Source organism: Vanellus vanellus (genome assembly GCF_965231255.1).
Source record: "Vanellus vanellus genome assembly, chromosome: 6".
In the NCBI taxonomy this organism is placed as follows: Eukaryota; Metazoa; Chordata; class Aves; order Charadriiformes; family Charadriidae; genus Vanellus; species Vanellus vanellus.
This window is the reverse complement of record NC_138911.1, coordinates 65,119,651-65,191,739: the sequence shown is the minus strand read 5'-3', so window position 1 is coordinate 65,191,739 and position 72,089 is coordinate 65,119,651. Positions and strand designations below refer to the sequence as shown.

General features: G+C 43.0%; 3 protein-coding genes across 3 annotated transcripts in view; all 3 read right to left on the bottom strand.

The window, feature by feature from the left end:
• LOC309673907 (alpha-1-antiproteinase 2-like) overlaps positions 1 to 264 on the bottom strand; it is a gene marked incomplete at its 3' end in the record, with an annotated part of 4,641 nt that extends 4,377 nt beyond the window's left edge. Inside the window, exon 1 of the mRNA XM_082485789.1 lies at positions 1 to 264. This exon is cut by the window's left edge and continues 388 nt beyond it. Within this exon, the coding sequence (XP_082341915.1) occupies positions 1 to 261 (261 nt within the window). The 5' untranslated portion in view covers positions 262 to 264.
• A 33,802-nt stretch (positions 265 to 34,066) lies between these two features.
• Positions 34,067 to 38,312, bottom strand: LOC309673528 (alpha-1-antitrypsin-like; the record flags this gene model as incomplete). The annotated part of the gene is made up of 4 exons (XM_082485321.1): positions 37,652 to 38,312; positions 36,698 to 36,968; positions 35,991 to 36,138; positions 34,067 to 34,276 (listed from the first exon to the last, which is right to left on the bottom strand). Exons 1-4 carry the CDS (start codon positions 38,304 to 38,306, stop codon positions 34,067 to 34,069), a joined length of 1,284 nt encoding a protein of 427 aa, XP_082341447.1. The 5' UTR covers positions 38,307 to 38,312.
• An 8,846-nt stretch (positions 38,313 to 47,158) lies between these two features.
• On the bottom strand, positions 47,159 to 71,697 carry LOC309673906 (alpha-1-antiproteinase-like; the record flags this gene model as incomplete). Its single annotated transcript, XM_082485788.1, is given in 9 exon segments — positions 47,159 to 47,236; positions 47,238 to 47,417; positions 48,532 to 48,679; positions 49,342 to 49,612; positions 51,117 to 51,783; positions 68,735 to 68,929; positions 69,658 to 69,805; positions 70,532 to 70,802; positions 71,295 to 71,697. Coding segments are annotated over 9 exon segments (2,346 nt in total). The 5' UTR covers positions 71,683 to 71,697.
• Positions 71,698 to 72,089: the final 392 nt, after the last annotated feature.

Sequence of the window (72,089 nt, the reverse complement as noted above, 5' to 3'; positions counted from 1 at the left end):
CGCAAATGCAGCGGAGATGCTTACAGGAGAGAAGAAAATGTTCTTATTAGGTGCCTCCAGCGTAACCTCTTTAAAAAACTGAAATGCGAAGTCAGCATTGTTTGGCACTAGTTTGAGGCAAGCGATGGCCTCACCTCTGTGATGCATGTGATGTTTAGGTTCATTTGGATCGTGTCCATTGTGGGGGTTGGGTGGGAGCTGACCATGGGCAACAGTGTGAAACCCAGCCAGTAACAAACTTATGTAGAATGTGATCTTCATCTTCTTGTATTAAAATCCTATGGAAAAAAGGAGAAGTTATTACTAAAGTAAACTAATTAAGTAGAAATAGTTACTCCATCATTCCCACTGAATAAGAAATCTTATCTCTTTCTTTTGTCCTCAGTTTCCATGTTCTCCAACTCTTGCCAGATTTTTTTTTTTTCATTTTCCCAGGCCTCCTGGCAAGTCTCTGCCAACTCTTTCTGCCACCCTCACCCTAAATACCTGCAAAGGCAAAATTCAGCACGGATTAGCTGAATGCACAGCACCCTCAGCAGGCCAGAGAAAGGAGCCTGTCCCCTCTGAAAACACACCACGGCAAACACTGCAGGGCTGCGGTACCACTGTGCTTTTGACACTAATGGTCTAAGGTAATTGCTGGAAAGCTCATCATAGGAGAAGTCTGGATGTTTTGTGAGTAAAGGGAGAAAGAGCAAATTCATGCAAGTGGGCAGCAATCAGTAGCTACATACAAACAGAGTTTGAGCAAGCAGGCATGAGGGACATCTCCAAATAAACTTTTGGTCAGATTGATAAGGCACCCTACTTCAAGAAAGGACAAATGGCAGTGGCTGTTGTTCAGTAGCAAGCTGAATATGAAGCCCTATGTCTCTAAGGCATAGCTGCTCTTTCTTTCTGAATAAAAACGATGCAACGCTTTAAATATGACCCTGAAGTGGTGTGTCGTATCTTAATAGACAAACCAAACCGTTGGAGCGGGTTCGCTTTCAGCACGGCAGAAGGGAGTTAACGTCATTAATAAAAACAAGGCCTTATTTTTATCAGATGCTCTACTGGTCAAAGGGCGATGCGTTTATCAACCTGTGAGGCTTGGCTGTGGTAGCCGCGTTCCTTTGCAGAGCTGACACTCTGCACTGTATGAGCTCTTACAAAGGGACCTTGGAAATGTGGATATGAATGTCCCAGTGGGCCTCATTTCTGAGGAGGAATCTAGGGCAAAGAAACGGTGAGAGAGTTGCGAAGGATTTGGGGAGATGATGAGCCAGATTTGCTAAAACTTGTGCAAGGAGAGACATATTAAACCAATTGCACCTTTCTGCTCTGGCATGATTCAACTGGAGAGACCGTCATCAGAAAGTGCAATGCTCACGGTCCTGCTTTCTCCATAACATCAGAGGGAGCAATTTCTATTTGCAGTTGAGTATCCAGCTACAGTTAGACCTGCATAAGAACAACAAAACATTTTCGAGCTATAATCAAATATTCAAACATTTACGTGCTTGATATAAGTATTTCTAAAAAGCAGGCCTATTTGCACTAACACCGACTGTGTTACTGACAAATGGAAGAACCATAAAGGTTCTTGGTAACTACATTTTCAATTACGGTGCACAGTAGTTTAAAATTATAGTTTGGCCTCCTCTGATTTTGACATTGAAATGATACTTCTCAATATATCTAGCTACTTGTAACTCAACATAAGAGCTCCAGTTCTGCATATTTAAAACCAGCTATCAGTGAGCCAATGTATTAGTCAGACTTTGAAAAGAAATCAACTCCCAAACGAAAGCATCAGAGCTGAGCCTAATCTATTTCCACGTATCCAGCAGGCCGAGTCAGAAGCTGCCTCTGGATACATTATTCACTGTGAACTATTTACTCAACTGCAGTCATAATTTATTAAGAATAACATGAATACCAAAGAATGAAACGTTTCATTTTAAACAGAAGTCACCACCTGTTCCCTATCTCATCACATTTAATATTTATAACAAAACGCAACAGATAGATGGACTTTTCTGTATACACATTGAACTGCCAATTTCTATTTATTTGGAATGCAAAGCAGACATGGAATTTAACTGCCCTGGCCTTAAAATTATGGCTAATGGATATAGCATAGTTTTGCTGTAAGGGTTCTGTTAAAATATTGGTTGCAGTTTTCTGAAGGTTTTCTTCCTATCCTGATATTTTTGCTCTATGTAGTTATGACATGTTTGCATTTTGTGGTTAATTTATGTACTTTCATGGAATTAATTTAATTTTATTACAGCTCTGAATTCACAGATAATTAAATACAATCTGAATCATCCATCTGTTACTCAGTACTGGCCAATCACAAACAGTCAAGACTCATGAGTCAGCCCTCACAAAAATCTTGATAATGGTTGATATTCAAATCATAAGATTGTAAAAGACTCAGCAGTTGCAGGTTCTAGAGGTCTTTTTTGTTGTTTAAGCCTTGAAGATAGAAGTGGTCCACTCTATTAAGCCCTTCTTTGGAACACAAAGGTACTTTTATAACAGAATTAGCGTCCTGCAGGCCTTTAGAATATGGTTGGGGACTGCTACTTTGTACTTGATGTTTGCTATTCCGTTTAATATTATTGTGGCTTCTAGGTTAGCAAGTGATCAGCCAGTGATAAATTGGCAATGGAGACCTTTTCAGTATGAAGTAGAAAATGCAGATTCTCTTATGGTCTTAATGATTGAGGGATTTTCCTACCAAGCATACTTGCTAACAATTTATTAAAAAGCAAAAAGTGAAGAACCTCTGCTAAAAAGCCCTGAGGGAATTTCCTGTCTGAAGGGACTATTTTGCAGGAAGCTTCCTATCTTAAGACTTTTATTCATGTAATCTCCAGAAAAGCAGTTTGTCCATAAATGTGGGAGTAAAATTGAAAAGCTCTTTGATTCTCATTCCACACCTACACTGACTTGTTGAATGGCTCGGAAGGAAACCCATTTACCTCTCTGCCTCTTTTCTTCTCTTTGTCTATCTTATGCAATATTTGTGGTATTCAAGAAAAGGTTGCTTTCATGAAGAGCTTTCAATCAAACCAGACAATAGCACAAGAGCATGCCAACACCTGGAGGACAGTGTTCCTTCAAGCAATTTATCTGTAATAGACTTGGTGATTACACTTGTTGAAGATATTACCTCTTCCCTATCACACAATCTTGCCTACCATGCAACCCAGAATGGCAGTACTTATTTTGGACAGTATATCCTAGAAAGAAAATGGAGAAAACTGGAATTAGCTGAAGTTACCCTAGAATAATTCCACTAGAAGACCTGGAAGTGAGCTGGACTAAGTTTTCTGACTGACAGAACTTACTTCTTTGTGGATATGGCTAATTTGTCTAATTTAAGGCTGATTTTTATCTCCGTGATTTGGAGAGACAATTCTGAAGACAATTTTCTGCCTTTAGTGTCCCGTGTGGTAGTCCAGGAGATGAGTGTTCATCCTGTGCTACTCCCATAAGGGGTCCTTAAGGATAATCTCATTTCAGACAACATGAAAATTTGCACTGCTCAAAAACATATGCAGGCATGGAATCGAAAAGCAGTTTGCTCACCAGATGGTGCTGCTTCCCTCCTGACTGCTTCTAAATGAGGAAATCCGAGAACTCTCTTTCCCAAAAGTTGCATTGTGAAGACACCAGGCACATTGAGACACGGTCCCGCCACCACCAGTGGTGTCTGCTGAACTAATCTCAGCTACTCAATGCTATATCCAAAAAAATAATCACCCAACCACACAAAAAAGTCACAAAAGAAAGACTCGACTAGTCACATCTGTGTGTGTGAAAATTATTTCAGGAGGATACTGTCCAGCACCACGAACACGCATGTGCTTTCCTGGATGGCCAGAAAGCTCTCCGCATACCTCATTGTATACGCCCGGACACACTCAGGGGCTATTCCAGACTGATCATCTGGACATTGACTTCTCTTGTGATTCAGAGTTTTGATGCCTTTGTGCCTGAGGCCCCTGAGAAAACTGTAAGCACAAACCAAATGCCATTCTGCAGAGAATCCAACCGCTGTGACTATTTCATTAAAAGTAATTCCTTTTGCAGCAGAAACATGGAAGCCCAGTTTACTCTATCCTTCAGAAATGTATGTGACTGTTTACAGAGCTATTCCTATTCCCAGTGTCATCTTCTGTAAGACAGCTTAGCATTGGAGAGCTCACCCAGGAAGCGCGCCCTCCAAGAGTGGCATCACCCACTTCTAGGCCTCCTTTTACCTGGAAACAGGTGAACGTGAGCTCTTGCTCTTCTACTGGGCCACCATTGGTGTTTGCTGTTGAACCTGAGTTACTGCACATACTCAGGGATGAAGCATCCCTGAGGCCAGAGGATAGAAAAGAAGATAAAAAAGAACCAGTGCGGTGGTTAGGGCAGTCAACTGGGACAGAGAGATTTTTCTTCTCTCTGTAAAGCAGCAGCAGTCCCAAGAACAGGTTAAACCAGGTTCCTAGTCCCTGCTTCCCAGTGTGCACCTGATCACTGCCCGGTCTCTGCCTCCATGAACACGTTGGCGTCACAGTGATCTTAGTATATGGAGAACACCATTTTCTCTGCTTCCTTCTTAATGATCCTGCAGTCTGATGATTAGAACATTAAGGAGATGCCTACTCTAAAAAGGAAGCGGACCTTAGATATCCCATTCCCTAAGCAAAGATATCTCATATAGACCTTGAATATAAAAATCAGCAGAATTACTTAAAAAGAATCACCAATAAATGAAAAAGAAGCTCTAAGTGCCCATCCTCAGGCTTTTAATGGAGCAGAGCCTGTTTCCTCTAGCAGGAGGTACATCTGGGAAAGACCCGCTTTTAGGTGCTTAGGATTTGCTGGGTCCAAAGATCACCTTGCTTCCCTGCAAGATGACTAGACACCCCACTCTGGCTTTTAGATTCTTACTCCTCCTGCCAGCCACCTGACAACGTGTAGGCAACTCCATGCCTAAACTGTGATGCATATGTCCTTTATATCCAGCTGACCCAATAAAAGCCTCTTTGTCACTGCAGAAATTGCTAAGACAGATCTCAATCTAAGATACAACCCTAGGAAAGACTTAAAATCAATTGCATGCAACAAGAGGATATGCTTTTGAAGTGTCTATAGGAACCAAAAATATCACAACTTACAGCAGCTTCCAAGGATCCTGCTGTCTTCACTAGGACTACCCTGCAGCTCCCTCTCTTATTTATACCGTTAAATAGCATTATGAAAGCAAAGCGTCCTCTAGAAAACATTAACCAGGGCAGACAAGTGTTATTACTTTAGGAATGGTGCAGAGTAAACAGTGAAGACAATTTTTTGGGGGAGGCACCTGATTTTTGCTGTATATGCATGGCCAAACCCTGCTTTTGCTTACAAGAGTCGTAAGAGTCCTCCTGCACTTCTGCAGATTCTCCTGCTGGGAATCCAGCCCTTCGCTCTAGCAAACACTTCACGTGTGTCATTAACTTCTGTAAACCGCATGAATTCATACAGCAGAAGTACTGAAATGAGTAAAATTAAACACATACGTAATATAGACAAGAGCCGAAGGAAAAGACAGCTGGATGCATGCTGCAGCCACATCTCATCTTAGTATTTTGCACAGAGATATTTTAGTTCCTGTACACTAGACTTTTAATAGCTTTTATTTGGCATATTTGTTTTAAATGATTCACTGTTTCTTAATTAGCTGCACTGCCGTTAATAAGGGCCAATTTCTGGGGACATCATTAGGAAGCTTAAAATTGAAGCAGTAGTACTGATGTTTGTAGTGGCTGAGGGTTGCTGTAAGGATGGCGACATGACGGCACCGGTGGGCACTCAGAAGCCCACAGTACCCAGCACTCCCCAGCCAGATTGGTGTCACCCCGTACCTCATCCAGAGATGGAATGAAGGATAAACTGTTGCCCTGTGCTCCATGAGTGTGGCGCAAGGGGCAGGCACTGCCAAAATGCAGGCAAGGAAGTATCAGGCTGGTACACCGGAGGATGCTTTCACACAGAGGTGGAACCATGTGGTCAGGTCATCTGTGTTTTATGTGATTGCCCCTTAAAGTCAAACTCTCTGCAGGAGGCTGTGCTCCTGCAGCACCCATGGAGGGTCAACCACAGGGGCTGTGCTAATGAGGGTATAACTGAGGGACTGGAAAATGCTCACAGGTCAGTACCCAGCTGAACACCTTCCACCTAGAAGGAGCATCCCCTTGGGAGGTAGGGTGTTGCAGGAGAAGAGGTGCTATATTGCATAGAATCAGAATAATTTGGGTTGGAAAAGACCCTTAAGATCACCAAGTCCAACCACAAACCTAACACTGCCGAGTCCAGCACTAAAACATGTCCCTGAGTGCCACATCTACCCATCTTTTAAATACATCCAAGGATGGTGACTCAACCACTTCCCTGGGCAGCCTGTTCTACTGGTTGATAACCCTTTTGGTGAAAAAATTTTTCCTAATATCCAATTTAAACCTCCCCTGGTGCAACTTGAGGCCATTTCTTCTTGTCCTATCGCTTGTTACTTGGGAGCAGAGACCGACCCCCACCTCACTCCAACCTCCTTTCAGGTAGTTTTAGAGAGTGATAAGGTCTCCCTTCAGCCTCCTTTTCTCCAGGCTGAACCATCCCAGTTCCCTCAGCCGCTCCTCATAAGACACGTGCTCCTGACCCCTCACCAGCTTTGTTGCTCTTTTTTGGATGTGCTCCAACACCTCAAAGTCTTTCTTGTAGTGAGAATGTCTTTTTCCTGTGTACTTTAAGGGAAGTATCTTTCAGAAAGAAAAGCTTTACAATAATGGGATAACTGTTTTGGTAGGCTTTTCCTATGGGCCATTCATCAGGGGTTAGGAGCAAATGGAAGCATTTATTTTCCTCTGTTTTCCAACATTTCCTCTGTTTTCTTGCCCCTCTATTCCATTCTCATGAGACCCCACCTGGAGTACTGCATCCAGCTCTGCAGTCCCCAACAGAAGAAGGACATGGACCTGCTGGAGCGTGTCCAGAGAGCCACGGGGATGATCCAAGGGCTGGAGCACCTCTCCTATGAGGAGAGGCTGAAAGAGTTGGGGCTGTTCAGCCTGGAGAAGAGAAGGCTCCAGGGAGATCTTATTGTGGCCTTCCAGTCCCTAAAGGGGCCCTACAGGAGAGCTGGGGAAGGACTTTTTACTCGGGCACGTAGCAATAGGACGAGGGGGAATGGCTTTAAACTGGAAGAGGGCAGGTTCAGACTGAACATTAGAAAGAAGTTTTTCACTGTGAGGGTGGCGAGGCACTGGCCCAGGTTGCCCAGAGAGGTTGTTGAGGCCCCGTCCCTGGAGGTGTTCAAGGCCAGGCTGGACGTGGCCTTGGGCAACCTGGTCTGGTGGGAGATGTCCCTGCCCATGGCAGGGGGGTTGGAACTCAATGATCATCAAGGTCCTTTCCAACCTAAACCATTCTATGATTCTTCTCTGTGGGTGCCTTTCACCCGTGCAAAGGTAAGCAGAGCAGTTCAGTGTGAGTTTTGATCCAGGCTGACAGAACACGTGTTTGAATTGTTTACCGGCTGGTAAAACAGCAGCTGGGCACAGGCAGCCTGTTTCTTCTTAAAGTAACTAATGAAAACAGCCTCTGAAGTTATGGACCCTTACCTAGAACATATGCAGACTGGAGATGAATAATACGTGCACTAAGACACAAATAAGAACACAATTAAAGAAAAAAAGTTCAGCTATGAATGAAGTTACTGAGAAAAGTGAAGAAGAAAAGAATTGACTTAACATGTCTTCGTTTAAGATCAATTTAGTCTGAATTGAAAATGCCCTTGACCTGCTGACATTTCTATGGGAGTGCAAGAGGGAAAAAGGAAAAAGAATGAAATAAAATCTAATTCATATAAATCTCCAATGTTATATCCAATGTGATATCTGATTTCTTTTCCCACATGTATACAACAGTTTCATCCAATAATGTCAATTACCTGGAAAGTTGCAGAGACTCTTTTCAATATTTGATAGCAGAATATGTTGCGTATGAACTTGCAGCTCTCTTTTTGTGCGGGCAGTGGGCTTAAGTAGGCACTTCTCTGATATTTTGAAAGGCAGCTTGTTAGCAACAATTCTGTTAGGAATCCTTCTGTTCCTTCCTCTTGGTCTGGAACATTATTAGTCTGATTACTTTGGACCCCGAGTTACTTTGGATGTTTTAAAATTATTATTATTGCAAGATCTTAATAATGCTATTTCATTTTCAATAAATTGGCAACATTAACAAGAGTCATCCAGCATGAATTCCCTTGGAAACAGGATGGCTGTAGTCCATAAAGAATGAATTATTTCAATTAGAAGAAGTGTATGCTTGCTCCTCTGGCAGAGAAACACTTTCATCTTTTTTAAATATTTAACTAATTACTCTGAAAGCCATTTTAAAACACGATGGGTTGTTGTTGTTCTGATGATGCCCTCTGGAGTACAGAGCACGTGAGTCCCTCCTGTGATAGCGCTGAGATTAAGCGTCAGCGTGGAGCTGGTGAAGGCTGCATCTTTCTCCCCGCTGCCAGGCTACGTTTAGGTTGTGGAGCTCTGCCTCTCGCTGTGTTTCAAGGGGAAATGCACTCCTGGGTACATAAACGTTTCAGCAGTGACCTGCTGGAACAGGTTACCCACAGCACCAACACACATCAGGTACAACTGTGTCAAGTGTCTGTTCCAGTCCTTCCAAGTGAAGGTACGCCAGACCTTCACCTTTAAGTTGCTTCTTCCTTGATTTCATGCTGCACACTGGTCTTGCCCCCTTGCCAGCCCCACGCAGTAGGTCTGGGCTCACTCCAAGGGGTGGTGTCTCACTCAGACATTAAACCCAGCCCTGATAAGGGAACACATACGTAGCACTGTCCCTCGAACCACTGCTGTGAGTCCCTACCATTGCTTCCACTCTAGCATCAGTTTCTTCCTGCAATGCAGTGAAGATCGTCCGGGTCCCGATGAAACTCTTACTTTCCATCACTTCCAAAATTTGGCTTTGAGTCCATTTCCTCCTCTTCTCAGGCTGTGGTTTCACAACGGCTTTAACCTGACCAAAGTGCTGGACGCAGCTGCCAGAGGTGTCTCATCTTCCTGCCATCTCTCCAGGATGGTCAGGGAGCTGGAACTCAGGACAAGTTGGGAGAGGCTGGGAGACCTGGGCTTGTTCAGCCTGGAGAAGAGAAGGCAAAGGGGAAGGCTGTACCTGGTGTCCTCCCCTGCATAAAGGGCTACATTAGAGAGAAGATGGAGCCAGAGGTGCACAGTGGCAGCGTGCAAGGCAGGGGACGCAAGCTGCAGCAAGGTAAATGCAAACAAGGTATCAGGAAAGTAATGTTCACAGGGAGGTGAAACACAAGGGCAGGTCACCCTGTGAGGCTGTGAAATTGCCATCCTTGGATGCATCCAAAACCTGGCTGGACACGGCCCTGAGCAACCTGAGCTAGATTCCAGGCTGGTGCTTCTGTGAGCAGGTGGTGGGATTGGATGACCTCCAGAGGTGCCTTCCGACCAAAATTATTCTACTTTTCTAATAAAAATGACTGTGAAACCATGCTCTCAGGAGTCCCCGTCTCCACTCACGCTGCAGGTTTGCACCTCGCACCTCACCCTGCAGAGAAACCTCCCTCTGCTTCTCACTGCATGACTCCAGAGGCTTTTCCCTGAAGGACTCAAGCCCCCCAGGAAGGTGACATCTCCTTTGTCCTCTGGCATGCCCCAGCAGAGCCAGCAGAAGGCAAGCAGGCAGCTTCCCTCCCGGCTGCCCAGACGCAGCCTCTGCCAGAGCGCAGCGCACAATATGCACACTGGGAACAAACAAATCTGGTGGACCATCTGCCATGCTCCCAGCACGCCACAGCCGCGGCAGGTGGCACGCACCCCTCCGTGATGCCAGTGCTGCACAGGACTGTGCTTTTCTCCTCAGAGACGCCAAAAGTTTCCGGCACAGATCGTGATCTCAGTAGGGATCCATGTAGCTGCCTCGATTTCTCTAGACCTGCCTGTAATTAAGACCTGCTAATGACATGCTTTTTAGAAGTCTGTGTGGGAGGGAAGAAGGAAAATGGTGAACCCTGGAACAGGCAAACTTGAATGGGCTATTTCAAAGTTAGAAGTAAGTTGCTGTCAAAGACGCACTTGATACTGTCATTTTCCTTCACATATCTCCATTAAGATGGTAATTTTTTTAGATGTGTCCTTAGTGGGGTGTTCAAGGAGTTGAGATTTAACTCCATTTGCTTCCTTAGAGAGGCAAGAAGCATGACTGCAGGTGTCTCAACAGCTCCGATCCTTTGCTGTCTAGGCTCAGGACAAGATCAAGCATCTCCAAAGATGAACTTGTGTGATTGTAGTGGGGAGAGCTGTCTCTGATTATTGACAAAATCTTTTAGCACAGAAGAACAGAGTTTGGAAATTATTCAAATGCAGGCTGATTTGTTTTGTACTTTTATATTTATGTTCTGCTTTCGTGTGCCATGAATAAACAATCTATATGAGTGGGTCTGAGAACAAATGTTGACAGTTCTCTACCTTTTATCTGGGCAAATTTCATTCCTCTCTCTGTCTGTTTGCAATTGTTCCCTCTGGAGAACTGTAGGGAAGAGGAAGATTCAGCGAACGTGTTGCTTCTATGCTCCAGAATTATGTGGTCTGAACATACTGAGTGTTAGATCTTTATTTTGGTAACGGTTAGTTCTTTCACCAAAGAAAAGCCCTAGGTTTCTGCGGGTTTAAAATGTCTGCACACCTCTTGCCCTGCGCTGTGAGATGGATGATCCGGAAGAGATTGCAACCCTGGGAGCTGCCCAGGGGCTGCCAACTGCTGCACGCGCCCTGTGGAAACACGTTCTTCTTTCAAATCCCTCCTTAAAAAGCACGTCACTTCCGCCGAGATGCCTTTCGTTCTCTCTGAAGTGGCTGGGAAATCGGAGACCGGCCACTCACAAAAATACCCAGCAGACTGAAAACTAGCTTATTTTTTAGCTTGATTTGAAACCCCATAAGTCTGCTATCACCTGTGTGTCAGGCTGATTGCTCCGGCATTTGTGGAGCAATCATCTCTTCCCCCAGAATCTCTTTTTTTTTTTTTGTCCCATCCACCATCTGTAGTCATTATTATGTACTTAGACACCTCAGAAACAGGTAGTATGGAATACTGCAGGTGATAAAATCTGGGACACTTGGATAGACTGTCACATGCCGGGCACCTCAGTGGGATATGTTAACTGCAAACTCCGGCAGTTAGGAAACGCCAGGATGAAGGTGGCTGTGCTGCGCTTTTTGGCCACAGATGGGACTGGTGGAGCCCTGATCTGCCATTACATCTCTCCAGAGGCAAAACTGGAGTTCCTGTACCCAGTGGCCGCATCCTGCCCCTGGGCTGCTCTCTGCCTCCCCCTCCTGTCATACCTGGTGTCTTTATACTGGTGATAATGAAAATACTGAATCGGCCTCCACCCAGAGCGCAGCCCTGAGGAAGCCCAATTGCTCCTTAACGCTGAATCACTAAAACCTTTGAAAATGGTTTCCAATCTCGCACCAACCTTGTAGTGCATATTTCTGTACCTTATGTAAGAATATGTCATGTAAGACAATAACGCCTTACTAAACCTAAATATAACCTAGCTATTGCTTAGCTAGGCTGTACTTCAGCTCAACTATTTCCTAATGACAAGGCTCGTTATGCTGACATTGCAGGGGATTAGGTTAGTCTGATGTGGGTCGTTTTTGACAAAACCATTTTCATTTTGTCATCCTGCTTTTTTTTCTGGCTATTTATCATCTCGTTATTTTCTAGATGTTTTACTAATACTTCCAACATTTTTCCAAGAACTGGAGTTGGGCTGAGTGGGCTATAAAGTGGGCTATAATTCCCTAACTCTTCCTTTCTCTTTTCTTTTTAAAGAAAAATACTTTTTATCTTTTTCCACATTTACTGCTTTTTTTTTTTTTTTTTTTTTTTAAGGTTGGCTTGTTTTCACTGAGAAACGCAGTTTTCTCTACCCCTTTGCAGGGGCTGAGAGGGATCTGGGGAGCTCAGAGGGGCTACGAGATGTCTGTAACTGGGGTGGGGAGCTGGGGAAAGCTGTAAATGGAGGGAGATGTGTGTGAGGGTGACCCCCACATACACACTTTTTCTCTCCACTTCCCCAAACTACCGCCTGAGTAGGAATTATGCACAAGCGTAAAGACAAAGTTGTGTCTGTTTATGTGGAACTCATTACAGTCAGTGCTGGCAGTGTTAACCCCTCCAACTGAAGTCTTTTAATTAGTAACAGATTAACCACTGTGGAAACACACTTTAATAGCCACCTTCTGTTGTTGATGTGAACACACTTTACTGACCCACTGTAATCAAAGGCAAATAGTAGATATTGCCAAGTATAGAGTTTTCCGGAGGATTTACTGTTTCCCTGAGACCGAGAGTGCTGCTAGTCAGCCTACCAACATACAGAGGGAGGCAGAAGATGATCAGCTGTACTGAAGGGGGAACTGATCCTGCTCCTGCATGTACGTGAGAGTCTCCTGCAGCAATTGTCATCTCTTCGATGTGGAGAGGTGACAGCCTTAGGAACAGCTTGCAATGAAATAACGAGAAGTAATCCCCACCTTTTGAATGTGAGACATGGGTTTATGAAGATGTCTTTGTAGATATGAACTGTTTTTAAGAGCATTGTCCCCTGAACAGACAAGTCGTAGATGCTCTTCACTTAGCAAACAGGACTGTTCTTGCACTCTTGGCACAGGAAAATATCTCCCAGCACTGTTGTGGAAAGATGGTGGAAAGACCAGGCACCATATGGAGGTCCAAGCTGACTGGCAGGCTTGCCTTGCACATCGCTGTCCCAGCAGACGGATAACTTAGACATAGTGGTTCACTCTCATCTTTAATTAAAAAAAAGCAAAGTAATATAAATCTCGTTCTGCCAGACAACTACCTTTCCTTGGTCTAATCCAAGCAACCCATGAGATCACTCTGTGGATTGTGTGGGCACAGCAGATCCGGAATTGTCTTGTTGAGCTGAGCTTAGGGCTGGGGTGGGAGCCGGTGGTGACACTCTCACCAAGCAGGCACAGAGAGAGGTGTCACGGTCATCCCTGGAGCGTATGAAGGTTCTTAGTTAGGAATGATGCATTATTAACTTATTTTTCATCAAAACAAGAAGGAATTGCTTGGGTCTGGGCTGATGAAATGTCTTGTAGGTAGGCAGACCCTTCCTAAATTATGTACGGGACGTACACAAAGGTATGTCCAGGCATTGCTAACCTGCTTGGAACAGCAGTTTTACTTCCCAGTAATTCCCAACAAACATGGGCTGCTTTTAGGAATACTTTGGTCCCATTCATTTTCCAGAGCAGGTCCATTCACTCATGCCAATTGGACAATCTTGGGCTACGCAAACATTTGCCAGTGCTCAGAAAAAGAATCCCACAATAAAGAATAAAGCATTTAAGTGACTATATTGTTTAAAATATTATAGAATACTTTGTATGCATGTAGACAAAGTTTTTATTCACGACCACTAGAAGTTAATGTTTGTATTGATAGGGAGACTGGTGGCAATATCTGGAACTTGTAAGCATAATTAGGGTAACCAAGTGAAGATTTTGGCACAAGTTTAGTTTCACTTCCTTTTATTTATGACATGATTAGACCGGTATCGGCTTACACACACTACATAATCGCCCATCTGCTCTGAAAATGCTGTATGCTGAAAGTTAATAGTTCCCTACCCTCAACTTCAAGCTTAAAATACACTGTGGTGATCTGTTAAACCCACAGAAAAGTATGGAAGTACACATGGGAGAGAACAGGGAGAAAAATAGCAAGGTTCAGTCTGGAAGAAGTATGAATAGTTTCAGTGACATTTAGTATGGCAAACATTCAGTATGAACTGAAAACATAAATAATTGTCATAGAATCATAGAATGCCAGGATGGAAGGGACCTCAAGAATCGTCTGGTCCAACCTTTCTCGGCAAAAGCATGGTCTAGGCAAGATGGCTTAGCACCCTGTCCAGCTGAATCTTAAAAGTGTCCAATGTTGGGAATCCACCACTTCCCTGGGGAGGTGGATTTGATGGGTGGACTGTTCAGTGGATGAGGAATTGGTTGGATGGTCTCATCCAGAGGGTAGAGGTCAATGGCTCAACGTCCAGATGGAGGTCAGTGACAAGCTGCCCTTCTCTGGACCTGTCCAAATCTTTTTTTGTATAGCGGGGACCAAAACTTGACACAGCATTCCAGGTGTGGCCTGTCAAGCACCAAGTAGAATGAGATAATGTCTTCTTTATCTCTGCTGGTGATGCCCTTGTTGATACGACCCAGCATCCTGTTGGCTTTCTTTGCCACAGCAGCACACTGTTTACTCATATTGAGTGTGTTGTCCACCAGGACCCTCAAGTCCCTTTCCACAGAGCTGCTCCCCAGCCGGTTAGATCCAAGCCTGTGCTGCACTCCTGGATTATGTTTTCCCAGGTGCAAGACCTTACACTTGTCATTGTTGAACTTCATAAAGTTCTTGGTAGCTCATTCTTCCAGCCTATCCAGGTCTTCCTGCAAGGTGACTCTACCTTCTGCTTCCCCACTGAGTTTGGTATCATCAGCAAACTTCATCAGGCTACACTTGATCCCATCATCCAGATCACTTATGAAGACATTAAACAGCATTGGGCCCAATATTGATCTCTGGGCGACCCCACTTGTGACAGGTTGCCAGTTTGAAAAGGAGCTAATTACCACCACCCAACACGACTGATCAGTCAACAACGATTGATGACTGAATATTAGTATCTATTCCATTTGCCCGTGGTGCATAAGACTTTTCCCAGTACATAAATGGTGAATAAGAAAGAAAAATCTCTGTGGGAAGGAGGTGAACTGGATGATCTATAGCATTCAAAAAGAGGAAACAGATTTTTCAAAACCGTTTTTGCCTTATTTCATCTTTTTTCTTTAGTAAGCACAGAATTAATACAGAGCTATTTTATGGCTGGGCAGCAAACCAGTTGGTGCTGAGGACCCACTGTCTCCACTAGGCTTGTTTCAGGCAATTTTCCCTTTGGACCAGGTGTCTCCAGCACTAAGCAGACATGTTGGGAGGTCCTGGAAGGCATTGCCCTGTCCAGCTTCACCCAGAGAAGACCCAGCTCCAGCCCCAAGGCTCTGGTGTCCACAGAGCCTGTTATTCCTGCCCTAAAGGTATCCCACATTTCTAACTGGTTTTTTGTTTATTGCTTAGTCCTTCAGTCAAGGGAAAAGTAAATTATGGTGCATAATTTAGTGCTTTATCCCCATCTAAAATACCCACAGAGAAAGGAGCAGCTGAAGGGTTACTTGTGAAATTGTTTTTCCCCATGGTTCAGAATTTCTTCTGGCAGGTTATCTTCTGTCCCCTCTCTTCATTTGTGCTTTATCAGGTGGGGTGAGAATCCTGTTGGCATTTCCCCAGGAGGATAACCGCAGGGGTCGAGAGGCAGGCCCAGAGCCGATCACCCTCGCCCAGGGTGTTCATAATGCAATGTCCTCCTGGAGACAATGCACACGTTTGATGATCTGCAGGAAAATCCTCTTCCTCAGGGAGTTCACCAAAGCTTTTCTCCAGTTGGCTTCTAGCAAATGAAGATAGAAAAGCTTATGTTTTCACTGTTTAGATGTTTGTCTTATGCTCCAAAGAGAACAAAATGTCAGCTTTTCACACTTTCTTACTGGAATGAAAACTGAAAGAAGAGTCAGGAAATGTATATTTTGTGTCAGCAGTACGTACTGAAAAAAAAAGCCATTTCATCTTTCCCAGAATAGGAAACTGAGTTTCGCTTTGCACAGACCAAACAAGTCTTCATTGCAGTGCGAGCTGTTCACAAGCTCACTGGGGAGCCCTTACTCCCCCCCCATGTTTGGGCTAGTCTGCGGTGCCTCCTGATGCCCAGAGACAACCCGGCCTCAGGAAGGGCCAAGGGAAGCTGCTCTGCCCTGGCAGCGGAGTGCCAGGAGTGCAAGAGCTCATCTGGGTACCGCAGCTCGCAGGATGCACCACACTTTGTCAAACGGATGCAGAAACATGCTGCCAGCTGATACCAGAGAAAACATTTTGTTTTGATTTTCCTGAGTGAAATCTCTGCCAGCTTATACCCGTAGCCATTAAAAATATACATTTTGATGTAATTATATTGGTTTTGCTGAAAAGATTGCTTCGGCTTAAATCTTTTTCACTTGTCCCCTGGTATTTTTATCAGCATCTGGACTACATTTGGAGATTGCGCTATTATATTTGGGAGGATTACACAAGCTCGAATGCTGTTTTTCTACTGGGGCTTTTCCACTGTGGCATGTTTTCTGCAGGATCAGAAATACTGGGGAATTCTGAAAAAAAATTAAACAGCTACAGTTTATAATGATCTTCTTTATCATATTTAAATAATGTTTTGCCATTACCTTTGTATTTGTGCTACATTCTTCCTTCTGACCAGAAGTACTGACTGGAACATCTGTAGTTATTTGTAGTACATGTTATATACTGTCTAGCACTACAGGTATATTATATAACAATATAATTCTAATTCTATCGGATGTATGCAATACAGCTTTAAAATCTCCATGGTAACCGTGAATTATGAATTCTTTTGGGAAGTCCTTGGCTATAATCCCCCACTGGGTCTTGCTGTGTAGGTATTTTCAATAGCTCTTCAATGAATTTCTCAACAATTCTAAAACAGTATAATTATGTCTTTACAAGTTAGTTACAACATTGTTTGCACCAAATTGCTTTTAAGTAGGTGATCAGCCACTAGAACTCCACATCATACTCTTCCTTGGGAAAAACTTTCCTGCTTCAAGCATCTTTAGGCAAATGTGAAAACTTTTAGAGTTGAGAGTAGCATTAGAAATTTGACACTCTCTAGGCTTTTCCAAAGCTTTTAGGTGGATTACCGGTATTCGTAGCATTGATAGAGCTCAGAACCATAAACCCATTGTATTTACACTTGCATGTTTGCAAATTAAGATCTTTTAGAAGTGCCCTTAACGCTATTGTTGCTGCAAGTGATAGAAAAAAATTGGCCAAGATACCAAATTTCTGTACGTTTTCTTACAAACGTGTGCTGTAGATCCACGCTTCTTGGAGAAAGAGTGACTGCGCTCATGTCTTCATAAATGCTCGTCAGTATTCACTAAGTTGCAGCTAAAACCTGCACGCTGCATCTCTGAAAAGCTGCAGGCTGCTGTCTCTGGAGTGTATATCACACCACACTTCGTGGTTTAGAGAACTCTCAGCATTTTTATGGCTCTACATAAGAGACTCCAAGTGCTGGGTCAGGAGGGGCCCCAAGCTCTCAGAAGACGGTGCTTTCCTCCAGGATGTCGCTGAGCTGGAGTCCTTGCTCACAGCACATGCTGCTGAGTGGGGGGCAGCAGCACACAGTGCCCCCAGGACCTCCCTGGCACCTCAGGGGTGGCTGGCCACGAGCCTGGGAGCCCTGGGTGACATCAGTGAGCGAGACCTGGCAGGACTGCACCTACTGTTCCTGCATAGTGCTTCCTACAACTGAGAGAAATGCTGTTGACAAGAATTATTGCTTTGTCTACGGGATCAAAACCTTTGGCTTCATCAATGATTTCCTCATCTGTTTTCTGCTTTTTGTGGTTACTGATCTGCTGTTCGGTTTTGGTGAAGTGCCAAAGGTCACTAGAGAAAGCATCTGCTTAATAAACATCTTTCACATCTGTAGCAGCTGCAGCCATTTATCTGTGAACATGACATTTCCCATATTCAATTTTATGAGAACATTTTATGAATAATTTAGCATCTTAATGAGATGGCTTTTGCCTGTCTCCTTTTCCTCAGCTCTCTGGCAAATTAAAGAAAAAGCCTTTTGGTGTGCAGTTCAGCGTGGCAGATCTCTTACCCAACACTAACACTAACACTGCAAAAGCAGAGGAAGCGCTGACGGGGAGAAGAAAATGCTTCAGAAAATATTGTTGTTTGACTTACACAGTGTGCGTTGTCAGGCTGGTCTGTATCTTTGTGATGATCACCCACACCCAAGGCCTCATGCCTCCTGAGCAGGAGGCATGGTAGCAGTGAAGGATTCTATGAAGCCAAAGAGCATTACAGAGACCAGAGTTTTTGAGCTTGCGCTTTGCTGCAGGTCAAGGAGACCAGGAGGGGGAGTGAGTTTGCTACCGACATGATGTTGCTTTTATAGAATCATAGAATAGTTTGGGTTGGAAGGGACCTTTAAAGGTCATCTAGTCCAAACTCCCCTGCAATGAGCAGGGACATCTTCAACTAGATCAGGTTGCTCAGAGCCCCGTTGAACCTAACCTTGAATGTTTCTAGGGATGGGGCATCTACCACCTCTCTGGGCAACCTGGGCCAGGGTTTCACCACCCTTATCGTAAACAATTCCTTCCTTATAGCTAGTCCAAATCTCCCCTCTTCCAGTTTGAAGCTGTTACCCCTTGTTCTATCACTACATGCCCTTGTAAAAAGTTTGTCCCCATCTTCCCTGTAGGCCCGCTTTAAGTATTGAAAGACCATAATAAGGTCTCCCTGGAGCCTTCTCTTCTCCAGGCTGAAAAACCCTGACTCTCTCAGTCTGTCCTCAAAGGAGAGGTGCTCCAGCCCTCGGATCATTTTTGTGACCCTCCTCTGGACTCCCTCCAACAGGTTCATGTTCTTCTTATGTTGTAGGCCCCAGAGCTGGACACAGTACTGCAGGTGGGCTCTCACCAGAGCAGAATCATCTTCCTGGACTTGCTGGCCACACTTCTTTTGATACCCAGGATACGGTTGGCCTTTTGGGCTGCAAGCGCACATTGTCAGCTCATGTCCAGCTTTTCATCCACCAGTACCCCCAAGTCCTTCTCAGTTCTCAATCCCTTCATCCCCCAGCCTGTATTGATACCGGGGTTTTCCCATATTTTCTCTGGTCCTGTTAGAAGTAGAAGGAATTCACCTCCCTCTAGTGAAGGTTTTTGCTTTTGTCTGGGTGCCTTCCTAGGCCTGGGGAAAAATGCTTCTTTCATTTCTTTTCAGTTCATCCTGCCGTCTCTATATTCCTCTGCCATGGTATCAGCTGCCTCTGCAACCCATGGCTTCTGTCTTTCCAGCATGACTCTTAAGTTTTGACTTTAAATTCTATGGATACAACCTGGAAAAAAATCCACTCTGAGAACTCAGCCTCACTTCCAACCGGAGATATTCATATACTTGAGATAAGCAATATCCAGCATTTTTTTCAAGGTAAAAACAAGGTGCCTTCCCAAAAGCAAATGTAAAGATATCAGCAGGAGGGGTCTTGAGACACATTTGTCAGTGCCACATTAACTTCTGTGTTTCCTAATACCTAAACAGACAGTTGTGCAAATTCACCATTGATTTAGCTCGGGTTTTAACTGACATTGATTATATTTTGTTTGCTACTATTTACAAGATAGTGATCACAGACATGCAGCAAACGGACCCAGCTGGTCTTGACCATCACCACGAGTAACCTGGGCATACAGAGATACATCCAGCACAATCTGGCCAAAGAGTGCCCAGTATGCATTGATAATAGCAGGCAAGAGTTACCCTATGTCTTTTGGTGAAGAGAAAAGGCCTGAAATATCTCTTAATCAGTAGAAATGCATTTTTGTGCCTGCTTTCTTTGTTAACCTTGTTTTGTATATATTGAGAAGATTTGTATGATTTTATTCAGCCTCCTGGGTTTATACTTTCTACATTTCTTTACGACATCTCAGAAGCTCAACCAGCTGTTGGGAGATTGTGGCCATGGAGGTGACTAGGATGGCAAGCTTAAAGGACCAGCTGGGTGTCAATACTGGTGGTCCCTTTGGGCCCCTGAAGGTTTCAGCTGGTGGAAGATCTGGTGCACGGTAGCTGTTTCTAAATCTGGCTGTTTGTTGGAGATATTTATTCCTGCTGTAGTCAATTATTTCCAATGCACAGGGAGAAGGTCAGAGCAGCAGAGCTCTTTGGGTCTGTCCTGCTCTTCATACTCCTTCAGCTGTTGAACATTGTTATAAACCCGCATTATATCACAAATATTAACCAGACCAGAAACAGGAGGAAAAGCAAACAATGTAGGTAACTGCCTGTGTTTCTTTTTTCACAAATTCTGAGGGACTGTCTACTTAGGGGGAGGTCAGCTGCGTGGCAAAGAGGAAAGAGCCTCTGACAGGGTGAAATCCTCCTGTCAAAACTCGTCGTTAACCAGACATGTTGGGTCGGGTTGCCCAGAGCAACTCCTGAAGCTTTTGCTGAATCCACTGAATAGTTTCTCTCCAAATACTGTTTAGATGAAAAATGACAGTTTCTGAACTGGAAAAGTACATTAAAAAGCTTCTTTCAAACCTTGTCTGACTCTTAGAATACCTCCCCCAGCTCAGTAATGCGCCGCTTTTCAGCTGGGGTCAAACAAAACATGCTGATCGCTTGGAGAACCTTTCAGCTCATCTACTGATAAAATGAAAAGTGGTTTTCTGACGCTGTTTTCATTCAAAGGGCAAATTAGAAACTGGTTGTTAGCACTGCTCTGGCATGGTGTTTCATTCACTCGGGGGCAGATCTGGGGATGAGGGAAGGGTGTGGAAGACTGTAAACAGGCACCAGCCTGCCTCCGACGGGAAAGGCTCCCATCCCACACACGCTCACTTCAGCAGCAGCTGAGTCCTGCTTCTGGTGACTGAAACTCCTGAATGCCATGAAAACACAAAACAAGGAATAGACGACACAAATGATGCGTGGAAAATTCTGCTAATCAATTGCTATGAACTATTATTAATAGTGTTGCTCTTAAGAAACCTGTTTGAGGTTTGTGTTTGTTTTTTTTTTTTTTTTTCTACTTTCTTCAGGTGTGTTTAAGGATATTGATAGGTGTGAGAGAGCAGCTGGCCCCAGGTCTGAGATGGAAATCAATCACCTCAGTCAGTCAGAGGAGTCCCTGCATCTTTTGGACTCAGTTAGTGTAAGCAGAGGAGGGTGATCTAGCAAGGTGAAATGTGTAATTATTTGCTCAATAAATTGAATTCACATTTTCAAAAAGAGTGCAGGAAGAAGGCTGTGGTTATGGTCAGGATCAAGAAGGCAAGTTTCCAGTAAAATAGAAGTGGAAGAAAACCAACAAGAAACCACAGATAGCCCATGAGATGATGAACTGCAATGTGGAATCTGCAGGTGTCTAAAGAACGTCATTTACAGTGTCTTTTGTCCTTAGACCTGAAACATAACACTTTGTTAAAGATCCAAACTGTTCCCCAGTCATGACCAGCTGGCAGTATTCCTGCAGTTGCCGAGTTGTGAGCAATAGAGAGAGAAGGACCAGTGGGACTGTAGTTCATGCAGTGCTGCCTTGCCCTTGAAGTGAAAGCATGTGGGACCCCTGGTGCCTTCTTACCTGGCAACTCAATAACCAAAGAAAGTGAAAAGTAGCCAGACATTTATCACGATCGGTACAGGTGGCAGCATGGATGCTATGGTGATGCTGTTTAGCCTTCCTCTATTCTTTTCTATTTTTGCCTGCGCATAAAGCAAATAATGAGGGGCAGGGACAGAGTTACAGACAGTAACATTGTCGAGGGAATCTCAGTGGACGGACACCTGCAGTGGCTGCTGCGCATCCCTATTCCCCGTGCTGCTGCGCCTGTCAGTCCATGCAGCAGCAAGGAGAAAGATGAGAGGAAGTGATGGGCAGTACCTGGTGGGTCTTTTCCACTGAAAGAAAATGGGCAAATCCAATTTTAGTAGCACAGACAGTGCAGAGAAAGGCTGAGGACAGCATGTCTTTTTTTCTTTTTTTTTTTTTTTTCCCTCTTAAATCAAGGGTGGTGGACCTCAAGGATTTCAGGTGCTTTTAGTGAGCTGTTGTTCAGAGTAGTAGATCATCAACACTGGGAAGGGATGTTCCTCATTGACTCTGAAGTGACTGTTATCCGAAATGTTTAATAACAAATGTCTGGAGTAAGTAAATGAACTGTCTCTTCAAATCCCTCTATAGCTTTGTAGGTCTCTGGTCCTCTGGATTTCCCCAGAAAGCCTTCTGGAAACCTGTGCTAGAATCTGTTGGGAGGACCTAATTTCCTTTTCATTCCTGGTTCTGTCTAAGAGAAGAGCTTGTTTCCCGTTTCCCTGAGGAGTTTCCGAATTCTTGGACTCACTTCCAGGGTGGCCACATTGCACCGTTACAAAACCCTCTTCCTCCTGTAAGTGCCGTTTCCACACCCTGACTCTCTCCCTGCCAGAAGCTCAATATGTAAGGAAAAATTGCTAAGTGCGACATCCTAGTACCATTTACAAGTATTGAGGATACCACAGAGTCAACCTTTTCACCTTGAACTCCAACAGGAATTTCCATGTGTTTGCTCCAGCACATTGTGATGCCACTGAGGGCTCTCTCTGTTCTTTAATATTTGCAGATCAGCTACCCAGACCTTCCATGCGTGTTTTGACCGGTCAGCCCACCATTGCACAGGTGTTGGGAATAGGAACTGCTTTAGGCAAAGGTGATTATCTCAGACTGAAGGACTCTGGGTCCAAACGCAGATAATTATTACTGCAGTGGAAGTGTTATGTGGAGTGGAAAGCCATTTATAGATGTTCAGTTAACAATAACAAAAAAAAAGAAGCTACCAGTAGTGTCTCCATGCACAATCATAGGATCTCTTGAGCCTTTTGTCTTGGCAGTGTCCTGTATGTATCGTGAGTATATATACAGCCAAGTGTGCTGTATGCTCTCAATTCGTCTCAGCTAGTTATCCCAAATCGAGGAAAGAAATTGAGACAGTGGAAAGTGAATGTATAGAGGCAAAATTCTTCCAGAAAAGTGCAGATATTGCTAAGCAGCTTTCCTGTTTCATCCAGAAGAGTATTGGGCTTTAGGATGGATACGTCTGAACTAGTCAGAAGAAGGGATCTGAGAGATGTGGTCAGAAGGAAGATTGATTCGGCTGGTGGGTCTGAACACAATAAAAATGTCAAAACGTGGAAGTATTAAGAACAACAGTGTGTGCATCTGTGTGTGTTTAGGTAGGTAGGTAGCGGGTGAAAGCTGCACTGTGGCAGGAATCCTCAGCTGTAGTAGAAACCTTAGGAAGGTGTCCCATGGGGTGAAATTCCCTCCTCCTTTGCCTGAGCTGCCCCTGCAGTGTTAGATGGTCTTCCTGGGAAGGGTTACATGCTCTCAGAGGTGGCAAAGCATCTCTTTCACTTAAACATTTCCATCTCAGTTCTCTTTCACAATTTTGCCTTTTTTTTTTTTTCTTTAATCTCTAGGTAATTATGGATTTTCAGCCTCAGAAGTTTTCTGAAAGTTTCTAGAAATAGTGTTAGCTTCATACAGCCTCTGGACATCATCCAGAAGCTTGTGGAGCAGTGATGATTGGTCATCTACTGCTATTGCAGTCATTCAACAGTTGGAGGAAACACTGAAAACCCTCACGGATCTCTTGCTGCTCCAATCTTTGTGTAGCTGACTCCATGTGGCCATTTTGGTCCCTGTGAGAGCATTGCAAAGACCATGGAGAGGCTCAAAGGAGAGAAGAAAATAACCTTGTCACCTGCCTCTGCTGAGGACTGTTTTTAGAATGTAATACAAAATTAGTGTTCCTGGGGCTACTTGGGGTGAGCCAGGTTCTCACGCTGGCCTCACCTTCATTTGGGAACATTGCTCTTTCTGTTCGCTGTGGTGGTCAGATAGGGGCTGGCATCGGGCTGCAACGTGGTGCCTGGTCAGCAGCACGCCCCAAAAATGGTTGTGCTCACTTTCTTCTGGACCATTCCCTTCTTTAAGTAATGTAAGTAACATCGGATATGAGAATCTGCCCGTGAATTTTCCAAATGGTCAAATCCTGCTGTTGCCCCATGTTGTCATCCTCAGCATGCTTTCATCACCATTTCTTTCTTATCTTTTTATCGGTCTGTTTACCCTATCCTCCCTCTTCCCCCCAGTCCCTCCCCACCTCTCAGTCACCTCCAGAGAAAAGACCCTGATCTTCATTCTCCACATTGGCACCAATCCCTTCATGCCACTCAGACCCCTCCCCTCCGGCCCCTCCAACAGCCAGAGGTGGGATGTCTGCTTTGGGGTCCATTCGCATAAAGCTGCAGATTGGCTTCTGGGTTTCCTGATTCTCTCTGCAAGTTTTTTTGCTATGAGACCCCCCCAGGATCTATTCCTTGCTGCGAGGCCTGTGCTCTGACCGGCTCCATGTGCTGAGGTACAGGGAGCCGTCGTCTCTGTACCAAAGAAATAGATACCCTAGTTATCTACTAACGGTGAGAACTGGTCCTTCCTAAAAATCCTGCAGCTTTCTATAATTTGTGCTCAGTGATCCATGTTTGCCCCATTGCTGTTTCTTTAAAAGTTACATTCAAAAATCATTTTCACAGCAGTAAAAACCTCGTCCACCTTCTTAGCTGGCTAAAGAAGAGCTTTTTCGTACGGGGTAGATTGTCATTGCCATAGTGAGCTGTGCATGAATGAATTAATCTAATGCATGAGTTAATCCATGACGCAGATAGCTAATGTGAGTTTAATGTCCCTAGCTACTAAAATCTAACATTATCCACGGCACTTTCAGAAGGACCCCATCATAGTCATCTCACCTTTACTGCTTTTTGCACTCTTTTTATATTGTTTGAACAGGCTTAAATCGTGAGCACACTGTTATACATTAAACAGAGCAAATAAAGTTATTACAGTAGGTGCAGAGCAAGCAGTCACATTGCTCTTCTGGACACAGATAAATACCTGAAGCATCCAGCACAAGAGAGCAAAACCAGCACATGCTGAGCACTCTGGGGTTCCAATGGCTCCGCTGTTTCTTGCCATCTCCTAAGGTTCACGCCAGAAATGAAGGGTGATGGAATTTTCATGCAGCTTCTCTTGGACAGAGGCTCTCCTTCCCCTGCTTTTCTGATTCAAAGTCTTCAGAGGAAAGCCAACAGCAGCATGGCTCCAAATTCAGACATACCAAGCAGAGCTGTCTCCTTCATAAATCCTGGGAATCCTGACAAGTTATAGTGCTCGTTGCACGTGACAGATGCAACATTTCTTCCCGAGACATCTTTTCCAAACTGCATCTCATGCTTGAAAAATCAACCTCTTCCTTTGAAGCTGTCACTTTTATTCCTTTTGCTGCGTCTGGTTGCTAGAAAGAGATAATATTTCAGTCAAAGAATGTAAAATGATTTACCTACCAAACAGTTACATTTCAAAATCTAGAGAAATTTTAAGATTAATTAAAATCGTAATTACAGTCAAAGTAGAAGCCACCTATATTTCATGTCGTTCTTTGAATAAACACCATGACAGACACTAAGCTGAGCACAAATATCAAATCAGTTTCTTTCCTATCTGAGTGTTTGAGCAACAATTACTAGTTTATGGCTTCAGGATTAATTAAGCCTTTAGATCAAAGTTAGCAATATGAGATGTCCTTTGGTTAAGGCTAAGTAAGAAGCCTTCAAGTGGTAAATTAATGAATGAAGATGTTTAATACCCTGAATATTGCTAGACACTTAGTCTGACTGTGAATTTTGATCCTTATATCACATAGGGCTCAGTGTGATGAAGAGTTTAAGAAAACAGCCCAGAGTTAACAGAAAGTAAAACTATGTGCAAGGTTTGGTAAAAACTCTTGGAGTCTAGTCCAGGAAGACCAGCCCAGAGGAGCAGGCCTGTTAACTGTTAGCCAGGGTGGAACTTACTCATTAAGAACACGGGTCATCATAAAGAACTTTATATCAGATACTCAGTTAAAAGAACATGGAGTTGTTAATTACAGCGAGCTCAGTATGTGACTGGGAAATCTGGGTGTTCACGTGCATGGATAATTGTGAATTCAGCTGTATTAAAAATGTGACCTAAATTGTGCTTGGGTCAGTGCCTACCCTCGCATAGCCTTTGTGGCTTCCAAGTCTGACCACCATGTTCATGTCCTCACTGGTTTTACACCCTCCGTGTGCCTGTGTTAACCCAGTTGGGGCCTGAGCTGGCGTTGCCACTTGGAGCCACTATTATCCAAGTAATAATGAGTAAATAAACAGAACGTGAGGGGCACACATTCCTTTTCTCTGGGCTTCACAAATACGTATTTGTCCCACCCAGACCCATGGCTTTGACCCTTTGAAGATTTCACTGGTTTTTCTTTGCTATTACTGCATTGGTAATTGCTTCTTTTGTTTCCAAGCTCTTTGCAAACTCTCCGCATCTTTTCTATTGTCTCCTATTCAATATGAAGAGGTCAACTCCCATTTCTGATTCACCTTTTATGATAATTTCCATTTGTACTGCCAGACTTTATTTTTCACTCCCTGTCCACTGATCCACAAACCTATATTAAGATAATCTCTGTAATTACTCCTTAAAAGTCTCCCTTGAAGACAGAACCCCCAAACACTACTATTTCACCAACAGACTACTCCTTACAGTGTTGAAGGAGCTAAGTACGGCGATTTTTAGTTTTCCATACAGGAGTAGGATTTAGCAGGCTCTGATCCAGCATGAAGAGAGGGAAATGGTCTTATTTCAGTTGGGGTATGACGGCTCCTTCAACACGACTGCTCTGGGGAAAATGCCGAAGGAATAATTCCCCCTGCCCCTTCCCACCAGCTGTGCAAGATGCCGAGGTCATCACCTGTGAGGGAACTGCGAACCTTCATGTCACAGCCTGTGGGGAGGAATATCCTGGGAAGTAAAAGCATCCATCCCATATATGCCATCCACCTCCGAGTAAAATTAGGGAAGGAGCCCTTGTCCCTTGCAGAGTAGACCTTTAGAGGCAAGAGGGCTCGGAAAGTAGACCTGTAGAGGCAAGAGGGCTTTTTCCAAGGAGAGTGAGAAATGCATTGTCCCCGTAGTATTGTAGGAAAAGCAAGAGACCAGACTACACTTGCATTGTCGAGGCATAGGTTCTGGCCTGTTCTGGCCTCAAGTGTATGTAAACATAGCAACTGATAAAAATTTGTACTCCAATGATTTCTTTTCTGTGTTTATATAGCATTTCATTCCAATGGGCCTTCTGCCTCTTTCGTTTTCTTTTCTGTAAAATAAACAATAAGAGATTTACTATGTCTCTGGGATTTCACCACCCAGGCAGGCAGCCACTCAGTGCTCACGAGGCTCACTATAATTTTTACTCAGTTTGGTCCTCATTTGGGCTTTAACTGATATTTTGCCATGAGGAGAAACCAAACATGATCCTGGGTCATTTTATAATGAAATTCTCTGTTCATGAGGCTTTTGAGAAACAGTGGAAAATGAAGCTAAAAGAAGCAAAAGAGAAATCATTAAGAATTATCTAATGAATCTCTATTTAGATGGTTATTTAATTTTTTTTTACTACAGAAATCTTATTTCTGCAATGGCATATCTACCTTGTAACCAGATGGCTGGATTCACCAAGCAGTACCCATAATTACCGGTACACTGAAAGTTTTATTAGCTAGTAATATTCCTGGCGAAAGGCAAACGTGAAATGAATGGAAACTGTTTTCTTTAAATCTGCAGTTTTAGGAAAGCTCATTTTCTAAATTGTTTTTCTAAGTTTTTTTTTTCTGTTGTTATGCTGAGGCCCTCGCATGTGTTTCAGACCAGTTCCAGAACAAACTGTTTCATTTTTAGCAACATACAGAAATGCATAAACCCTCTATTTCCTTGGTGCAACTGAGAATTCTTCCCCTGAACCCTTACAACATGTAGCTCAATGGCTGAGCTCACGTTTAGCTTCTATCTAATTGACTTTCTTTCTGTAATAACACAGGGAATACAAGAGATAGGGACCTAGCTGGGAAAGCGACAGGCATTCAAAGGTTTTATTTAAGATACTTTTTTTTTTAGTTTAGAATTGTTGATGTCATCCAACTAATTTAAAAGTTACGAGACTTTCGCACAACTCACCCCCCGCCTAAAACCCTTATGGACTACCAAAAATCCTTACACCAAGCAGCCTGCAAGATTGGAAATTAAATTGTTCAACACTGATCCTACCAGGGAGAACGAATCCTGATGCTGCTTTCTCCCTTTCCGATCCATGTGCGCATGTGGACCTCAGCAGGGCTGTACCTGGGGGAGGGGACATTTGGGGAACCACCATCTCAAGCTTGGTATAATGCCATCTGCTGTTTTGGGGAGGCACCTGTTTCTTCCATGTGAACTGCTTCATCAGGGTCAGCTTGACCACTTTCTGAACGGTCATAAGACTTCCGCTGTCGATTTTTTTAGGTCTTAAGGTGAATGTCCAGGGTTGCAGTCTCTCCCTCACAGAACAGAACAGAACAGATAGTGCTCAGTTTGGGGCACTTTGTCCTTGACTGAGCATTGAAAAATAGAGCAGTGCAAAGGCACTGTGTGTGCAGTGAATGTCACAGACACTGCAGAGGTTTGGAAAGAATGGCTGTATTCCTAAATTAGACAGAAGTTGTGGATTTCTATTTCCTTTTTCAGTGCCATATTTAAATGCTTAAAATCAAACCCACGTGCAGTACAACCCGTTGGTACTTACCTACAGCTCCCGTTGACTTCCACACGGCATGTAGGCATGCAAAATTTTCATGTAAAAGTGATGTACTTGCCTAAAGACTCGCAGATTGACAAATGAGGACTAACAAGTTTCATGGGAAACATTAACAGAGCTAGCAATGGTTACAGTTCAAGACTAAAAACCTGACAGTGCCCCTTCGTTGCAAGCTGCCCCAGCATTGCCTGCACTGCCACATCTTGAAAGAAATATAGCTATAAAGAAAATCCACTTGACTGTGCGTATAGTAGCTATTGGCTAAGCCAGCAGTTTCCCTGAGGGCTGGTGAGAAATTCTTTTCTCAAATTCTCAACCGCCAAGGAGCTCCAGGTGTTGCTAGAAATAACTCATGTCAAGTGGGCTCCCAGTGCCTGGTTCTCCAAGCAAGGAATCTGAGTGCGTTGGCCTTCTCCACAGTCTTATGGAATTCCTTTAAGCCACGCGGACCTGAGATCCCCAGATGCATTCCCTTCCTCGCAAGGCAGTTGTAGAGGTGATACCTTACTAAAGTGAGAGGTACTGTAACCCAACAGAAAAGGGGCACTTGAAAAGGCCTAGAACAGAAGACGACTGCAACATAACAAGCTGGGTTTTAGCATACAATTTTATACTAGCCAAGGGAAAATCATGGTTTTTTTTCTGGCCTTTTCTGATTTGGTGGCTATTTATGGTTATTATTTCAATAGGAGCGTTTCAGAGAAATCAAGAGAGTTCACAGTAACTTTGAAGTGCAATATGTCACTTTTCCAATATGCCAGTTTGCCGCCTACGACATTCCCTATTGCTGCTCATAAACCTTAATTTTGCTGGATGTCAGGTCAGACTGTTGGGAAATACGAAACATAACCACTGCTCTCAGGTAATCTCCATCCCCGCTTACGGCTGACTGCAGGCAGGGCCCGGTCAGGCTCCCCGTGACTCCAGCAACAGCACCGCTGTCTCTGAGCGCTTCGGCAATGCCCGTTTTCTCAGATAGGGCCTTGACACCAGAAGTAACAGAGATAGGTGATTAGTGAAGGCACAGAGAGACCTGCCTGTTAAGATCTGTACAAAATGGAGGTAAAACACTGTAAAGTTAATGCAGTCTGGTTTTACCCCTCACTGTGCTTACAGATCCTGCATGCCCAATATTCCTGTATGGTAGGGGGAGATGCTACTGTTTCAGTTAACAAGGGAAGTCATCAAAGGTCAAAACCCATATCCTTATTTTTTAGCTAATTACCTGCAGGTACTTTGTTGGTGGAGGATGAAGCAAGACTAATTACCCCTTGATAACACAGAGGCACAGCAAACTGACAGTCCATTCCATGTGCTGGCTCCAAATTTTCTCTCCCTTGGGTCAGTATGTCTTAAGTGAGAGGAGCATAAGGGCATTGAAGCATGGACAAGGGTTCCTTGTCCTCTTCAGAGAGGTTTTACTCTCCCACGCCTCTTCTTTCCCTGTTGCTTCCAAAAATGTGAAGGCTCTGAAGTTTGCTGGTGTTATCTTGACCCATGTTTTCCACTTGGTAGAATTTCAGTTTCAACCAGAGCTGATTCAGGGTATCTACAGCTGGCCCACTGTGTTGTCTTTGGGTTTATGGCAAGCTTTCTGAACATCTGTAAAGTTTTCACTTTTTCTGTTAAATCATCATGTTCTTGCTATACTCCCCCTAGTTCCACCATGGAGCTAAAATTCCTGAGCTCAACACTCCCGCTCTCTTCCAACTCTTTAAGACTTCTTCCAAAACAGATATAAATCTTCAGCAAAGTCTTTGAACTTAACTGCTTATTTGAGAAATCACTGGCCTGCTTTTTAAAACTTCTTTTAGTAGTTGTTCTTATTTGCAGTTGTAGGGAAGTTACAAAAGCATAGCTGGGAACTATCTCTCAGCTGAAATTTTTCCACCCTCCAATAACTGCTTTTAACCCATAGAGCACTAAGTGAACTTGCACTATTTTCCATAAGAGAATCTCACAGTTCTGACAAGAAGATAATCAAGAATTTTTACAAATGTTTCTCTTTCAGTTATCTAATATTTGCAACTAAACAAAAAGACCTGCATTGTTCCTGGTTTTCATTTTCCAGAATTGGGTGGAACGGGAGGGAAGAAATGAGGTAGTAAGACCAGTTTCCTATTTACTCTTATTCTTGCCTTCCCTCTAACGTGTCCCAAGTAGTGCACAGTTAACTGCTCACCTAAAGCTCACCGCTCCCAAAGCAGGGGAGCAGTGACTGTGCAAGCTGTATTAGTAGCTGTGGATAAAAAGACTCGTAGTTTGGCAGCCCTGTGCAGAGCTGAAATCCTTGGCTTGGCTCCAGCAGCAGAGGTTTGCCCCTTCGAGCACTGCTGAAACAATTGATTTCATTTTCCTGAGAGAGAAAATGAGTTAGACAGGTGTAGCTGACTAAGATTTTCCATAGAACATTTTTCAGGCGCTGCTGGTTTTCTTTCTTTAAAATCTGGAGACAAGGGGATGATTATAGAGAAAATATTTTGCATTAAGCAAATCTTTAGGTCTGTGTGAATAGGTTGACGAGAGGTTGGGGCTTTTTGCCTGTAGGTCTGGGAAAAGGTCTCTGCTTGCCCGCATGAAAGGCCCTGTTATCTCTCGCTGCAAATATGCACACTATGGTTTTCTCTCATCCTTATGACCTGTCAGGGCTTTCCCAGCTGCTACGGTTTGAAGAACACACAACAATTTATTGTCATTTAGACAATTATTCTATCACCTGATGACCCCTCCCAACCCGGGAAGGGCAATCAGGAAAAAACAAGGAAACCCGAAGGTTGAAATATAAAGAGATTTAATAGAATAAGACTAAATATTTAACATTAATACTAAAGAAACAATATTGATCCCAATCCCAATATAAAATATACAAGGATTATACTCAGCCCCTTCTTCCCGTAGGAAGCTGTACACTCCCAGCAGGGGACAGACAATGTGGGGACACTGTGAGTGCTGTGGCTTTGGGAAGAAAGGAACGGCTCATGGATCTGGCACCACGGCAAGGGGTTCTCAGGATGGCAGCCAGCATAGAAGAGAAAAACTCCTCAGCAAACTTTCTAATTTGTACTGAATGGGACTTTCATTGTATGAAATAATCCTATTGGCCAGCTCGGGTCAAGTGCCCGGGTCTCGCTCCTCCTTGTCTCTGCATCTGGTGAGCTCAAAAACACAAACACCTTGAAACCCACACACCATAGCTGGCTATAAAGGAAATATTTTCACAAATTCAGACACTGGAGTCTTCTAAAAATGCTGTTTTCCCTAGCATTAGAAGAGACCTTACTGAAAAGTAAAATTACTGAAAGATAAATTAATCCTGTGTCACTCAAACCAGGACACCAACCCAAGCCACAATGGCAGAAGCATCTAGCATTTCTGACCCAGCCTAGCCAGAAGCCAAAGCCCTCCCGCAGTGACAGGGAGCCCCAGGCCCTCTCAGGTTTTGGTTCCTGCCCCTTCTCCAAGGGAAAGCAGAGCTGAGACGGGAGACTCTGGGAGGAGGTGCTGCCACTTGGCTCCGCTGCCTTTGCGAAGCACGTGGAGGTCCACCAGTTCTTGATGCTGAGATGACACTGGGAAGGGATCCTAACAGCAGCTCCCAACAGCTCATTAGCACCATCAAAGTGTTCTGCCCATCCATTAAATGTAATTACCCTTAGTGAACTTAATATTATTTTAGGATTGGGTTTCTGTCTCTCGGGTGTCTGTGCAGAGGTGCTGGCAGCAGGGGGCTGTGGGGTAGCCTCTGTGAGGAGAGGCCAGGGCCACCCTGTGATGGACATGGCCACTTCCAGCTGGTTCCACATAGCTCCAACAGGACAGAGCTGAGTCCCTCAGCCAAGGTGGTCCCTTACCAGAGGGGAAAGCGTATTTAAGAAATGGTGAAAAACACTGTGTGGCAGCTGTGAGAGGGTTGAGTGAAAAAACCTGTGAGGGAAGCAGCCCCACAGACACACAGGTCAGTGACGAAGGAGGGGAGGAGGTGCTCCAGGTGCCGGAGTAGAGATTCCCCTACAGCCCCTGGAGAAGACTGTAGTGAGACATGCTGTCCCCCTGCAGCCCATGCAGGACCCTGGTGGAGCAGATATCCACATGGCTGCCTGAGGAGGACCTCACACCAGAGTAAGTGGATGTGCCCTGAAGGAAGGTGCAGCCTGTGGAGGGCCTGTGCTGGAGCAGGGTCCTGGCAGGACCTGTGGCCCCATGGAGAGGAGTCCATGCTGGAGCAGTCTGTTCCTGATGATAGACTGTACCCTGTAGGAAAGCCCCATGGGGGAGCAGTGCATGAAGGACTGTTGCCTGTGGGAGGGATACCATGCTGAAGCAGGGGAAGATGGTGAGGAGTAAGGAATGGCAGAAACAAAGCATTATAAACTGACCCCAGCCCCCATGCCCCCATTCCTCTTTCCCCTGTGTTGCTCAGAGGAGGAGGTAAAAGAGTTAGGAGTGACATTGAGCCTGGGAAGAAGGCAAGGGTGGGGGGAAGCTGTTTTTAATTACATCTTTGTTTATTACTATCCTAGTCTGTTTTTAATTGGCAGTAAACTAAATTATTCTGCTATAGCACAGCTCTCCACTCACATTGTGCTGCTGGAAACACCGGCTTCTGCCTACTCAATGCTCGGGAGGGTGTCAGAGTCACCTTGCTGCACCCTGAACATCAGCTTAATGGAGAGGGATCTCTTGGAGGCATTCATCAGCGTGAGCTTGCAGAAGCAGGTAGAGGGCAACATGATTAGATGGTTTTTGGACAATGGAGACATGACATCCCAGGCTGCTGTTGCCAGTTTCTGGAACCAGAGGACAGTTTTTTGCCACATCCAGTTCTCCTAGGGAGCCCAGTCTTTACTGTACATGTACAAGACCACTTAGAATGACCATTTGTGCAATGATGTTTTGCCCTGCCAGAAAAATTAGTCCCCTTACTCTGGAGCAACTAATGAGGAATGGACATGGGAGCGAGGGCTTGGAGCTGATAGGAGGCAGTTGTCAAGGTGGAAGGCAAAAGATTATTCTTTACCCAGGAGCATCCACCATCTAGGAGAGATTTAACAAGTCTAAGTTTCTGTTTCCTTCTTAGCCACTGATCCCAGGAAGGACTTCAAAGATGAAGGAGGTTTCTCCTGGGATCCACAGTGGAATTGGAGGGAGGGAAAGGATTGTTTCTCAGCTGAAGGGGAGAGATTTGTGGTTTCTGAGCTGAGGAGTGGATATGCAGAAAATGGGAGACATAGGGAGTTTCTCAGTGAGGAGTAGGAAGGTTTATCTGCCTGCAGGAGACAGTGGCACCAGTGGTGAGTGAGGTAGGGAAAGGTTTGTCAGCTGAAGATCCCACAGCTGCCTATTTGGCCTGGGTAATTTTGTAAACATGGCCCACTCATGCTGGTCCCCAACTGCCTGTTTGTAAGTGAAGAATAACTTCTTGTCATATTAATTTTTATTTGTTAATTGGGGATCAATTCTAGCCCTTTTTTTGCAAAGAAGTCCCTGGGATGTGCCCGAGCTCTCTTCTCTGCTCTGGAGAGTACAAGTGTTCTGGCCTAGTCTTCCTTGGCAGCTGGGTTCACAATTTTGCCCATGAAGAGGATGCTGTGGGTGGTTTTGTCAACAATTATCATCAGGAAGGGCTTGTTAAATCTGATGTGAGGAGGAGGAGGAATCTCTGCAGACATTGCTACTGCTTCTATCATGGTCACTGCAGCAGCCTCTGTGCCGTTCTCACTAACATCCACCACGGCCTTGTGAATTGCCTGCAAGGGGAGCAAAAATTAAAATCTAGGTACAGAGGCGTGAAAAGCATCTGGGGACAAACTTGCTTATTTAACGCTGTGAGAAGGTAGTTTTTAAAAGAAAGCACAGAACGAATGTGGAACTGCTGTGAAAAAGGTACTCATGTCCAGCATTTTCAAGACAAGCAAATTTTGGTCTGAGTTCAGGGAGAATTTTTGTCAACACTCTGGCAGAGTCAAACTTGGCTGCTTGCAGAGACTAAGCAGCATAGAGGAAGCTTATTGTTCTGTTGTTTCTCAAAGTAAGATTTTGTCTTTAGTATTTAACACAGAAGAAAATTTTCACTTTGCATCAATTTCTGTGTATGCAAAAAAGTTCTTTCTACAAAGACGTAATAGTAAAAAGCTTTGTAGGGTTTAATTCTGTAACACAGTCCACGATATGATGTTATTTAACAAGGCTTTCTATGTAAGGTATAGCAAATTCATATTCCTGAATTCACATGATCTTATTTCATTGTCTTTGGTTAGCTCTCCATGTTTTTTCTTCATCATCCAGAACGCATTTCAAATTTCCTCTCATGAGGTCCTGCTACACTTCCTCCGTTCACTTGTCCTATATGTGTAATCCATGTGTTTACACGTGTAATAAGGTATTATTCAGTGTGAGGAATCACAAAATCATTAAATAACAGAGGTTGGAAGGACCTCTAGAGGTCATCCAGTGCAACCAACCACCCTACACAGCCTCAACTCTGGCACAAGAGAGGGTTGCTCAGGGTCTCATCCAGTCAAGATTTGAATATTTCCAAGGGTGAAAATTTCATAGCCTCTCTAAGTAACCCATCCTAGTTTTTGATCACCTTCATGGTGATTTTTTTTACATAATATCTGATGAGAATTTCCCATTTTCTATCTTCTGTGTGTTGTCTTTTGTCCTATCACCGTGCACCTGTAAGAAGAGCCTGGGTCCATCTTCTTTGCACCTTCCTAGTAGGTATCTGTAGCCAGCACTGAGAATCCCTCTTTACCTTCCCTTCCTGGCTGAACAACTCCAGTTCTTCCAGCCTCTCCTGATACATCCCATGCTCCAGCGACGTAGCCATCCTGCTCACCCTCCACTGGACCTGCTCTGCTCCAGTATGTCCACATCTCCCTTGCATTGGGGAGCCCCAAACTGGATGTGCAGTACTCCAGAGGTGGTCTCACAAGTGCAGAATAGAGGGAAAGTATCACATCCCTCATGACACAGGACATATGTTCCCTGGGACACCAGGGAAATCCCTTTGCTTATCTGTGTGTCTGTTTCCTTTTTGTGAATTGGGGCTATCCCTGTCCCACAAATCTGTCCATAGAAATTATGAGCTGCTCAGATATGCAGTAATGAAAGATGTCTACATAAGAATGACTATTCCCAAACTTATGTCATAACTATGACTTTTATCATACATTAAGTAATTTAAACTGGCTTTTTGTGACATTATTTCTGTTATCCTTTCCAGGTCTGTTTTCTTCTACAGAGACTTTCAAGATAATTGCGGTATCGCTATGCAGTAAACAATTTAATATCAAACTGTAGCAACAATAGCCATTTAATGTCTAACCTTTTCCTACCTTTATTACCATCAATGAGCCATGACTATACTCCAGAAGTGGGATCAGCCTATTTGTGGAGATAAAACCCGCATCTAAGCAAGGCAGACAAATATCTTGATTACCATCTCTGCATACTTACTTTGGAAACCTTTAGAAGAGTTTTTTCTGCCACTCCAGAGAGATCAGCCTGGTCACTGAACACCTCTGTCATACCCATTTTCTCAAACAGACTCCTAATATCGTAGGAGCCAGAGATGGAGAATTTTGGAAGGTCCAGGTAGATTTTTCTTTTCAAAAATAAATGAAAAATTTGAGTTTATTATTGCACGATCCTTTGATGCAATAGCTGTTGCAGAGTTACACCCATCCCAAATACCCATGGAGTTAGGGCTTGGCTCTCTAAGACAGTGATAAATCCCTTGTTAGAGAAGCAGAAACGGAGGTACCTGTCCCGCCGGCCACAGTCTGATCAGTGGTGCAGGGACAGCCTGCTGGTTTATGAAAGTGACTGGCTGGAAAGTGTCATCCAGACTTGAGAAAAAGCAATTGTGCTTTCTTTTGAACTGGATTCTTCCTACTCAAGGCAGGCTCCTGAGGGCAATGTACCCCTGCGCAGGATCCTCACAGCTGGTAGCACTCCCACTGCTGTGGCTGGGGGAGCTGAGGAGAGGGTTCCCCTTGGGTACCAAATCACCCAATACCGTGTCTGAGTTAAAGAAACTGTGCAGTGCTTGTTCCTCAGAGCTGTGCTTAGCAACTCATTGTGGCATCCTAAGCTTTACCTTGCCTGGATAAGTAGTTATGACCTGTTCAAGATTTAAACAAAGCAGCAGTTAAAAAGATTACCTTTTTTTAAGTGATTGCATCCAGTTAGATAACGTTTCTTTTAGCAAAACATCCTCCACCTGCTTCATTGTCCCTTCATCAGGCAGAACAAACAATGCAACAGCATTTCCTTTGTAGGGGATTTCTACTACCCAGCAAGACATCTTCTCATCTCTATGGATATTAAAAGTTTTACTTTGATGCATCATTTTGACCTTAACAGAATTCTTGGCATCCAACAAGAAGTCATCGTCTCTGGTGGCCAAATTGTTGAAAGGTTTTTCCCAGTAGCCTTTTGACAAAGGAATGAATATAGAATTGAATAAACTGAAAAAGAGACTGATAAAGGTGTGTCACATTAGTTGATGTTTAAAATACTGTATTTGAACTGTAAAGGCAACAACGAGACTATCTCAGTTTAAAGATGCTTGTTCCCTGGCCATGGAAAGAAGCTTTACGTCATTTCAATGGTTCTAATAAAAGTCACACAAGAAAAATATAGGCTGAGGCTTCTGTGGAAAAGATCCGAGCCTTTGCCTGCTAAGGTGATGGTAAAACTTCCACAGACTCCCACTATACAGGCTCCAAACTTATTCCTTTGACACAAGTGTCATCTGTGTTTGACCATGTCCTGCACAGCCAAACACCTGTGCCTTTCAACAAATGATCATAAGTTCTCAAGCTCATCCTTTCTTAATAATTTCAGCTCTGAACCTGGCTTAAAATTGATATGACATTGATCAGTACTTCTACAGGTTTGGGGTTTTTTCTTTCTTTTTTTTCTTTTACTCATATAGAAAATGATTCTTCATACCTGGCTTTCAAATATTTCTTTATGTCATTTAAAAGCAGAAAGACATATTTTAAGTTAGATGACAGAATATGTTCACAGTGTGAAAAAAAGTTACATCTCTTAGATCTAGATAAGACTTCCAGAGGTTATGTGTATAACTGCTACCCACATTTGTCACTCACCTTTAAAGAAAATGTAGTTAACCAGAACCATCGCAGTTTCTGGATCAAGAGTCTTGACTAAATCAACAACTTTCCCATGGGTTTTTGTTTCTATGTAGTTATTGATTTCCTTTATAGCCTCTGCAGAATTCTGGAAGCTAGTAGAAATAGCTTCAGAATAATAAAAATTTGTGACATCATCCAAAAATTTTTGGAGCAGTTTCAGTTCATCGTCTATGAAAAGGGCATTGCCCATGCTCAACTGGACTTCTCGGTGAGGGTCGTTCAGCAGCTGGAGGACACGCTGAAATCCCCCATGGATCTCCTGCTCCTCCAGCTCTGTCAGGTTAAAGGCAAGGCCTTTGTGCAGCTGATTGAGTGTGTTTGATCTGGCCCCCAGGGAGAGCATTGCAAAGGCAGTGGAGATACTCAAAGGAGAGAAGAAAATGTTCTTGTTGCCCACCTCCTCTCTGATCTGCTGGTAAAACCTAAATGCGAAGTCAGCGTTGCTGGGGGCTATCTTGACATGAGGCGAGTTTTCATCTTCAGCCTGGGAATGGTCTTCTGGGGAATGGTGTATTTTTTCTTCCTGCTGTTCATCATTGAGGATGGACCCGTATTGACTCTGGACTTGAAGTCCAAGAAGCAACAAACACAAATACAATGCAGACTTCATTTTCCGTCTGAACCGTTCTGGTAAGAAAGAATAGAGCAACTTTTAGATCTAGAGAATTTTATTTTTTCCTGCATAAGAGTAGTTTTTGTATTCTAGATACTGATTTTCAGATGTCAGTCTTTAGGGTTACTGCTCTATTCAGAAATACTCTTCTACGTGGCCTCCTGGATAGCCTATTTCTAGTCAGTTCTATCAGTTTCCAACCAATGAGCAAAGGAAGAAAGATATTAATGTGACAATGCCAGGAAAGAATCAGTGTTGTGTAGGATTTTGTGAGGTATTATGCCTGAAATATGCCTCTGACCAGCGTGGCCTCGTTGTACTCCTGAGTGCCTTTGGGGGCATGGCTGAGTTCACCTATTGGCCCCCATGTATTTGGTAAGTACTTTGGCAGAGGGACCGACTTTTGCTAAAATGTTTCTGTAGTACCCACGGGTCTTGTTATGACTTGGGTTTTCAAACACTGCAGTGATACACAGATAATGTCAGTTATAGCTGTGAATAAAATCCATCTAAATGGTCACCCCTTAAACTGTTAATATCTTTCTGCTTCTTGTGTAGCAGCTCTGAATTCAAGAACTACATTATTTCAAAACATTACCTTAAATGTTTCAGCAAATTGAGGATAAATCGAGAGGGTTTATTGACTCTCTGTTGCTCATAAACTATCCATAAGGTTGCAAAGCCCAAGACTCAAGAGGTTAGGAAAAGCTATAATGGAATCCCTTGCTGCATATGCGCACTTCGGTGACTTTTCCTCTTCTTATAACTGACATAAGCAAATTCTACATAATCCCACAGTCTCTCTTTTGCCCTTTTCAGGGGAAGAACCGTGAAATATACTGGAGAAGAATGTTCTCCACAGGGTGCCTCACCTAAATTATCTCAAATAACAGAAACTCCAGAGCATGAAGTAGGCAGTAATCTGCAGGAAAACAGAGACGATCTGAATGTCGTTCATAGCAGCTGTATACTTATTCTGGAGCATGGGATTCTGCACCAGGGTCTGCCTCAGGCTGTGTGTCTAATGACAGGTTTAGGTCTTAGATCAAACTTTTCATGGGCAGTTGTTAATTCTTGTTTCCCCCTTTTCTGGCTGCCCGATATGAAACACGGGAGATACAAGCTGTGGAAGTGCTGAGTATGGGAGCTGTGCTCAGCGTGTCTAAAATGCTGGAAAAAAACATCGACTCTGAAAAAAGAAAGGCATTCTAAATAGAGGTAATTCATTTTGGTCTGATAAGTACTTTTTTTTATCATTTCCCACATCTGCTTTTGAGAGAGATTAGTATCTCTTCCAGGTCACTTGGCTGCAAATCTCCTGGTCTTTAAGCACGCCGGAGGTACAGGGACACTACTGATACTACTGTATCAGCCTGGAGCAGTCAGGACATTGACTGAATGTAGTCCTCTGGGCGCAGAGACAAGGTTTTGTTCTTCACCTTGGTATTGACTGTTGAGCACTCATTTTGGACCTCATCTCCTAGCCACTATGCCACTATAGTTAGGAGCTGGACTACTGACTGAATCCTGCTTCCAACATTTAGAACATGCTTCCAGAAGATAAATTTCCAATTACTGTACAAAATAAATTCATCTCAGAATTGAACATTGTGCAATAAATGGCAGAGATCACAGACAACATGAATTCAAAGACTTCTAAGGAAGTATAATATGGTACTTACAGTGCTGGACTTCTCTTTCACAGTGCTTCTTTCCTATTCTTCATTTTGCTGGGTAGTATTAAGTTAATGTCCACTGGTAAATATTAAACAGAGCAAATAAGATTTATTTGCAAAGCAAAGACTGAGTAAGCTATTTTTTTCTGGACATCAAACATTATAAATCCATTTTCCCGTCATACATGGGAAGGCAGAAGGATGCCAGCGCTAGGGCTCTGGAAAGCAGGGACGTTGCTACTCTGGGGCTTGAATCAAACTGTGGGCAAAAGAGCTTTGCAAGGTAGTCTGGCATAACCGTGGCAAATGAGCTTTAGAAAGGAGAATATTAGAAGAACTGGAAAGCTAAGACAGGGCCAAAGCACTGCCTGCTTATAGAAAGGATGCTGTGTCTCACTGAACTCTCTGCATGGGATATCCTGATGCAGGGGTGCCATCTAATTGAGTACCCAAGGCAGCAGCAAATTTGTTCAGGAATAATTCAGTATCTCTACATTGTCCAGCAGCACACACTGCAGGTATGCACCAGCTAGCATTATTTGAAGGGCTCACTAAATTATTAGATAAGGGATAGTTGGGGGTCACTGGGGGTCACTTTTTGAGACGCCTTTGGTGAGTATTTTAGAAACTACCAAAGCGAAAAGCAAAGTGTTGGCACACTTGAAAAACAGCCAAAATTAGAAAACAAATGGAAGAATAAAATGAGCAATCTTTACCATGGCAAAATGTTAGCCAGGGAGAAGAGAGGGTATCTTCTTAATCCCTTTCTACATACACATAGTATAGGCATGATATATATACATACTATATGTGAATTACACTGGGATCCTTCTCAGAGGGAACTGAGAGAAACAGGCACAATATAGCTATTTAGAAGGTTATTTAAGGATCAGATGCATGACACTCGTCCTAATTAGCAATGACTAATTCTTTCCATTGAATGTATATGATTTCACCCCAGGTAAATCTGCAATTTATGTACGCATAGGAATCTACCCTCCAAAGTTATTGTTATGTGACTACTGTCTCTTACAAGACAGAGGCAGAGTTGGTTGGAATAGATTTCCACAGAGAGGGTTTTTTTCATGATGCGTGCAAGTACCCGGAAAGTTTATTGCGGTATTATGTAAAATGACCAAGGTTCAGCAGGAGCAAGTATGCTGTTGCTTAACTAGCAAAGACAAGCTATTTTTCTCAAGTCTAGGCCTGCCTACTTATGTAGCATGAACGTTTCAGCCCAGCCCTAATGCTTGGCTAACCATCTGAAGGATGCTACTGTTTTCAGGGAGGAACTGTTGGGAACAGCAGAGCTGCTTCTGTGATTCCTCTATTTTCTCCCAGGACATGCAGCGACACTCAGCGTGTCAGGGAGAGAGTGGAAAGTTGCTGCTGTCCCTGCTCATCACTCCCAGGCACCAGCTCCTCTGACCCTGGCCCAGGTTTCTTCCTAGGCAAGGTTAAGACCAGCAATTACATCAGACCCATAAATGACCATTTTCAAAGCAATCAGCTTCTCAGCAGTTCCGGATAGATCAGCACGGATAATGAATGCATCAGTCACACTTAGTCCTTTGAAAATCTCCCTTAGGTCATAGGTGCCAGAAACAGAGACTCTTGGAAAACACGAGTCTCTCCTGTTGAATGCAATGGAAAATGAGGATGAATCACCGCACATGGGTATCACCGGCATACCTGCCAGACGGCAGCGTCTGTGAGAATCCAGGGAGGGGAAAGCAGCTTGTTACTTCTCTGCACATTCCTGCTGGTGTAAATAGCTGTGTCCTCGGAACAGATGTCACACGGAAATGTGAGGCTAAACTGGAAATTTTGTGCAGAGCTTTGCAAGAAGGAGATCTATCCAGGGGAATTTCACAGAGGAGGGTATGGAGCTGTTGGATGCTTCTAGACAAGAGGTGGCTGGGTCAGAGGGACTCCTGCTCCAGGAGCCAGGGGAGTCATATAAAGGACTGACAGACATGCTTTTCCCATTGGCCTGATAATGGTCTATATGGAAGGAATTAAGGAATAATTTAATTATCTCTTTCCCTACCGTCTGCCAGTGACTCTGCTCAGTTATGCAATGTGTCTTGGTTCCTCCTAACAGGAGCAGTTTCATCCCATATCATTAACTTCTGCTGCTGCTTGGTGGTCAGATTATCATATGCTAGCTTTGCAAGTTATATTTCTGGGTTTTTCAGGGCAAAGGATTTCTGGCTGTGGAAACAAAACATCAGCAAGATGATAAGGATTGAGCAAGAGAAATGTGCTCTTTGCATGATAAATCCTCATGCAGCCATTTCTTGTTGCCTTATAAAGATGTATCACTCAAGGTCTGTCTGCAAAAGTTCATCTAAATAAACCTCATGACATAAATAACTCCATTAAAATCAGGAGATTGGCATCATTGCAAAATTGCTGCAACTAGAATAAAAATCAAGTCCACTCTGTATTTTTATCTGTTTCTGTAAAGGGCATCCCAACTCTACTCTCCATGTCTTACATTCATCCTTTTCTCCTTGGATAAGGAAAGTTCTGGCTCCATTTCAAAAAGCAGCATGACTGACAGACAGAAAAAAAGCTGAAGGCGAAGCAAAAAGTCTGTGACAGAACTGGGAATAGAAACTAGACCGTTTCTACTTTGTTTTCAGCTTCCTTCACCAATGCGGTAGGAATCTCTGAACTAAAATTTCATATGAACTCATAGTTTGCTAGATGAAAGCTGTATAAACAGAATCAAATAATCTTATTATTTTCTTCTGTGTTATATCTCAGAAGGAAATAAAGTTCTTTTATTGCCAGGGTGGGATTCCATTTCTCATAACAGACATTTCACCTCAGATGATCACTTTCATCAGTTTGCAGAAAACAATATTTTATGTTTTCTGCTTTGTCTGTACCTAATCTCCTAGCACTGAAGAAAATGCATTTCCAAGAGCATACAAGCATTTAAGACCTGATGTGAATTCCGTTGGAGTCAATCAGCCAGCATTTTAATGTTCAAGATAGGTAATCTCTCACTGAGAGCTCATCTCAGGTTTTATTGATGTATTTTCCATAAAGCTCCCAGATGAAGGTTTTGGGATTGTAGACCTTTTTGACACTGCTGTTCAAAAGTATTGGTTATATCATGGGTTTTTTTGAATCACTAGAATGAAAAAGGGGAAAAAGTAATTAAGGGTAGATAGACTGCAAGACCAAAATTTTGCTCCCAAATTGAATTGTAGCTTCAATTTATTTTGCCAAAAGATACATCAAACTTAAGCAGTTAAGATTACAGACCAAAACCCTTAAGTATAACGGTACAAGAACTTAGAGATGGCATGTATAACTCCCAGAACTAAAATAAATGACAGTAAAGGAAAGTGGTGAGTCCTCGGGAGAGTCAGTGAGGTTAAAGGCCAGACCTTCCAGCACCTAAGCCTGGCTGGAGGCTCTGGAGCCCAGGGCCAGCAGGGCAAAAGCAGCAGAGATGCTGACCAGGGAGAAGAAAATGCTCTTGCGAGGTTTTTGGGCAGTCACTTGCCTGTAAAACTGGAAGGAAAAGTCCATGTTACTTGGGACTATCCATTGGCAGGACCCAAAAGCATCTCCCTTGTGGAGGCACTGTTCCTGTGGTGCTTAGTTTTGTTATTCTGCTTGTGGCCACTGGACTGTTGACAGCCAGGGACCACAGGCTCAAGTGCAGCAAAGGAGCATTGCACGCCCTCATGGGTAACAAAAAGTAAAGCCAATTCAAGTTTTCTTGATCTAATTGTAAATAGATATCGTATCTGGGTACAATGCCAGAAACAACTCCTAATTTCATCCATCTGGCCCTTTGAGAACTTCTATAGTTATTGCTTTATCAAGTTATAGCAACATTTGTCTTTCTGATCTGTCAGTACAACCATTTCTAAAAACTTTTAGCAATCAAAAAAAAAAGAGTTTCCCTTTGGTCTGGCACCGTCTATGAGTATGAATCGATCACAGGGGATATGGTTACATCTCCCTGATTCAGCACTAGTTTGGCAGTGGTATTACTGCAGTCATGGTCTGCTTTATTTAACGTCACTGTCAGATTCAAGGAGTGGGGAACTGTGCACTTCACCTCCATCCCTGCCTGTCTCTGCAGTCGCTGGAAGGAGAGCTACATGACATTGGCCTTGGATGCTGAGCCTTTCTCAACAGGGAGATCCAGCTGCCAAGAGAGACTCTCCAATGGACTTTTTCTCCCAGCTCCTTCCAGTTTGCAGTCAGGGCAGCACTTAGCAAGCAGCTTGCGTAACTGCCAAAAAAATGTCAGGTCCCTGAACCAGTGACAGACTTTCTGGTTCATAACAAAACTCTTGGTTTCAATGTGTTTAAGGAGGACGAGGGACATGGATGATGGACAGTGGCTATGCCTCCACAGTAAGTTGTATCACATTTTAAACTGTATTTAAGTTCATTTATGTCACAATGTAATAGAGTCAAACTTGCATATTTTATGCTTCATGATAGTTTCTATGTGCTCAGCTGTGAAGTGTTTCAGGCGTCTGCATCAGCCATCAGATAAGGGAGACCTTATCACCCTCTACAACTACCTGAAAGGAGGTTTTAGAGAGATGGGAGCTGACCTCTTCTCCCTGGCGACAAGTGATAGGACAAGAGGAAACGGGTTCAAGTTATGTCAGGGCAGGTTTAGATTGGATATTAGGAAGCATTTTTTCACTGAAAGGGTTATTAAACATTGGAATAAGCTGCCCAGAGAGGTGGTGGATTCACCATCCCTGGAGGTGTTTAAGAAAAGGGTAGATGAGGTGCTTAGGGACATGGTTTAGGAGTGGTGGTGTTTTTATCAGGGTAGGTTAATGGTTGGACTTGATGATCTTAAAGGTCCCTTCCAACCTCACTGATTCTATGATTCTATGATTCTATGATCATCAAAGCATTGCTGTATCATCTGAGGACTGGCACAAATCGTTAATGAGGAGCAGCCTTTTGAAAATAAGCACGCACAGTTACTGTGACAGCGAATGCACAGGAGTGATCAGAAGGAACCACCAAAACACATCCATGTACATGGGAGTATATGGGAGTCTTACAGTTTGTGACATGCAGTAGTTTTGAAGGGTGTTTCCCGAACTGCCTAACCTTACTACAGAGAAGGGCAATGGGTCTCCAGTCCCCTCACTTTTGGGAATTAACTGGTGAAGGCCTATCAGCATGACCTGGAACTTAGCGTTGTTCAAAAAAGGTAGATCCCCAGGAGAGGGGGAGTTTATAGGGCTGAATGACAGCGGGACAGTTTCCCACCCGTCAGTCGGTCACTCTGGCTCCATTTGCACTAGTACATTGAGCAGTGTGGGGGCACAGGCCTGGCCCTCAGCCTGCAGTCACTCATGTTCTTCTGGTTTTAGTGCAGTTTCAGACACAGGTATCGCTCATGTCATCTACGATTCTTCCAAACAAGTGCTAAGCATGTTTTTGGAGTTAGCACAGGGCCAGGGGACATTTCCAATAAGCAGCCCAGATGTCTTGCAGGGTCAGAGTTAAGCAACACAAATATGAGCTGTGATGCGCCAGTTGACCTCATGGCTGGAGAGCAGACCTTGGAGCACTTTATTTGCTAGCACAGATGTAAACTCTGGGGATATAATTAATCTCAATGTTTGTTTTACCCCTTCCAGGTATTCATACCCTATCCCTTCTGAACTTCTATTTGTTGATGAAACGCAAGATTAAATCTATAAAGCAATGCCAGTAGCACTTTTTGGGTGTCTAGCCAACTAAAATATTCCCCAGCTCTGATTTAGCCACTGCTTCCACATGGGATGCTTGTGGACAGTTTGTTACCTTATAGGGGGACTCAAAGAAGCCAACGCAATGTGGGTGGGTGCCACCAGCTGTGAATGTTGTAAAGGAGAGCATGGCAAAAGACTTGACCTTCAAAGGAAGTGCCTAGACCTGGTCTGAAAGTGACGGACTCCCCCAACATGTGATTTGTAGCTATGCCTTCCTTTTCCTAGAAGCCCTACCAATGTCACCAGATTCATCCACCACCCACTCAACAGTATAGTTTGCAGAGAATTTATTAGGATTTATCTGCCAAACCCATTCTCCATCCAGGGAAGGGCAGAACTGGATTTCCATCTTCCAGGCAAATATCCTTACCAGCACTCCAGGTCCAATGCTCTCCTTTCACAGGTGTCAGCCTGACCAGCCTGGAGTTTAGGATGTTGGACGTATGGGATCGTCTGTCTTCAGGAAAGGGAGGGGTCTGAACATGAATATTCCTGAATACCCTGTACCCGAGGCAAACGTTCTAAATACACAGACTTGTGTGGGCAGTGGTCCTCATGACCCTATAGACTCAAACTTCTGATTTAAAAAATTAAACTCTTGATTGCCTAACCCAGTATATTTAAAGAAATTGAATGAGGTTCAGTTCAACATACTGAGAATGGTTTGGTTTTTTTTTAATCTAAGTCTATGCTGCTGTACCCCTGAGCAGTGTTAAATGCATTTATCACTGTTAAACATCTGCTGTTGATCCCGTAGGATGGAACAGGGATGGAGTCAGGCACCACACCAGACTGGCTGTGTTTCTATCAGCATGCATCCCTTTTCTTGGTGCTCCAGACCCTCACAAGTGCCAAGCCTTGGCTCTGGATTTTGATGCTGCCTCGGATCTATAAAGCTGTGTTAGGAGAGAGATGTCAAATTCACGCAGACATCCTCAGAGAGGTGAGCAATCATTTTCTCATGGAAATACAACATGACATTTCTCCATCAATGACATCCATGTGGAGGAGAAGAACTAACATATCGCTGAGTTGACTGCATTTGTATTTTAAATTTCCACATCAGCCCTCCAGCACCAGGGCACGGTGAGAGCTGGCAGTAGCTGGAGCAAACCTCAGCATTTTCTTTCCTTCCTATCCACAAGTCAGGAGCGGCCTCTTTGTTCAATCTTTATTTACTTAAAATGCTTTAAACTGATTCTCTCAGTTGGATACTTTCCTTGTTTTTCAAAGATGGCATACAATGGTCATTAAAAGGCTGATTTATAAAGTTCATAATTCACTAATAGGTGTATCTCAGTGGTTTCTTTCTACTGGAGGAGGAAGCAAGAAGAGTGTTTTTAAGAATGACCACGTTCTTGTCTCATTTCTTTGGAAAAGGACAATTGCTAGTAACTGTTTTAATATAATTTTAATCACATTGAACTATAATTGCATGAAGAATGTGATTCAAATCAATAAGACTAGCCACTGACCAGTCATTTTTCAGTTGGGTTTACAATTTTTCCCATGAAGAGGATGCTTTGAGTATATTGATCAACAATGAACAGCAAAAATGGACGGTTGAATTTAACAGCAGGAGGAATAGAATGAGGAAGAAAATATGTGCTAGTGACTGCTGCAGCCTCTGTGCCGTTCTCGTGAATCTTCAGCAGGGCCTTGTGAGCAGCCTACAATGAAATACAGAAAGAATTAAGATATGTGGAGGACAGGGTGTGAAATGATTAAAATGAGCAATAATTGAATTCAGCTACTGCCTTTCACAAAAATTGCTGGTAGGCCAGGAACCGGGAAGAAGGCCACTATAGCCTGCAGTGGTTTCTTTAGCAACGTTGTCTCAATAAGCGAGTGTTTTCACATTCAGAGTTCCTCAACACAAGTGTATCCAACACAGACCTTGTGGAATTAGTTAAAAGCAGAATATTCAAGCAAACTCACAAGGAATGACAATTTCAGAGGGAAGGAAGTTGGGCTCCAAAACGGCTCTGTATGTATCTCTAATAGCAAATGCATTACAGTTCAGCCAGTAGAAACTCAACCTTGATACTAATTTATTTTAAAATTTTTGTTGAGCATTTTTAATCTCTTTGTTTTATGAGCCTCAAAATGGTAGAACATTGTAACTGCTGCTTTCAGAATGGCTGTAAGAATGTTAGCCTTTCTTTTCACTTTATCTGTTTCTCTTCACATTATTTTCACGAAATGGGATGTTTTCCTCAAGTCTGGTCCATCTTACATGATTAGCACTCATCAGGGCCTTCAATGGCAACAGAAGCAGAAGTCAAGACCAGGTTGGACAGGGCTTTGAGCAAGCAGGTCTAGTGGGAGGTGTCCTTGCCCATAGCAGAGGGAGTTGGAACTAGATGATCTTTATGGTCCCTTCCAACATAAACCACACCATGATTCTGTGATTCTATTTTAAAATCCTTTAAAATTATAGAATGCGCACATTAGAAGGCGGCCGCTTTTTCTGCTACATATGCTGATGCAAGTCATCCCCAACACAGCTATACACAGGAACTTCTTTCACATGCAGAAATTGGACTCTGTTTAGTTTCTGGGGCAAATACTACACCCCTCCCAGCCTTTGCCTGACAGATTGAAGACAGTACCCTTATCTCCAGATCTTGGAGAAGTCTGAAAGAGTTTAAAGTTAGTTTATATCAGCTAAATGTTCTAGTTCTAGCCAGCCCTAGCAATAAGTAAAATTTTACAACTTAGCTTAGGGCAAGACAATTGGGCATTGAGGAACCCACAGACCATTGCTTCTGCTGACAAACTTACTTTTGAAACCTTCATATCTGGCTTTCCTGTGATTCCAGACAGATCAGCCCGGTCAGAAAACACATCAGTTACACCCATACTCATAAATATCTTCTTTAAGTCATAGGTCCCTGAAATCGATAGTTTTGGAATATATACTTCTATCCTCCTGTTAATTAAAAAGAAAATTATGTTAGTTATTGCAATCAAAGCATGCCTTGGACTGAAGACTCCCAAGGTCCCAAGAATCCCAAGACTCCCAACTTGCTGGTGGATCTACTGTGCTAAACTGTTAGTCTTTTCATCTGAAAAAGATGGCAACAAAAAGAAGATGGGAAGATGACGGCCTAGAGGATGGGAAAGGAGAACGACATCAGTTGGGCTTTCTTGTATGATTCCGCAACACAGTCACTTGGGAGAGCAAGCAGCGATGGTGCCAACATTTTTGTGACTAAGTTTGCATTCCCTTTCTAGCCTTGATGGTATTTCTGTTGGAATTTGCACCCCATTCCCTCTGAGGGATCAGATTGCTGTGTCACAGTATTACCACTCTTAACACGTTGTGCTTGAGACAAGGGAAATGGAGACACTTAACATGAACTAGAAAATGTGTGGGGAAAAAATTAAATTTCCCACCTCACAGGCAATGCTGATTCTATTTTTTGCTGAAAGTATCAAATCACCAAATCATTTAGTCTGTCTGTTTATACCTACTCCATTGCTTAAAATCTCCAATCAACAGCAAAGGTTAGTCACTGGAAAACCTGATCATAGTATTCAGATTTCAGATTTTGACTATCTTGGATCATCAAATCAGAATTCTATATTTACCGTCTTTCAAGTGATTTTTCCCATTTAGACATGGTGTCTTTTGTCAGGGCATCTTCCAACTGTTTCATTTTTCCTTTATTGGGCAGGATAAACAACGCTGCGACATCTCCCTTGTAAGGAATCTGCACCACCTCACAAGACAGCTTCCTGTCAAAGTATGTTTTATAAAATCCATCTCGAGTCATCATATTCACTTCAACTGAGGTCTTCACATTCACATGGAAATAATCCTTGTGAGTCCCCTTAATATCGAAAGGATTTTCCCAGTAGGCTTAAAAACAAAAGAGAAAGAATGCAATCAAATGCTTATTTAAAGGAGGATACATTAATATAGACTAATGTACACCAGATAGATCCTTATCTGAAGATTTGCACTCATATTTAAAGATCAGAGGTATTCCAGGTTTATTAATGATCTTGTTCCCTGTCATCTTTGCTGTACCGTGTTCAGTAACAACGAAATATCCCAGGTCAAATTTCACATGGACTTGTACAACACCTTTCTAAGTCAGATCAATTAAATGAAGTAACTTCATCGTAGTACTTTAAGTATTATTTGCAGGAAATGAAAGCTGACCAGGATCCAACAAGTTACTTTCAGGTTTCAGAATATTGCTTGTAAAGCAAGTTCCACAGCAGATCTCTGCCTCTCAAAAGGTAGCATGTTAAGCCCCTTCCATGCTTTTTCATAAGTAGCACTAAGCACATCTTGTAGCACTAAGGAAAAGCTTACATGCAAGAACAACCCGAACTTTTGGGCCTGATCATAACTGCATTACAGTTAATGGAATAGGGCTTCAAGGGCTTTAACGTTCAGAATGGTTTTCTCTTAATGTTTATTCAACTGAATTTTCTATGATATTTTATTTTGTATTAAATCAGGTCATTCACTGAACAAATACACAGGGATCACAGCTTGTCGTTCCGTAGTATATCCTTTTTTTTAATATTGAATAGAAATAAAATAAAACTGAAAAATAAATAATGGAATGTAAACTCCACAGTACTCTCATTACTTTATAAGTTTGAGCTTTCTTCCCTGCCCCACCAGTAAAAAAAATATACTCCAGTATCACAAAGAAATGCCTCATACTAGGGCAGCTGAGGCTAGGTACCCAAATTTAATGAAGCACTTGAAACAAAATCTGTGTGACCAGAAGTTCACCTATTTCCAAACATGCCTTTCTGGGTGGTAAATTCCATGTATGTCCTGCATGCTGCTACAAATGGATATAGCATCTAAGAGGAAGTTAATAATTGCCAAAGCACTGCATTCGCAAGTACCTCTTGGGATATGTATAATGTGATGACAAGCTGCAGAACGTTTAGACTCCAACTCCAGAGGCACCTACCCATTTAATAGGCATGGACAGTAAGTAAATTCAAGTGTTTGGCAATTTTTGTAAATGTGCATCTTTGGAATTTATGTTTCCACTTCATGCAGCATGTGAAAACATTGTAATTTTTTAAATAGTAAGTAGAAAACATCTGACAGAAATATTGAAAAATGCATATATCTGCTGTGCTCTGGCAATTCCCTAAAAAATGAAGTTTGCAAATAAACAAACTTTTATGTTTAGGAGCCTAAATACATGCTAGAAAAATTTAGATATGGAAGAGGTTTCAAAGCATGAGAACTTTCAATGTTCCTTATCGTAATAGTCTAAACTTAACACTGGCCTTTCTTTTAAAAATAATTCAGAAATAATCTGGGGCGTTTGTTTTAGTGCAGGTGAAACTGAGGTACTGCGGTAAGTAACACCTATGTAACTTACCTTTGAAATAAATGTAGTTAACGATTACCATTAGAGTGTTTGGATCGAGGTCTTTAAGTATTTGTTTTATATTCCCATGGGTTTTGTTCTTTATATGATCATTGATCTCTTTTTTAGCCTCAGTGGAATTCTGGAAGTTACTAGAAACAACTTTTCCTTTGTACATTTTCTTGATGTTCTTCAGAAATATTTCCAGTGGTTTCAGCTGTTTGTCCATGAACAGGGCGTTCCCCATGCTCAGTTGCATCTGGCTGCCAGGGCGGTTCAGCAAGAGGAGGAGATGACGAAAGCCATTGTGTATCTCCTCCTCCTGGGTGTTGGTGAGGTTAAAGGACAGCCCTTCCAACACCTGAGCCTGGCTGGTGGCTCTGGAGCCCAGGGCCAGCAGGGCAAAGGCAGCGGAGATGCTGACTGGGGAAAAGAAAATGTTCTTGCCTGGTGCTTGGATGGTTGCTTGCCTGTAAAACCGGAAGGCAAAGTCTGTGTTGCTGGGGATTATCTGTCGGCAGGACTCAAGATGGTCTCCTTCATGGGGATGTGGCTCCTGGGAGTCAGTTGCCTTGGGCTTGTCATTGTGGTAGTTGGTCTGGGCCAGGCTGTGGACACTGAGGTGAAGCGTGGCCACCAGCAAGCACAGCGGGAGGGTGGCCTTCATCATCCTTTGCAGCTACTGTGTGGACAAAGGAGGAAATGATTTTGGATGTTGGAGGTCAGCTGTGTCAGCATCTCAGCTTTTATTTCCATCTGCTCCTACCTTCAACATCTATCCGGTAATCTCTGTTATCTCCTGACCTGCTCCTTTACTATGGAAGCGTTTTTTAAATCCTTGTGCTTCTGAGTTTATCTGTGATTCCCATCCATTGCTGCCTACTTCAGTTCTGCTTTACTCCAGCTACAAAAGTCCCTTGTTACTGGAGAAAGAAACAAGTGAGTATTAAAGAAAAATAAGAGTCAGAGGGAGCGAACCAGTCAAAAAGCTTTTTTTTTTTTCTGTCTCTGTGTAAATCCATTTTATGTTCAGGCAGCACATCAGGAGCAACACTTAATTCTTTTATGGTTATCTCTAAGAATTCTCAGGATTATTATGCTATTAGTGATTGAATGAGGCTTGCGTCAAATGACAGTGCTATGTCAATGGGAAACAATACGAGATTGCAGCTCTCAAAAGTGGTATTCTTTCTCTCATTCCTGACTCATTTTAATGTACAAAGTGACTAATCACAAGAGAGCTGGTAAAAATTTTTATGTTGCTTTATTTTAAACAACCACTCATGTGACGCATGTCCTCCAAATGGGTTCCTCTCTGTGCGTACCCCACCATCCTGGTCATGGGAGGGTGAGGTCACTGGTGTGGGCTCAGCTCCTCCTGTCTTTCTAAACCTTGTATCGATGGGAAAGCCGCCTTTCGTAAGGCAAATAGCCCCGTGGCCAGAGCAGCGCTCAGTAAAGAGCCTGGATTGTGGCATCTTGGCTGTTTCTGATGACTGTGGCCATTTTTTGTGTTTGTTTATTGCTTTCTTGCTTTATTTCTTTTTTACAGGTTAGACCAAAACCATGTTGGGATGATTTGTAGTGTCCAGGATGTTTAACCTGTCAGAAAACAGGTGAGTTTTTTCCAATTAAAAATTATACTAATAACTAGAAAAGCAACTCCAAATAGCCTCCACTTGATGTCTTACTTGAAGCCGACCAGCTTCATGGAAGAAGATCACATGAGTTACCTGCTCAACCCCCATCAATGGCAAAGGCACTCAGAGACACAGGCTCAGCAGAGCAGATGAGATGTTTATTGGGATTTTCCTCACCCTGTGTCAGCTCTTACCACTAAGATTTGGGTGAAAAGGAGCCAGCTTGTCCCTCTGCAGCTTTGCTCTTTGTGAGCTGAGTAAATCAGGACTTACAGGGCAGGTGGACATAGCAAAATCAATTTGTGAATCCTGTCTAGACATGTTGGTATAAATAAGATAGTTCATTCACCTCCATTTCTTTGTTGGTGACATGGACAGTGGGATTGAGTGCACCCTCAGCAAGTTTGCCTATGACACCAAGCTGTGTGGCGAGGTAGACATGCTGGAGGGGAGGGATGCCATCCAGAGGGACCTAGACAGGCTGGAGAGATGGGCCCAAGCCAACATCATGGAGTTCAACAAGGCCAAGGGCAAGGTCCTACATCTGGGTCGGGGCAATCCCAAGCACAAATACAGGCTCGGCAGGGAATATATTGACAGCAGCCCTGAGGACAAGGACCTGGGTGTGCTGATTGATGAGAAGCTCAGCATGAGCCAGCAGTGTGCGATCGCAGCCCAGAAGGCCAACCGTATCCTGGGCTGCATCAGAAGAAGCGTGGCCAGCAGGGCAAGGGAGGTGATTCTGCCCCTCTACTCCGCTCTCGTGAGAAGTACTGCATCCAGCTCTGGAGCCCCAAACATAGGAAAGACCTGTTAGACTGAGTCCGGAGAAGGGCCACAAAGATGATCCGAGGGCTGGAGCACCTCTCCTATGAGGACAGACTGAAAGAGTTGGGGCTGTTCAGCCTGGAGAAGAGAAGACTCAGGGGAGACCCTATAACGGCCTTCCAGTATCTGAAGGGGGCCTACAGGAGAGCTGGGGAGAGACTTTTTATAAGGGCATGTAGTGATAGGACAAGGAGGAATGGCTTCAAACTGGAAGAGGGGAGATTTAGATTAGATATTAGGAAGAAATTTTTCACTGTGAGGGTGGTGAGGCACTGGAACAGATTGCCCAGAGAAGCTGTGGAAGCTCCATCCCTGGAGGACTTTAAGGCCAGGCTGGATGGGGCTTTGATCAACCTGGTCTAGTGGGAGGTGTCCCTGCCCATGGTGGGGGGTTGGAACTAGAGTCTCCACTCTGGAAACATTCAAAACCCACCTGGATGCCATCCTGTGCAACTTGCTGTAGGTGACCATGCTTGGGCAGGTGGGTTGGACTAGATGATCTCCAGAGGTCCCTTCCAACCCTGACCATTCTGTGATTCTGTGATCTTTAAGGTCCTTTCCAACCTAAACAATTCTATGTTTTTGGTTATCTGGTTGTAAGGTTTACGGAACATTAGTATTAATAAGAAAATAACATTGACATTTGGGAAGTCAGAATACTTCCCCCTTGTTAATGAAACAGATTTCTTCTAGATGTGAAAGAGCTATTTGTGATAAATATTCAGAGAAGAGTTATGCTCTGTGGAGCTGCTATAACGTATCCCCACAATTTGCTATTCAATATTTCTTGAAATTAAATTCTGCTGTCATTTGTGTGCTTAGAAACCAGGTTTCACCCTTGAAAGTAGATGTCCTTCATGACTCACTAGCTAAATACGATAAAGCTGCATCAAAATTGTTAAGGTAAAGATAACTGAGTACTTACATTACATTCAGAAGGATCTTGCTCTCGTGTGGGTTGTGCTGTTTCTTGCTGCTTTACTCATACTGCTGTTTTCCTCTGTTAAACATTACATGGCTTCAAATACATATTACCTAGAAGGACAAAGCTGAATGCTGATGCAGCTATTTTTCTTGGATATCATATGCATGTGTCCACACCTCTGCACTCCAAACAGAGAGCAAAGACCAGAGGACCCAGCTGGTCAGTAGAGTGTTACATCCCAAAGGGTATGCAACTCCTAAGCAAATATTTATTGGAAATGTGATTTTTGTGCCAAGGGCAGCTACTTTGCCCTATATGCTACCTGAGATGGAGAGAACCGCTCATCTGGAGACCCACAGTTTTGCCCAGCACTAAGCTCTGAAGGCCAGGTTCAGGGTGAGGGAGCTGCAAGGTGCTCCATCATGCTACCCAGCCTACGGGACACCACTTAAGTGTCAACTCTCATCTTTTATTTCTACACAGTAGAGACCCCACTGGTCACTATTCAGAAGTGAATGAGTCCTCTTGGCCTCATTAATAGTGTACCTCATTAATTTGTGTAAGAACGGTGAATTTTTGCTGTATATTGAATGGTAATCTTGTAATCTTTCAGACACAGTGTCTCCTCATAACCTTTGTGTCTCTGTTAAGGACTACTTAATATATCAAGATCTGAAAAGTACTTAATGTAGGCTTTAGCACTTGAAAAACCTGTATAAAATGTGTGCCGTCACTATGAGTGCCCAAACATGATACTGAACAAACACAACTGTTGTAACGTATATAAACAGTAAACCAAGGCACAGTCCCAAATCTCTCAAAGAATAGCAAATAACAGAAGAGAGCAACCCAGTTACATCAACCAGCAACAAATCAAGGCAGTCTCAAATAATAAGTGTCTGCCTTCTTGTAAAGATACATTTCAATTTTCTGGGATTCTTCCAAAGGAAGATAAGTGTTGTGAAGCTGGCTGATCATCGTTCATGGCTGGATGAACTGGTCAGATACGTGGTTTGATCAGCCATCCAGGAGAATGCCTGACTGGTCCGTCGATGCCTCTGCTGCACTTTGCAGGACTTATTACGGTCTGCTCAGGAAGGGGTGACACAATTCCCTGGATCCTGAAGAGCCAAGGAGCTGTGTAAGTAAAACAGTGTAAGCATGGCTGTTCCCAGTCCCCAGCTGGGCTGCTTTCAGAGGAGCTTTGTCTACTGGAATCCATGGCCTTGGCCATGCAGCTAGGTTCCCTGCAGAGTATCTACAGCCTCAGCTTTTTTTTTTTTTTTGGTTTGTTTATTGTTTATTGTGTTTTGTTGTTTGGTTGGTTTCGGTATTTTTTCGCAGAATACAGCTGACCTTTGCTTGCCTGTTTTAGATATAGCCAAAGTTTTTTGTTAAGTACTTTGGTTTTGAATTTGTATTTTTTCTTACTAGACTACCAGTTGCTGCTGTCCCCTGGAGCACTTGCAAAGTCAGGTGAGGTTTGATGGAGCAGACTGTCCTCTTTTGCCAGCCACAAACCCATGGCATTTGAATTAAAAGAATATATAAGCTAGAATGCCGAATTGCACAAATGCAGTCTTTCAGGAAAAAGGAGTGAGATGCTCACATTGCTCCCAGGCAGTCAGGCTGCTGGCTCTTCTGTGCTGCCCCTTTAGTCATACACCTGAGCAGCGTTAAGCATTTGCACTTCTGTTAAACATTACACGGATCAAAACAAAATTATCTGAGGGTGCAGATAAATGCTGATGAAACCATTCTCCGTCCACATGTAGCCATGCAGAGCAGGTAGAAGTCAGTGATCGCAGGGCCAGCTGGCTTTAATGTTTGCTGTCCCAAAACATGCAGAATTGCCATAACCAAACACACTTTGGAGAGAAGAGGTCCATGGCCATGAGCAGCTGTTCTACCAGATATACCTTCTTAGCTTATTGCTAGCTAATGGCACAGGTACTAAAACCTTTCCTGAGGTGTGTTACGGCCTTCCTCGGGGCTTTAGTTTCCCAACCCTGAAGCTCGGACACCTGCTACAACATGCTAAACCAAGCTAAATTTGTGTTCTGTGAAAAGCAGAGCAGAAGAGGTAATTAACATGAAACTTGTTTCCCCCCCCCAAATGAACTTAGCATCAGTTCAGAAACAGTCCCACACTCAGAGGCTTTCCTTGAGCCTCGGTTTAGTCACATCTGAAGAGGAAGCCTGGGCAGTGGAGTCCACTGTGCAGCGGCACGGCCAGCTGAAGGGGTAGGCAGCAGGAGAGAGCCTCAGTGATGTAAAGAAGAGTCATACGCAAGGGTTGGGGGTAATTCGGGACTCCCCGCATGACTCAGGTGAACCAAAGCATGCTTCAGTACAGTGAGAAAACTGTGGCAGAGACACAAATGCAAATGTTGTTGCTGTTCAGACTTTCCTCTGTATTATTCTCTTGTTGACAGTCAAAATGGATTGATTTTGAAACTCTTTCAAAATCTGCCTTTCTGTGCTTCAGTTATCAGTGTTCTCATGAGGTGGTGCCTTGAAGAAGTCCATCTGACCAGGGGTCAGCAGAGGTTCTACCAGCCGACAGCTGGTCCAGCAGAGGGCCTGCTTCTGGAGTAACCTGCAAAATGTGCCTACGCTGCCACTTTGATTTACACCTTCGTTCATTCCTGACCATGCGACTGTACTTGTACTAATTGACTCCAAGTGTCTCGTATTCGAGCTGCCTAGCTCCTTTCATCAGCAAATGCTCACCAAGCCTTGCAACCTCAGGCAGCCCCAGCCGTGCCCTGCTGAATGCAATGCCAACCTTAAGCATCGCTCTATAGAGACATTTTCTCGGGCTGTTACATAATTCTCCTGTTATTTTGGGCAGTCTGAAAGAAGAGCAAAGCAAAACAAACAACGGCAATGCCTCAAGGCAGCAGAATGTCAGCCTTGGCTGAGGAAAGACTTGGACCGAGTGCTTGCAGAGCAGACACAGCCACCATGCTCCAGAAGGTCTATAACATCCGCATTATATATCACATATCTGCTACAGACATGAACCACTCCATATCAGAGGGCCCAAGGCTGTCTTCATGTCCCATCCACATAGACGGTAAACGCATTGCCAAAGTTCACCATTGCTTACCCCAGCACCAAACTCTAGCTGAAAGGATGCAGTGATTGTGGGGGAGCCTGAGGTTGGCTCTGGAGCAGTAGTTGAAGGTTGAAGAACCTACCTAGAGTATGTCTTGAAGACATACATGGTTGCTGTCAGATTTTTCCATGAATTTCCATTCTTATGACAGGACTAAAAGGTCTGCCTGCCCCTGACCTTCAAGTCAGCAGGGAAGGAGGATGCATGGAAGACAAGCCACGCTCAGCCTGGTGGTTGTTCATGTAAGAATCTTTCCTGGCATTTCTTTTTCCGAAAATATTTGTCTTGGCTCTGTCATCCCATTTGAGAGATCCTGCATGCTCATTTATACTGTAGATGGAGATTAATGAGACCTCTAAGTCAGGAGCTTGTTACTCTAATGAGTTTTTAATATAATAATTTACATAATTTGAGAGGCAGACATATCCATTTCAGACAATGACTACGGAAGCTACAGATGATGAACGGTATTGTCAAATAATCCAGCAGGAATATAGATCTATGCTTCTCATTGAATTTAGATAGAAGTGGGGTTCACAAGTCAGTCAAGCATAATACAGCAGGACTTCAGTTCCTGATTGCCATTAAAAACATGACTTTAGGATAACAAATTTCATATTTCATAGTTTTAAAATGTATTCAAGATTTTATTTCATTTTCTTTTAATAGTTACCTATGTAAAAGCACTCCCACTTAGAGAACCGCAGTGAGAAATGCAACTCAGTTATAGAGATGTGCAAAATGCTTGTTACCATCTTCATAATGTAAAGCCTTGAAGATAATATTTCAGCTCTAAAACCTCAGTAAAGAAAGGATATAATCTTGTTTTATTTCATTCATTAAACCCTCAAAAATTTCCCGTCCAGGTACAGTATTTATTGATTCAGAGAAAAACTGTAGAATGTATGTATTTTGTAGAGTTTTCCCTACTTCTTACATTGGAATGGCTGGAAACAGATTTTCTAATTCTGTGTTTATGAACCAAAACAGAAATATCTTATTAATCATCTGTACTTCATGCTTACATTTGGCAGATGCTTGAAAGAAATGTTAAGGTGCTTGATATTTGCTGGCCAAGTCATGTTTTTATCCAGGAGCCCTGCTGTGACTTACAGACTGTAATTTTAAGACTCCAGCTTTGAAAACTTTAGTTACGCTTATGGAAAGCTTGTCCATGGAAAAGTCTTACTGGTCCTAAGTAGCTGTTATTTAACCTTTTTTTTCTGAGTAGTAATGATTGGCTTAAAAGAGACTTTTTTAAAAACAGCAGCCTAAAATCATAGAATCATAGAATTGCTGAGGTTGGAAGGGACCTTTAAGATCATCAAGTCCAACCATCTTACATTAGACATGCAAACACAGGTTCTGGATACACTAAAATGTCTCTCACCAGTTTCCTTCATTTTTCTCTTTAGCACGTTTGTTAAAGAAACACAATTCTGTTCTTAGCTCTAATACAAACACAGTTCGTGTGCAAGGTTGCTCTGATCTGATATAATGTGTTTATACTTTCATGGGAGACAACTGTTGATTTTTGTAACCGATACCCAAGAAAACCCTAGCCTCATGTTTTTGCTTGGTTAGGGCTGTAAGAATTGGTGAATTTCTGTGAAGAGTTACACAGTGGCTGTTCAATGAGCCATGTCTAACAAAGTAATAAGGTTTAATTAGCCCAGCCTAATCTGACAGCTTGCTGCTGGCACACTAGCTGTTAGTACAGCTGGTTAGTGATGCATGTATGCATACGAAATAAAGATCACTCCTTGCAAGTTTGCTTTGCTTTTCAAGTACTGTGTGGTTGAATTCTTGCAATGTCAAGTTGTCTTTTCATACAAACTTTGCTTTCCCCCGTGCAATTTAAAATCAGGTCTCAGTTAACAAGTTTAACATGTTCTTCATTTTGAGTTTTCCTAGAGGCTGTTTTCAAGCGAAACATTGGCAATGTCTATACAAAATTCATACTCTGGTTGTTTGGGTATGTCAAAAGTTTGGATCACCCAAGAAACCACGACCTGTGTGGGCAAGCCCCTAAGCCCGTAATATCTCCAACACGTACCAGGGTGCAAAAGCCCTGAGTACAGTCAGAGAGAGGCTTCTCAAGGCAGCATTAGGCCTGCACAGAAGTAGTCACAGATTTAAGTTGACAGCATCTTCATTTATCCTTTAAAAGTTAGACCATTTCTTTTGTTCACATGTTGATGTTCATAGCACAAGTGCAAGATCAGGAATTTGCCGTGCATGGATCTCCAAACCCAAAACTCTAAGCCAAGGTTTCCTTATTTTTTTTTGCTACAGAGAGTTAAGCCTACAGTCACAAAATCAATGATGACCTCTAAATAGTGAGGGGACAAGAACTAACCCTATATTCAGCAGCCCTGGCTACTGCAGCCTCCCTGCGCCTCCCAGCAAAATTCAGCGGGGGTTTGTGAACATCCTGCAAAAAAAGTGGGCAAATTTCATAAGAACAGGGATTGGAAAGCAGAAGTGTGAAGGAAGGTCTATGATGCAATGACTCCCCGGAGCAATTGCATCTGAGGAAACCCTGCCCAAGGGCTGGAAAGAGCCCTAGTGGGTAGCAGAGAACTGGAAATGCCAGAGAGACTGAAGCAGAAAGGAGAGAGGTGTGCTGTGCTCCTCTAACAAAAAGCATCCATCCACTCAGTAATAAAATCTTGTTCACATTCTGTCCAGCTGTGTTGTCCAATGGTTTCTTCCAGCAACCCTATAATCAATCAATACGGCAGAGAAATATTAAAACTTGGGGATCATAAGCAGACATTAAAACCTTATATTTCTGAAACTGTCCCTCTTTACAACATATTTTCGTTTTAAAGAAAACATAGTCAACAAGTGCACCAGTGTGTTTTCCCCACAGGTTTTTGCCCCTGTGCCACAGACTCTTGGAATCAAAGTCTAGGTTGGAAGGAACATCCAGAGGTCATCTAGTCCACCCATCTGCTCAAACCGTGCCTACTTAGATCAGCTTCCTCAGGGACATGCCTCTAAGGACCAGGATTTCACAACCTCTCTGGGCAACTTCTTCCAGTGTTTAAGCACTGCATGGTAAAAACATGTTCCTAATTAGAATTTTCTACATTCAAACTGTTTATTGATCTTTTCTTCTGTTTCTGCCAGCTTCAGCATCATGCATCTCTTTGTCATTGTCCAGAAACTTCTGTGCTGTCATTTACAGGCAGGGTATTGCATGAGCTCAGCTGGACCATGCTTCACTTTAATTGAAAGAAAACCTCTATGGATCTCCTGCTCGTGCCTCTGTCAGGTGACATCTTTGTGTATCCAACTCCGCATGGATGCTTTGCTCCCCCAGAAGAGCATTGCAAAGGCAGTAGAAAAGCTCAAAGGAGAGAATAAAATGTTCTTGTCACCTTCCCATGCCATGACCTGCTTGTAAAGCCTAAATGTGAAGTCAGCATTGCTGGTGGCCACCTTGAGAGAAGCCAAGTTTCAACTACATTGCTGCTTTCCAGGAGATGTTTAGGTAATTTGCAGCTCTCGAGCTGTACTATTCACTGGTGTGACCAGTTAGTATGTGGGAGTGAAACCTAATCACATCATAGCGGACTACTTGTTTGCTGGCTGTCATTTACAAGATAGTGAGGAATGGAATTGACATGCGAGTAAGAAAGCATCATGAAAATTACCCATCTCTCCATAGAATGCCATCAATATTTGTTACAGAGGTTAATTTTTTGATAGTTCAGATCTATGACTGAACTCAAAGACCAGCATGCAAACAATGAGAAAAAAAAAGGTTTTAATTAATGTCTTTGAAGTAGTTTCTAAAGAAAGACTGGAACACCCATTAAATCCACAGAGTGCCAAAAATAATCCCTCGTTTTTGCCCACAGAAATGAGATACAAGGCTTAGGTCTCAGTGGTTAGTTCAGTGTTGCCAAACTCCATGAATACTGAAATGTTTAGAGAGGCTCTTTTCCCCTTAAACTTCTCTTGACCTTTCATCATCTTCCCCCACCCAAATTCCACCTCCATCCAAAGCACACATGTCACATCCAGCTGGAGCACTTTGGAAAGAAAACAGAGCTGGATTTCTTGGGGGATCATGGGAAGAACATTTTGGGGATCAATGTCAATAAAAAAGAAACTAGATGAAAAACTAGTCTTTACTATTAAAAAATAGAAAGGTGGGACATATCAGACCCCTTTTACCGTCCTTTAAATAATTTGCTCTTTTAATTTTGCTGTGCTGAATTAAATGAAGATGTATATCTGTGATACCTTCATTTGCAAAGCAACACAACCACAGAAAAAACTTTTTTTAAAGAAGCAAGAACTAAAATTACGTGCGCTTACCCCAACTGTGTTTTTGACCTCCTCTTTTTCTTCCTTTCTTTTTAGAGCAGAAAGTGAATTATTTCTTTAAGGAGCCTCCACATGTTATACTATCCAAAAACTGGCCAAAAAGTGAGTCACCTCAGATTGGAATAGCTCTGAGTTTTGTTTATGATTCATAGGACTTTATTGAATGAGTTGGATGCAAACGGATCTAAACTAAACACTGGGTTTAACTCCACTGTACCTGATCTACAAAATCAAAAAGAGAGGGAACTGTCACCTCATTGAGCTTGGCAGGGAGCAGACTTTGAGCAGATACTGAGGTGGCAATGGCTGGCAGTCAGAACAGATATAAATACGTCTCCGAAGAGAAACTCCATTTGCCGCAGTGCTCTAAAAAGGCTACACGGCTTGGTGCAGGGAGAGCCCCACGTACTTTGAAAATAAGGAAGGAGGAGCAAACAGCGATTGTGTCACATCAGCTGCTAAGTCCTACGCATGGGCTCGTCTTGCAGAAAGAAGTTCGGGAACCTGCTCCAAAGACTCAAGGATATGCAAAAACTAGAATCAAAAGCTTAAAACCAAAACCATACAGTACATAAATAAAAGACAATGCAAATGAAAGGGTCACATTAAAATAACACGGGAGCGGAGAATCTTTATTCTGAGTGTTGCCAAGTTTCCAAGCTTTAAGGACCCTATGTGGCCAGTGTGTGAGGGGCGAACCCCAGCCAATCTTTGGAGCCCAAGCAATGGAGAAGCGACAGTGCAGTCGCACTTGCACGGGTCTGAGCCCGTGCCCTGTGACTAAACCACATCTAACCAATGGAGGTGAAAAGTTCAGTGTTAAATCTTCTCTCCTGCAATAATTTCCTTTGATTCTCTTTCCATTGGCTTATTCTTTCCATTTCCATTTTCTGGCTTACTTATGCCAAAAGCTTTAACATCTGTTAATTAAGTTCCAGTCAAGCGTTAGAAAGACTTGAAGCCTACATTGTGTGGTGGCCTGCCCAGACAGATGAGCCAATTAGCCCCAGCATACTGCCAGGTTGTTTTCGCTTCCCTGCTTTCCTGTCTCATGGCAGCTGCAAGAGGGACTTCAGCTGGTGCCTTTGCCTCTCACAGCACAGCGTGGATGTCTGGGCCACCTTCGTAATTCCCCTCCCCGTCCCACCTGCTCGCCATGCACTTCTGCCGTTTTTCAGGGAAGAGCAGTTTCTTCATAGAACCTCCAAGAACATTTCTATTTTGTCACCATTTCACAAGAGCAGCTATTTTCCTGGTCCTTGTTTTGCAGAGAGGTGATTCCCTTTATCGCTGCTGTCAAACAGGTGAAATAAGAAACTCTACCATAAGTAACACAGGTAACAGGGGCTGTAATACAAGTGTTATCTCATGTTCACACCACTTGCGCGATGCCCCCTTAGCAAAAGTCCTTGTTCTATAGCTTGCACTCCACACAGCATAATGCAATGGGATAAGAAGGTAAAATCAATCCTGGAGGCTGTAAATTGGCTTCTGAGGAAGCTCTCTTCCTTTTAATCTTTTTTTTTTTTTTTTTTTTTAATGCAGGCATCTAGTGGTTTGGGTGCTTTTAAAGATACTGTGATACGGTTCAATCAACCATTTAAACTGGAGAAATCTCATGAGAAATGTCAAGTCAGCTACTTGGAGGGAATGAGAGATATGACGCACGGGATGAAAAGCCAACAGTCTCAGCTAGAGCATACTTTGCTTATGGAGCCATCCATTTATGATGGACAGTGTAAATCCACTTCTTTTCCAGCCTTTTTCCCCATGCTGAAATGGTTCACGACTGAGATTGTTTCTGATTTATGAAATTGTTTCTGGTTTATGGCAATCTTAGATTTCTGGACATTGAAGCATGTGCCTAATCCTGGAAAAGCGAAGGAGGAAGAGCTAGCGAGATGTTCTGACAGCTCTGTAAATTCAACCTCTGAGGCCATAATCTGGAAGCAGTTCTCAGAAATCAAACTGGTCCTCAGGAAAAGCATCCTGTGAATCTTTATCTGGAAGAAAGCTGCCATCAAAGCCTGGAACCGGGTAAACTTCAGCATGCACAGGAGGGAAGTTTCAAACAATAAATAAAAGGAGTACAAGGCAACAGTACTTCCAGTGATTGACTTGCCTGTGTGCATCAACATCTAATTATCATAACACTGTACTGTCTTCATATGTATTTTCCTAAAAGGAAAGAAATATCATGCTATATGTAAGACAAAAATGACCAAGCCGTGTTGTGTTTGAAGAAGAGAAATACAACTCCCTGCCAAGCCTTTGCAGGAGTCAAATAACCACAGACCTTCCATTCTTCCCCGCAGATATTTTTTTTTGTTCTGGCCAAATGACAGAGGACAAGCCAGGAATCTAATATATAGCTGAATTACTGAGTTAACATTACGGCTCTCCATTAAAAAGGCTTGGAATCATTTGCGTGAAATGCATTCAGTTGCTTTGGTCTGGCTTTTGCAGTCTCTTAGCAGCCAGTGGTACAATTAAACACACTCCATTCCAGAAAACATTTTCTAGATCCATTACAACAACGAAACTCTTGATGCCTTCAGACCCCCTATTCTGAGCCCCGGCCGTACCTCACACAGGTGATTATGCTGCTGGTAACTCCATCTGACATATGCCAGGGGTACGCACGTGGTATTTGGGGTTACCAAGGCTCTGCAAAGGTGGCAGGAGAGCTCAGCCTCAAGAAATACATCTTTCACAAGGGCTTCCTCAGCTTAGGCGTCAGTGTAATTAGCAGGTGATGGACACTGGATATGTGGATCTTGGCCACAACACCTGCATAGATGCCAAGTTCCTGGTGGGAACAGAAGCCAGGTTTTTGGCCCTGAATAATCACCAAGTTCTTCAAGAGCTTAGAAATTCACATAGCATTGCCCAGAAATATCTGTTAATTACTAATTGTGTGACAATTGCTAGACTCTCCGAATACATAATGAAATAAATGACATCTGATTTTGAGAAAATGGACATCCCCAAGTGAAGGGTCTGTGACATGAATGTCACTATTTTCCTGCAGGGATAACTATTTTCCCATTAAGATAATGATGTGGGTATGCTGGTCAATAACGAGCGCCAGGAAAGGCATGCTGTCATTAAGGGGAGACTCTTACCCCACCATCCCTGAAGTATGGTGTGGTCAATCCCCACCAGAACTTTATAAACCTTGCTTAAATTTTTCTTTGTCATTATGTCCTAAGAGTGACGTGCAGAAAGAACAGTATCATACAGTACAAGAACGTGATAGCATTGTCCTGATATTGAATAACCTAACAAGATGAGACTATTTAGGTGTTATATATTAGAAAATAAATTAAAAGGTGAATACTTTGCAAAGGAGCTAAATTATGGTATGATTCTATATCTCCTGTTGGATGAAGATACACTGAAATCAGAACTACACGCCTCAGCTTTGTCAGGAATTTTTCCTCAATAAACAGCCTGTGCCTTCTACCATTGTGAAAAGATGGGTTCTTACTTGTGCTTACATTTAACAGAACATTAGTAGGTCTTTCCAGCAGAAGGTGCAATTTGCTTTTCAGCCTATGACCAGGGCTGTTGCTTATGTTATATGCTTTTAGCTTCTTCCCAGCGGCTGCACAGCACTGGGAACAATGACAGACCTGTGCATCGGCGCTAACCACTGGGTGTTTGAAAGTTGTTATTTCCTTTGATTTACTTCAAGCATATTATTTCCCTCTCTACCCCCACACCCATATAGACTTTGCTTCTTTTTGCTTGTTCCTTCTTTTATGGTCTTTAGCGCTACTCAAAATTGCTGTTAGTTTTCTTCCTATGTCTTTCGAACTTCATGCAGTTTGTAGGTAAGGGGTAAATCTATCTCCACCGTGGATTAATCCTGGTTTCTGAGCTCCTGATTCATGCTTTTAGACTTTGTCTCACTTCTGTAAATAACTCCTTCCTAGTTAGGACAACAAATACACAGTTTACTGCTATTCCCACAATGCTTGTTTTCCTTTTCTCCTTATTTCAGAGAGCTGCTCAGTGTGTGCTGTTCCAAAGCTTCTGCTGTGCTGGCGATTCTTCTTCTGTGACTGGTAACCTAAAAGAGCCTTTTCAGAACACTACCTTCCAGCCATACCGTCATAGATTTCTCTTAGGATCCACGTAGGCTGTGCTGAGGCTGCAGCTCCTGTGTGCCCACGGTTGCACGCGCTCCCACATCAGATTGGTGGGTAGGCTTCAGTGCAGGTTGGGTTAGAAGATGTTCTTTGTCCCTCAGGTGGTTCATCAGGCCAGCTCCATCCTCCAGCAGCGTCACTGCATTGAAGAGCACAGTACTTGCTCACGGCGGCAGCAGAAACTCTTGACTAGCTGGGAGGAAAGTCCTTCTGCTGTTGCACTGAGGCTTCTTGGTCACGAAATTTACGGTCAGCAAACAAACCAAGGAACAAAAATCCGGGAAAGAAGAAGCAGAAAACCAGCAGATTGAAAGAAGAAATACTATTCTGAACAAACCATGACTGGACTGGATTTGTGACAACCTTAAGACTGACAGTTTTGGGGGGGGGTGGGGTGTGCAACACTTCTGTACTCATTTACCACACAAATTACTGTCAGGGAAAATTCCCTGATTTTTGTCAAAATAGAAAGAAAACCAAGGCAAGACACGTATATGGTCCCTAGTCCCATTGGAAGATGACCCCCTACCAACAATACTTCCTTGTATTTTTTGATTATCCAGTTCTTAATTCAGCTTGATTTTTCTCCACCAACTTTCAAATAAGTTAAGCGACAAGGTTACCTCGCAAAGTGAGATCTGATTGGCAAAATATCATTTAGATTTTTTTTTTTTTCCTGTTAACAAACAGAGACTATTGATCTGAGGTCTGTGAGGAACAACAAACAAAGTCTCTTGGCATTTGCCTGCAGCGTAATTTGTCATTGCAAAGCTGGACTTTGGCATACCGTCCTGAATTAGCCCTGAGATTTGCCAAGAACTTTTAAATGATCTTCTGCGGAATCAGTTTATCTGTATTACACCAAGTCCTTATATGTTTAGAGGTATGAAGCCGACTGTTCATTACTAAATATTGAACGGGCTAAATACAGTTCGGAGTAAGAAACTTTTGTCATTGTTTTACGTGATATTGAGGAGGGTTTTGAGAGCAAATGTCAAGTGTTACATGGCAGCTGGCAGCTAGACATGGAAAGGTTCTTATGTTCCTTATTGGTATACTTACAGCTATAATTTACTAACATTGATAGCATTAATTTAATGTCAAAGAAAATAAAGATCCCCAAACCAATCAAGATAATTATATTTTAGAAATAGTCACCATAATTTTTGAGCTATATTTTTCACAGATATTTAAGGCACTAAAGTCTAAAATGTTGTTATTTATATTTTACTTTTTTCTTGGTGGTTTGGGTTTGAGATATTCTGTAGCAAAAGATTTAACCAATCTGTAATTTAAGCTCTTTCATTGACGTTCTATATTTTAATAAGACATGCTAAGGATGTTGTTTTACAAAATTAAAGAAAAAATAATAAAATAATTTAAATATTTACTGATTAGTGTTTCTTTCCTTTCATAACCATAAAACTATCTAGTGTAGCGGGTATGTTAAAATCCTACCAATCGAGTCACTATAAAACAACACAATAACAATAAGTTAGACTCAAGAAACCTTAAGTGAAAAGGTACAAATGTCAAGTCACAGTATGTTTTTACTCTATAACGGTAATCTACTGCTAATATTTAGAAAGGTGGCTTCTCAAATATTGCCTGCATTTTGTATGTGTGTCTATGATAGTTTAAAGCAGGTAAACAGTCCCTGGAAAAGCTCTGTTCTTCCTACTGAGGAAATGCAAACTCTCTGGTGTCGTAATTTTTCATTCCACCTCTTTTCTACCACAATCTGACAAGTCTAGCTGGAAAGTGTGACAGTGAAGGTGGCATCAGTAGGAGATAAGAGAAGTGACACTGACGACAAATCCATAAAAAGGAAACTGATGTTATGTCATAGACTGTTCCATTGGCATTATCTCAGGGCATTAGCAATAATAGCTATATTAGCAAGATAAAACAGCAAGTATTTTTGCTGGTATGGCTTCCTTCCTTAGAATTAACATTATTTGTAAAGCAAAAAAAAAAAACCAAAACCACGTTCTTGACTTCATGAGGAAGGCTTCCACTGAGGAGGAGACAGAGGGAGGCAAGCTAAAACAGCTGCACCCATCAACTCCTCGCGTTTGCGTGTCCTCCAGTATCCCAGTCCCTGATCCTGCAGCTTTATGCCCTACTTGGTTAAAAGCCAAAGAAATCAATGGAAATTCACTCCAATATTAAGGGAATCTGCATTTAAGACAAGTCATCAAAGGTTAGTGGATTAAACAGACACAACTTATACTTTGCACCTCCTTTTCCCCTTTTCCCTTCTTCTGCTCTCCCACACACACACCATGAGTGTACAGCAATAGCTACACCATCCGGAGACTTTAAACCATCCCAAATACCCCATGGGACTATGTCTGCATGGGCTTTTTACAAAACTGGTGACTTGTGTTTCGTTAACGCTACAAGCTGTACCCGGCTGTAGACTGGGGGAAATACCAGTGACTTTTAGACAAGGAAAAGTAGCTTTTGGTTTTTAAGGGATTAATAATGTATATAAAGATAATGGTTGAAAGATGAGCACTAGTGTGTAGTGGTATGTACACATAAACGTTTTGCTGCATCACAGGAATTCAGCCGGCAACGTGCGTAAGTTCATGTCCTCTGGTCAATCAGTCATTTTTCAGAGGGTTTACGATTTTCCCTATGAAGAGGACAGTGCGGGTGTATTTATCCAGAATCACCAGGAGAAAGGGCCTGTTAAATCTGACTCGAGGCGGATGAGGAAAATCACCAGATCTCCAGGTAACCTCCTTCACTGTGGCCCCTGCTGCTTCAGTGCCGTTCTCATGAACATTTAGCATGGCTCTGTGGATCACCTGCAAGGACACAAAGCAAAACAACCTCCAGCTGACAACCCAGCAAGAAGAGAGCAGCCTGCCACCCTCCCAGCTCTTGCAAAAGAGAGCCCTGCCTGGGGCAACGCTTGGCAGCACCAGTCTCTGGGAAGGTCATCACCAGCCGCTCTCCTTCCCACCATCAGCCATCAGACCACTCCTGGTAGCCTCCTTCCCTGCGTGTGCAGAGAGTAACCCTCGAACAGCAGACAGCCAAAGAGCACTCAAGATGACTGACGGCAAGAAATTCAGGAGGCAAAGAAACCTGGTAATTTAGCTGAGATTTAGTTTGGCCTTTGGCAGCTTCATGTATTATTGTGAATTTACCCTATCATCTAGCAGAAAAAAATAACTTTTTGAGAGCGCTAGAAAGGCAGGAATAACAGCCTTTTGCCCTCTGTAGGCAGAATTAGAGGAAATTTTACCAAAGCTAATGTTCTACCTTTAGATAATTTTGTTTAGTAGCCAAAAGAACATTTAATTATATGTGTGTCTTCTTCCTTGTCCTCGAACCATGTATGTATAACCACTTGTAAGCACGTTTGGCTGCAGATTTAGGACAGATAGGGCTTGCTTTGCCTCCACACTGGCAGCTGTTGGTGATTGAGTGATGCTTCAGAGAGAATGGGATAAAGTTTTCATGGGATATTAGTGTCAGGTTCTGGGAACAGACAAATCCTGTGGTCGCTGTGTTTCATGTGCTGACTTACTTTTGAAACCATCAGTCCAGGCTCCTCAGTAATCCCTGACAGATCAGCTTGTTCAGTGAACAGATCAATCATACCCACTTGTTTGACTATCCTTTTCACATCGTAGGTACCAGAAATAGAAAATTTTGGAATATGCAGATGTATTTTTCTGTAAGAAATAACAAAAATAGGGACAAATTGTCATCTAGGCAACACTCTTCAAAGGCTTCAGTATAGTTACACTGCACATTTATTTTTCTAAATGTTAAAAGTCTGCTCCAAGGGTTCAGATAGCACTGCTGACCAGGTTAGATATTTAATGTAGATGATTGGAGCAGAATAAGTGCACGTTATCCTCTGTTTCCACAGTGGAGTTCAAGGAGTGGGGTGAAGACATAGCTATACCAACTCTGTGGCAGAGCTACTACTGCAAGGAAGCAGGTTTTTTACAAAAGATGATGGCTAGCTGTCCTAAGGCTGTTTGAATGTCCAACAGGGCCTGGGCCATCACAGAATAGCTGCAGTAATGTTGAATAAATAAAATTTCCACTTTTACATACAAAGCCCTCAACACCCTAACACCCAATAGCTACTCCATAGTAGTTTCACAGTGCTCTTATAAAACAAGGGTTTGTTAACCTCATCACGGTGCTGAGCAACTTGTGGTTGAGCCAGGAACTGAACCAAAGATGGATCCCAAGTTCAATGCCCTATTCATTCACCATTCACAACCCTTTTTCATTTTCCAACTAAGAAAAGGGAAGTCCTGCACAGAGAGGGACCATTAAGTGAACAGAGTTCAGTAAAATAAGCCGGCCTTTAACGTTTCATCTTGGTGAGATAAACACTTCTAGTCTATAACATGGTCACCTCTCACCTTAGCAAAAACACTTACCTGTCTTGGAGGAACTTTTCCCACTTAGACACAGTCCTTTTCAAGAGAGCCTCTTCCACCTGCTTCATCTTCCCTTCGTCAGGCAAAATAAATAATGCTGCGGCATTTCCATTGTAAGGTATCTGAACCAGCCAACAGGATAGCTCTTCATCAAAGTAGTTTCTGTAGTAACCCTTTCGATACATCATGTCAACTTTTACAGACGTTTTCTGATCCACAAAAAAGTCTTCCTGTTTTGTATATGAAGTACTGAAAGGTTTCTGCCAATGGGCTTATGACAAAAAGAAAAGTAATTCAGTGGACTACAAAGAGGGATGGTCACAGTGAATAAAACACAATCTAGTCCCACAGCCTTCCTTTGATAAGAAAAAATATCTTTTTCAAGTTACTGCACCCTCAAGTGTTACAGCATTGCAGCTTTTTTTTTTTTTCCAAGTGCTTGAAGACAATTCAAGACGGATAATAGTGAAAATACCATCTTTCACTGGAGTGTGAGTCTATCATCACATTAAAGAATCTACCAAACTCAACAAAGATATTTGTTTAAAAAAATCCAGTCCTTCACTCAACCAGGTGAGGGCACAAACATTAATGCTAACACACACACATGGTTTTCTAAGAATATACTGAACATGGAGATACTGAACATGGTTTCCTCCATTTAAAGTATTTAAACTACAGTTTCTTTCTCTTAGGTCTTCATTCCCTGTAATAAGCAGTAAGCATCTAAGTTACAACGTTCACACCCTTTGATATTTCTTACCTTTAAAGAAGACATAGTTAACAAGAACCATCGCAGTGAGAGGGTCGAGGTTTTCCACTAGTTTAACAATTTTCCCATTTGTCTTTTCCTCAACATAATTGTTGATCTGATTCTCAGCACCAGAGGAGTTGTTAAAGTCAGAAGAAAAGACTTCAGATTCATAAAAGCCTTTGACATCATCCAAGAACTTCTGTAGTGGTTTTAGCGTCTCTTCTATAAAAAGGGCATTGCCCAGGCTCAGCTGGAGCTCGCTGTCTGAACGGTTCAGCGTGTGGAGGAGTTGGCAAAAGCCTTCGTGTATTTCCTGCTCCTGAGTCTTTTTCAGGTTAAAAGCAAGCCCTTCCAGAATCTGCGTCAGCGTTGCCGACTTGGCGCCGAGTGCCAGCATTGCGAAGGAAGCAGAGATGCTGATGGGTGAAAAGAAAATATTTTGATCGGTTGCTTCGGATGCGACCAGCTTGTAAAATGAAAATGCAAAGTCAGCATTGCTGGGAACTATTTTGACAAAGGTTTTGTTCTTCACTGGATAAACTCCTTCCCCATGAGAACTGCGTCCCGGGTAGTATGTCCCTTTAGGATCGTCCTGCTTATTGCGGTAACGAGGATGCTGATGACACTGGGCAAGACTGTACAAACCAGCCAGCAGTAAACAGAAGGAGAAGGTGGGCTTCATTTTCCTTTTAACTGTTTCTGGAAAAGAGATAGACATAAAAAACGTGGCATGGAAATGCATTTCTTCATGCTGTGTGCTCCGGCCAAGTAAAATGAGGGTCTCGGAACACACCTGCGCTCCAA